Source organism: Phyllobates terribilis, unplaced genomic scaffold, assembly GCF_046119375.1.
Source record: "Phyllobates terribilis strain yellow unplaced genomic scaffold, ASM4611937v1 Scaffold_1__5_contigs__length_1240528914, whole genome shotgun sequence".
NCBI classification, from domain to species: domain Eukaryota; kingdom Metazoa; phylum Chordata; class Amphibia; order Anura; family Dendrobatidae; genus Phyllobates; species Phyllobates terribilis.
In genome coordinates this window covers 786,291,805-786,363,893 of record NW_027362761.1, presented here as the reverse complement: position 1 = coordinate 786,363,893, position 72,089 = coordinate 786,291,805, and positions in this window count along the sequence as shown.

Sequence of the window (72,089 nt, the reverse complement as noted above, 5' to 3'; positions counted from 1 at the left end):
AGTTTGCAACCTGATGGAGGTCTGTATAGATGGATTAATAGAACAAGTCCCACACACAGCTAGAAGCCCAATATTTTTTCAGAGGTAGATGCAGAAAAAAATATATTCAGTTTGCAACCTGATGGAGGTCAGTATAGATGGACTAATACAACAAGTCCCACACACAGCTAGAAGCCCAATATTTTTTCAGAGGTAGATGCAGAAAAAAATATATTCAGTTTGCAACCTGATGGAGGTCTGTATAGATGGATTAATAGAACAAGTCCCACACACAGCTAGAAGCCCAATATTTTTTCAGAGGTAGATGCAGAAAAAAATATATTCAGTTTGCAACCTGATGGAGGTCTGTATAGATGGACTAATACAACAAGTCCCACACACAGCTAGAAGCCCAATATTTTTTCAGAGGTAGATGCAGAAAAAAATATATTCAGTTTGCAACCTGATGGAGGTCTGTATAGATGGATTAATAGAACAAGTCCCACACACAGCTAGAAGCCCAATATTTTTTCAGAGGTAGATGAAGAAAAAAATATATGCAGTTTGCAACCTGATGGAGGTCAGTATAGATGGACTAATACAACAAGTCCCACACACTGCTAGAAGCCCAATATTTTTTCAGAGCTAGATGCAGAAAAAAATTATATTCAATTTGCAACCTGATGGAGGTCAGTATAGATGGACTAATAGAATGATGCTATGCCCAAAAGATTTTACTTCACTAGGTGCAGTAAAAAAATTGGTATTCTATACACAGGTGGTATATCTTGCAACACAGATAGGCTACTCCACTGACTAACACACTCTGCAATAGGCCAAAAAGGATTAGCTTTGCTAGATTCAGCCAAATGCTGTGAAAAAAACTTTCACAGCACTGGCACAGACCTGCCTGGCAAAAACTGATAGGAACTGATGTAATTGGAGTCCTTTTCAGGACTAGGTTACAATTAGTCTTTACTCCCACAATCTATCTAAGAGCACAGACCTGCCTGATAAAAGTCGTAGGAAATGCTGTAACCTATTCCTTAAAAGGACTGCAATCACAACTATTCCCTACTCCCAAGCTATCTGTAGATTTGTGCGAAAATTGGCTTGAAATTAACAAGGTATAGCGCACACAGCAACAGCGGTGCCGTCTAACACGCAGCTGCAGCAGTGAGAAAATGGTGGCGACGGGGAAAATGGCTTGGTCTTATAGGGCAAGGACATGTGACATACACTGCCAATGACACATGCCCTTGCTTGTGTGAAAAAAAGCACTTCGCTCCGTGTGTGCGCTGCTGATACGCTGACAGATTGCACCTCCCCACTGTAAATGCGGGAAAGAGAAAAAAAAAATGGAGATCTTCATTGTTCCTGCAGAGATCCATCCCCTGCCCCTCCCCCCACCCCGCTGTACACTCAAACTGCGTATTAACATTAATTTTCATCATTACTGAGAAAAAATCCAGTTATGATTTTGGTGCACGAACAGTTATCGAACATAACCTCGAACAGCCGAATTTTTCTCAAATTGTTCGTGTTCGCCGAACGGCTCGAACACCACCCAAAACAGCTCGAATTTGAGATTGGCGAACAGTTCGAGTAGAACAACGCTCATCTCTACTTGTGGCTACGCCGCAATTGTTCCACCTTTGAAGGATTTAAACTGAGAGCGGTAGAACTAAAGGAGAGACTTCTTGAAAGAAATTACTCAAAGCAAACAATTCAATTAAAAAGGCATATAATATTGCCCTAAGGATGGAGAGGAAGGATCTTCTGACCCCAAAAAAGCGAGAGCCACATCAGAATGACATTTGAGATTCATAACTGAATATCATAAAGATTGGCAAACAATGATAAACATCTTTAACAAACATTAGGGGATTTTGAAATCTGATTGTGACCTTAACCGATGTCTTACATCTAGGGCTTCTGTAGGATACCGTAAAACCGCCTCTATTTCCAATCTTCAAGTCTCGAGTCACTTTAAACACAGTTACGAATGTAAGGGATCCAGGCTTTTTCCCCTGTAAGTTGTGTAAGGCCTGTCAAGTTTTGATCCCTATTAAATCTTTTAAGGATGCCTTTGGAAAATTTTTTACCATACATCAACATCTAAATTGCTTGTCTATTGGAGTGATATATTGTTTGGAGTGCACATGTGGACTCAGATATGTGGGGAAGACAACCAGAGATTTAAGAACACGTGTTAGGGAACACATTAGGAGCATCATTAATTTTGACAAAGACGAACAAACAAGTAAAGAAAAACAAAAAACCTTTGCTCCCACTCCCATCGCCAAGCACTTTAAGTATGAACATGATCTACGATGGAAAGATCTTAAAGAGTGGGCTATTTTTCAGCAAAAATTGGATATTAGAGGTGGAGATCTAGACTCAATTCTATTGAAGACGGAAAGCCAATGGATATTCCGGTTAAACACGGTCAATCCATATGGATTGAATGAAAACTTACATTTCTGTTGCTTTTTATAATGTTCCTCTTTTATTTCCCAAAACACTGTGCCTTCCTTTTGATGCCCTCTGCTTCTAAATATTTTGGCTTAAAACCTTGAGAAAAATCTTTTGAAGATTTTATCTCTCATAAGTGAACTAACAAATGGCCCATTTTGTCTCCCATGTTGCTGTATTTGGGCACCGAATCATCGGTGTCCCAGATATTACACCATGGATAAATATTAATTCCTAATATGTGGGGAACATATTTTATATATCTCCAATTACCTAGGATATACTTTTTCCTTTTATAACATACTGATGACAGGGAATTATTGTGAGATATTCAATAAGTATCAATTGATCCACATATATCAGCCACAATAGTTTTGATGGGAATACTCTGTTTCTTCCTGAAAATGATTGCAATCACAAATTCTTTGGTATTATTATCTTCATTTAATTTCCTTGCAAGGAAAAAACACAAAAGAGAATGAAGCAAAAATCAAATCATTGATCATTTCACACAAAACTCCAATAATGGGCCAAACAAAAGTATTGACATCCTCAGCCTAAAACTTGGTTGCTCAACCTTTAGCCAAAATAACTGCTAACAACTGCTTCCGGTAACCATCAATGAGTTTCTTACAATGCTCTGCTGGAATTGTAGACCATTCTTCTTTGGCAAACTGCTCCAGGTCCCTGATATTTGAAGAGTGCCTTCTCCAAACTGCCATTTTGAGATCTCTCCACAGGTGTTCTATGGGATTCAGGTCTGGACTCATTGCTGGCCACCTTAGAAGTCTCCAGTGCTTTCTCTCAAACCATTTTATAGTGCTTTTGGAAGTGTGTTTTGGGTCATTGTCCTGCTGAAAGACCCATGACCTCTGAGGGAGACCCAGCTTTCTCACACTGGGCCCTACATTATGCTGCAAAATTTGTTGGTAGTCTTCAGACTTCATAATGTCATGCACACGGTCAAGCAGTCCAGTGCCAGAGGCAGCAAAACAACCCCAAAACATCAGGGAACCTCCGCCATGTTTGACTGTAGGGACCGTGTTCTTTTCTTTGAATGCCTCTTTTTTTTTCCTGTACACTCTATGTTGATGCTTTTTCCCAAAAAGCTCTACTTTTGTCTCATCTGACCAGAGAACATTCTTCCAAAACGTTTTAGGTTTTCTCAGGTAAGTTTTGGCAAACTCCAACCTGGCTTTTTTATGTCTCAGGGTAAGAAGTGGGGTCTTCCTGGTACCATACAGTCCCTTTTCATTCAGACGCCGACGGATAGTACGGGTTGACACTGTTGTACCCTCGGACTGCAGAGCAGCTTGAACTTGTTTGGATGTTAGTCGAGGTTCTTTATCCACCATCCACACAATCTTGCGTTGAAATCTCTCGTCAATTTTTCTTTTCCGTCCACATCTAGGAAGGTTAGTGTAGCGCCGGCGTCCCTGCCCTCTGCTAGGCAGGGACGCTGTTCCCCTCACCTCTCTGCTCCGTGCCCGGCGTCCTCCTCCCGCTCTGCTGTCAGCGCGCGCTCCTTCCCGGCCACTGTGCTTAGGGCGCGCGCGCGCGCTCTCCCTCCCTCTTAAAGGGGCCGCGCGCGCCGTCCTAAGGAGTCCCCGGCCAATGGCCGGAGGACTTCACCATATATAAGGCACCTCCTCCAAAATGGAGGTGCCTGAGCAATGTTGTTGCACTGTTCACTACTCTGCTTCAGCCCTCAGGTCCCGTTGCCAGTTACCTGCCAGATACCTGCCAGATTCCTGCCAGCTTGCTGTCTTATTCCTGCCTGATATTCTGCTACCTGCCTGCTAGCCTGAGGTCCGACGGTCTGCCTTACAACTCCTGTCAGTCTGTCTAAGGACCAGCTTGCCCGCTCACCTGGGAGCGCACATCAGCTACCTGCCTGCTTGCCTGAGGTCCGACGGTCTGCCTTCCAACTCCTGTCAGTCTGTCTATGGACCAGCTTGCCCGCTCACCTGGGAGCGCACATCTGCTACCTGCCTGCTAGCCTACCTGGAGGCTCCGCCGTCACGTGCTGTGACCACCTGCCTGTCCAGTGACTCCTGCCCGCACACCTGGGAGCGCTCATCTGCTGCCTGTCTGCTAGCCTACCTGGAGGCTCTGCCGTCACGTGCTGTGACCACCCGCCTGTCCAGAGACTTCTGCCCGCTCACCTGGGAGCGCTCATCTGCCGCCTGTCTGTTGGTCTTCCTGGAGGCTCCGCCGTCACATGCTGTGACCACCCGTTTATCCAGAGACTCTCGCCTGCTCACCTGGGAGCTCACGTCTACCATCAGCCGCCACAGGTCGTACCAAACCTTTACCCAGAGACTGCCCCGGTCATTTGCCGTGACCATCTGCCCGTTCATCCAGAGACTGTCCCGGTCACCTGCTGTGACTGCCTGCCTGATCGCCACCCGCTCCCTTACAAGGACCGCCCCCTTGTATAGTAGCTCAGAGGTTCCGCCTCCCAGACCCGTTACAGTTTGCTCGGGCCATGGAACCCGGTGGCACCCAAGCTCCCTCTCTCTCGAACCTGTGTCATGAACTGTCCCGTCAGAGGTCCCAACAGGAGTCCATCCTGGGTCACCTGCGGAATGTCAATTCTCGCCTGGACACTCTGACTGCTCCGCCAGCAACCTCCGCCAGTGCCATGACTCGCAATCCGGCAGCTCCGCTGCCCACTAATACCATGGTATCCTACCCCGGACCCCGGCTTTCTGCACCTCCTCGCTTCGGAGGCGACTCCGCCCAGGCTCGGGGCTTCATAAATCAGTGCACCCTGCACTTTGAACTCCTGTCCCACTAGTTTAACTCCGACCGGGCCAAAATTGCCTTCATCATGTCCCATCTCACCGGGGAGGCCCTGGCCTGGCTAAATCCTCTACGGGAGAGAGGAGACCCCCTGGTGTCCGACTTGCCTGCCTTTCTCACGGCTTTCCGGAAAGTCTTCGACGAACCCGGACGGAAGACCTCATCCGCATCATCACTGCTACGCCTCCATCAGGGAAGTCTCACCGTGGGCCAATATGCCATACGGTTCCGTACCCTTGCCTCGGAGCTGGCCTGGGATAACGACGCTCTGGTATCCGTCTTCTGGGAGGGTCTGTCCGGCCGTATTAAAGATGAACTTGCCGGTCGGGACATTCCTACCACTCTCGATGACCTAATAACTCTTGCCACCCGGATTGACCTACGGTTCCAGGAGCGTGCCAAAGAGGTCACCCGTGAGAGGAGGTTTCCACGTCTAGCTCCTACTTTTCAGAAACCCGTCACTCCCTCCGTCTCTCCCCAGGTACACTCCCCTGAGCCTATGCAGGTCGACCAGACCAAGATGGTCAAAACCCGTCAGGACTTACGCCGTGCCGAGGGGAGCTGCTTCTACTGTGGCAGTAAGGAGCACCGGATCCGTGCCTGCCCGGAGAGGTCGGGAAATGCCTGTGTCTAGGTTCGCTCAGAGAGGTCGACCTAGACAAGAATAAATCCTCTCCATCTCTGCTGCTGTCAGTCTCAATCGTCTGCGGGGAGAACCGTTATTTCGAACTAGCCCAACTTGACTCTGGAGCAGCCGGGAATCTTATTTCACAGTCCCTGGTAGAGAAATACCGCATCCCCACCAAACCTCTGGCTGTACCCTTGTCTGTTGCTGCCGTGGATGGGGGTCTCTTACCACGCCCCATCCAACTCATCACCGAATCCATTACTCTGCAGGTGGGAATGCTGCATTCTGAGAGTATCTCCTTTCATGTTCTGCCTGGACTCTCTCACGCCCTCTTGCTAGGTCTACCTTGGCTCCAGAGACATGCACCCGTGCTTGACTGGCAGACCGGAGAAGTCCTTCGCTGGGGACAGGACTGCCATAAGACCTGTCTGGTTCCCGTCCATCCCGTCCGTCCTTCTCCTACCCCAGCTAATCTACCTGGACTTCCGATTCCTTATTGGTCTTATGCTGATGTCTTTAATAAAAAGGAGGCAGAGACACTACCCCCTCATAGACCATACGACTGCCCTATCGACCTGTTACCCGGTACTACTCCTCCCCGTGGGCGTATTTATCCATTATCCGCTGCTGAGACCCGGTCGATGTCCGAATATATTGAGGAGAATCTGGCCAGGGGATTCTTCCGGAAATCTACCTCCCCGGCGGGAGCAGGCTTCTTTTTCGTCAAAAAGAAGGACGGCTCTCTCCGTCCCTGTATAGACTATAGAGGCCTTAACCAGATCACGGTGAAGAATAAGTACCCCCTTCTGCTCATTCCGGAGTTATTTGATCATCTGAGGGGGGCTAGAATCTTCACCAAACTGGACCTCCGTGGGGCGTACAACCTGGTTCGTATCCGTCAGGGGGATGAATGGAAGACGGCATTCAACACCCGGGACGGCCACTATGAATATCTGGTAATGCCCTTTGGTCTCTGTAACGCTCCTGCCGTCTTTCAAGAGTTGGTCAATGACATCTTCCGGGACCTTCTCTACTCCTGCGTAGTGGTGTACCTGGACGACATCTTGGTCTTCTCTCCGGATCTCCAGACTCACCAGAGGGACGTTCGTCAGGTCCTGCTCAGGCTCAGGCAGAATCACCTCTTCGCTAAATACGAGAAGTGCCTCTTTGAGCAGACCTCGCTTCCGTTTTTGGGCTACATTATTTCTCAGACCGGCCTACGAATGGATCCAGAGAAACTGTCTGCCATCGAGAAATGGCCTCGACCGGAGGGGTTGAAGGCCATTCAGCAGTTCCTGGGCTTCGCCAACTACTACCGCCTCTTCATACCACACTTCTCTTCCCGGACTGCTCCAATTTCCGCGCTCACCCGTAAGGGTACTAATCCCAAAGAGTGGCCGCCCGAAGCAGAGGAGGCCTTTCTTTCCTTAAAACAGGCCTTCTCTTCTGCCCCGGTGCTGCATCGCCCGGACGGCAACAAGCAGTTCATCCTGGAAGTTGACGCCTCCTCCTCTGGAGCCGGAGCGGTACTTACTCAAAAATCATCTTCCGGGAGGATGGTAACTTGCGGCTTCTTCTCTAAACTCTTCTCCTCCTCAGAGCGCAATTATTCCATAGGAGACCGAGAGTTATTGGCCATCAAACTGGCATTGGAGGAGTGGCGTTACCTGCTCGAGGGGGCTCTTCACCCGGTAATAATTTACACTGACCACAAGAACTTGGCTTACCTCCAGCATGCCCAGAGACTTAACCCGCGCCAAGCCCGGTGGTCCTTGTTTTTTGCTCGCTTTGATTTTGTTCTTCATTTTCGCCCGGCTGACAAAAACGTCAAGGCGGACGCCTTGTCTCGATCCTTTCTGGTGTCTGATCTCGAGGAAGATCCGAAACACATCATCGATCCCGCCAGAGTAATGCAGGTGGCTCCCGTGAGTCTAAATCGTCTCCCTCCCGGAAAGACGTTCGTATCAGTACCTGATCGGGAGAAGATCCTTCACTGGGGTCACCCGTCTAAACTGGCTGGCCACGCCGGTCAGAAAAAGACCCTCCAGCTTATTACCCGGCACTACTGGTGGCCTACCCTGCACAAGGACGTAATAGACTTTGTTTCTGCCTGTGTGTCCTGCGCCCGCAACAAGGTTCCGAGACATCTGCCAGCCGGTCGCCTCCTTCCGCTTTCTGTACCTGCTGCCCCCTGGCAGCATATAGCAATGGACTTTATAACTGACCTCCCAGTCTCTGCCGGTTGTACGGTCATTTGGGTGGTCGCTGACCGCTTCTCCAAGATGGCTCATTTCGGTCCCCTGCCAGGCCTCCCGTCTGCACCCGAGCTAGCTAAAGACTTTATTCGTCACATCTTTCGTCTTCATGGCCTGCCCCTCCACATCGTGTCGGATCGTGGGGTACAGTTCACCTCACGCTTCTGGAGAGCCACTTGTAAACTGCTAGACGTCACCCTGGACTTCTCTTCCGCTTACCACCCACAGTCCAATGGTCAAGTGGAGCGGATCAATCAGAACCTGACCAGTTACCTCCGGCACTTCGTTAATGCTCATCATTCAGACTGGGTGGATCTCCTACCATGGGCCGAGTTCTCTTATAACAATCACGAGAGCGAATCCTCCTCCAAATCCCCGTTTTTTGTAGTCTTCGGTCAGCATCCTCGGATTCCTTTTCCTGTCTCCACCTCTGTGGACAACCCGGCTGCGGAATCTCTCGTTAGCAAATTTTCCTCCATTTGGGAGAGTACCCGATCCGCACTCCTTCAGTCGTCCGAACGGATGAAAAGACACGCTGACAAAAAACGCCTGGATCCTCCACAATTTCGTCCTGGAGATAAAGTCTGGCTCTCATCTAAATATGTCCGACTCAAGATACCTTCTTACAAGTTAGGGCCTCGGTTCATCGGTCCTCTGGAGGTCATCAGTCAGATCAACCCGGTGGCCTATAAATTGAAACTCCCGGCCAACTTACGGATCCCTAACTCCTTCCATGTATCTCTCCTCAAACCTGTGGTACTTAACTCTTTTTCCAAGTCTACAGGTACGCCTCCTGCTCCGGTTTCTGCTGAGGACGAGTTTGAGGTAGAGAACATTCTTGCCACCAAAAGGGTAAGAGGAAAGACCTTTTTTCTAGTAGATTGGAAGGGGTTTGGTCCTGAGGAGAGAACGTGGGAGCCCCGGGAGAACATCCATGCCCCTCTTATCCTTGCTAAATTTCTGTCTGGCCTAAAAAAGGGGGGGCCTAAAGGGGGGGGTACTGTAGCGCCGGCGTCCCTGCCCTCTGCTAGGCAGGGACGCTGTTCCCCTCACCTCTCTGCTCCGTGCCCGGCGTCCTCCTCCCGCTCTGCTGTCAGCGCGCGCTCCTTCCCGGCCACTGTGCTTAGGGCGCGCGCGCTCTCCCTCCCTCTTAAAGGGGCCGCGCGCGCCGTCCTAAGGAGTCCCCGGCTAATGGCCGGAGGACTTCACCATATATAAGGCACCTCCTCCAAAATGGAGGTGCCTGAGCAATGTTGTTGCACTGTTCACTACTCTGCTTCAGCCCTCAGGTCCCGTTGCCAGTTACCTGCCAGATACCTGCCAGATTCCTGCCAGCTTGCTGTCTTATTCCTGCCTGATATTCTGCTACCTGCCTGCTAGCCTGAGGTCCGACGGTCTGCCTTACAACTCCTGTCAGTCTGTCTAAGGACCAGCTTGCCCGCTCACCTGGGAGCGCACATCAGCTACCTGCCTGCTTGCCTGAGGTCCGACGGTCTGCCTTCCAACTCCTGTCAGTCTGTCTATGGACCAGCTTGCCCGCTCACCTGGGAGCGCACATCTGCTACCTGCCTGCTAGCCTACCTGGAGGCTCCGCCGTCACGTGCTGTGACCACCCGCCTGTCCAGAGACTTCTGCCCGCTCACCTGGGAGCGCTCATCTGCCGCCTGTCTGTTGGTCTTCCTGGAGGCTCCGCCGTCACATGCTGTGACCACCCGTTTATCCAGAGACTCTCGCCTGCTCACCTGAGAGCTCACGTCTACCATCAGCCGCCACAGGTCGTACCAACCCTTTACCCAGAGACTGCCCCGGTCATTTGCCGTGACCATCTGCCCGTTCATCCAGAGACTGCCCCGGTCACTTGCCGTGACCTCCTGCCCATTCTTCCAGAGACTGTCCCGGTCACCTGCTGTGACTGCCAGCCTGGTCGCCACCCGCTCCCTTACAAGGACCGCCCCCTTGTATATTAGCTCAGAGGTTCCGCCTCCCAGACCCGTTACAGTTAGCCACAGTGCCATGGGCTTTAAACTTCTTGATGACACTGCGCACGGAAGACACAGGAACATTCAGGTCTTTGGAGATGGACTTGTAGCCTTGAGATTGCTCATGCTTCCTCACAATTTGGTTTCTCAAGTCTTCAGACAGTTATTTGGTCTTCTTTCTTTTCTCCATGCTCAATGTGGTACACATAAGGACACAGGACAGAGGTTGAGTCAACTTTAATCCATGTTAACTGGCTGCAAGTGTGATTTAGTTATTGCCAACACCTGTTAGGTGCCACAGGTAAATTACAGGTGCTGTTAATTACACGAATTAGAGAAGCATCACATGATTTTTCAAACAGTGCAAATACTTTTGTCCACCCCCTTTTTTAGGTTTGGTGTGGAATTGTATCCAATTTGGCTTTAGGACAATTCTTTTTGTGTTTTTTCATTGAAGACAAATTAAATGAATATAATAATACCAAAGAATTTGTGATTGCAATCATTTTCAGGAAGAAACTGAGTATTATCTGACAGAATTGCAGGGGTGCCAATACCTTTGGCCACCACTGTATTCCTTTTAGTAAATATTATATGTGGTTTGGTTAGCTTTGTGTAAGTGTAGTTGGTGGGCATTGAATCCACCAGCTTTTGGAATTTAATAGGTCTACACATATCATAAGATTGTTACAATGTGAATTTCTAATATATATGCCCTCTTAGGTACAATATCAGCTAGAAGAATGGGATGAAATTTGGGACCCATGCATTAGCATTGTAATTTTTGTTATTCTTTATAATCATTCGGTATTGTTTTATCTTAATATCTTGTGAACATAGGTATACCGATAATCTGATTGGCTGACACACCTGTCAATCTTGACAGGGTGTATAAGAATCCTGAGGAGGCGGTCGATTTTGACCTTAGAAAAAGCCGGTAACCCCGGCGAAAGGCGCGTCAGGGACGATTATCCTGACATTGATCTATATGTCAGCACATTATAGTTTCCCATATTACTCCCCGGTGTTGCCATCTGCCGTTATCATTTCACCATGAGATTAGCTCTGCCGGTTGTATATATCTAGCGGCACTGACCACGTGCGTACCACCTGCACGCGATGAGTCTGTGAGCGCTGTGTGAAAGACAGGGTGACATATGCACGGTATCCTTGCATGTGCCGGTGAAATACCAACATGCATGCTGGCAATTCATCTATTTAATATGGGGTGGTAGCTGCTCACGCTGATACAATTGTGACTTGTGTGATAACTCCCCACTATAGGATCGTACCGCTATAATATCAGCCGTCTCTCTAATCATTATGGTTATCAGTATACTTGCCCTACAGACCTGATATAGGGTTAAATATGAGGCTGATGGATGTTGATTATTATAATAGTCACCTTTCATATTGAGATCGCTCTTTAGTACATGGCACATATATACAATAAGAGCAATTTTTGATAGGCTATGACGGGGATAGACGGGATAGATAATCTATAATACCCAACCATTCAATTGTGGGGACATTGGTTGTGGAATATCCATATTGGTGCTGTCATATTGAAGTCGGGATTTTGTGGGTCAAAGCTGCTTAGAATTTGTTACAGCAGTGGCCCAATACACATCCCCTTGGATGTATGATAATTTGATACATTAATATTTTAAGCGTATTATTAAAAGTTAAATTTTATTCACATACTTTTCCTCCTTGATATCCCTCCTATTTTCTAATAGTTATATACTTGGTGGTGACCACCTATGTGAATACCGTCCATCTTTGAATCGGATTTTATATAACATGCTCCTGATGAGGTTGCTGATGGTCTCCTGTGAGATCTCCTCCCAGACCTGGACTAAAGCATCCGCCAACTCCTGGACAGTCTGTGGTGCAATGTGACATTGGTGGATGGAGCGAGGCATGATGTCCCAGATGTGCTCAATCGGATTCAGGTCTGGGGAATGGGCGGGCCAGTCCACAGCTTCAATGCCATCATCTTGCAGGAATTGCTGACACACTCCAGCCACATGAGGTCTGGCATTGTCCTGCATTAGGAGGAACCCAGGGCCAACTGCACCAGCATATGGTCTCACAAGGGGTCTGAGGATCTCATCTCAATACCTAATGGCAGTCAGGCTACCTCTGGCGAGCACATGGAGGGCTGTGCGGCCCTCCAAAGAAATGCCACCCCACACCATTACTGACCCACTGCCAAACTGGTCATGCTGAAGGATGTTGCAGGCAGTAGATCGCTCTCCACGGCGTCTCCAGACTCTGCCACGTCTGTCACATGTGCTCAGTGTGAACCTGCTTTCATCTGTGAAGAGCACAGGGCGCCAGTGGCGACATTGCCAATCCTGGTGTTCTGTGGCAAATGCCAAGCGTCATGCACGGTGTTGGGCTGTGAGCACAACCCCCATCTGTGGACGTCAGGCCCTCATACCACCCTCATGGAGTCGGTTTCTAACCGTTTGTGCAGACACTTGCACATTTGTGGCCTGCTGGAGGTCATTTTGCAGGGCTCTGGCAGTGCTCCTCCTGTTCCTCCTTGCACAAAGGCGGAGGTAGCGGTCCTGCTGCTAGGTTGTTGCCCTCCTACGGCCCCCTCCACATCTCCTGGTGTACTGGCCTGTCTCCTGGTAGCGCCTCTGGACACTATGATGACAGACACAGCAAACCTTCTTTCCACAGCTCGCATTGATGTGCTATCCTGGATGAGCTGCACTATCTGAGCAACTTCTGTGGGTTGTAGAGTCCGTCTCATGCTACCACGAGTGTGAAAGCACAACCAACATTCAAAAGTGACCAAAACATCAACCAGAAAGCATTGATACTGAAATGTGGTCTGTGGTCCCCACCTGCAGAACCACTCCTTTATTGAGGGTGTCTTGATAATTGCCAATAATTTCCATCTATTGTCTATTCCATTTGCACAACAGCATGTGAAATTGATTGTCAATCAGTGTTGCTTCCTAAGTGGACAGTTTGAGTTCACAGAAGTTTGATTTACTTGGAGCTATATTCTGTTGTTTAGTGTTCCCTTTATTTTTTTGAGCAGTGTAGACTATGATGCCCTAAAAAATGCCTCCCCACACTCAGTATGAAGACCCAACAGAGCCCCTAGTAAATAATGATGCCCCCACAGTGCCCCCAAAACAGTATCATGCTGCTACAAGTGCTGTACCATTAACAGTGGCAGACCATGTGACTGCTATTGGGATTGTGAGTAGGGGTGGGCCGGAGTCAAATGCATGGCATCAAATAAAGTTTGTTCAATACAGTTTGACAACATGCAAATATAGTTATATACAATGTACTCCCTGTTACACTATTCAACCTTTGCGTCTGAGTCTCAGAGCAACAGGTGCAATGACATCTCTAATTTGAGCCTTCTGTATGCAGCCTCAGTCCACATGTGCACAAATCAAAGCAACACATCGGGGGAACAGGGTAGGTGAATAGTATTTATTTTTTTACTTTTATCAGTAAGTACTTCTATAGGTCATCATACTGTTTGGAGGTGCCATCATACTGTGTGGTAATAAAGTAGAAGTTCACCGCACACTCTGGGCTTGGGTGATGCAAAGTTTATTAAGACTCTGTGAAAAGGCAAAAATTCAAAAGGTAATGGCATCACATACAGTACAGACCAAAAGTTTGGACACACCTTCTCATTTATAGATTTTTCTGTATTTTCATGACTATGAAAATTGTACATTCACACTGAAGGCATCAAAACTATGAATTAACACATGTGGAATTATATACTTAACAAAAAAGTGTGAAACAACTGAAAATATGTCTTATATTCTAGGTTCTTCAAAGTAGCCACCTTTTGCTTTAATGACTGCTTTGCACACTCTTGGCATTCTCTTGATGAGCGTCAAGAGGTAGTCACCGGAAATGGTTTTCACTTCACAGGTGTGCCCTGTTAGGTTTAATAAGTGGGATTTCTTGCCTTATAAATGGGGTTGGGACCATCAGTTGTGTTGTGCAGAAGTCTGGTGGATACACAGCTGATAGTCCTACTGAATAGACTGTTAGAATTTGTATTATGGCAAGAAAAAAGCAGCTAAGTAAAGAAAAACGAGTGGCCATCATTACTTTAAGAAATGAAGGTCAGTCAGTGCGAAAAATTGGGAAAACTTTGAAAGTGTCCCCAAGTGCAGTTGCAAAAACCATCAAGCGCTACAAAGAAACTGGCTCACATGAGGACCGCCTCAGGAAAGGAAGACCAAGGTTCACCTCTGCTTCTCAGGATAAGTTTATCCGAGTCACCAGCCTCAGAAATCTCAGGTTAACAGCAGCTCAGATTAGAGACCAGGTCAATGCCACACAGAGTTCTAGCAGCAGACACATCTCTTCAACAACTGTTAAGAGGAGACTTTGTGCAGCAGGCCTTCATGGTAAAATAGCTGCTAGGAAACCACTGCTAAGGACAGGCAACAAGCGGAAGAGACTTTTTTTGGGCTAATGAACACAAGGAATGGACATTAGACCAGTGGAAATCTGTGCTTTGGTCTGATGAGTCCAAATTTGAGATTTGGTTCCAACCACCGTGTCTTTGTGCAACGCAGAAAAGGTGAACGGATGGACTCTACATGCCTGGTTCCCACCGTGAAGCATGGAGGAGGAGGTGTGATGGTTTGGGGGTGCTTTGCTTGTGACACTGTTGGGGATTTATTCAAAATTGAAGGCATACTGAACCAGTTTGGCTACCACAGCATCTTGCAGTGGCATGCGATTCCATCCGGTTTGCTTTTAATTGGACCATCATTTATTTTTCAACAGGACAATGACCCCAAACACACCTCCAGGCTGTGTAAGGGCTATTTGACCAAGAAGGAGAGTGATGGCGTGTTACGCCAGATGACATGGCCTCCACAGTCACCAGACCTGAACCCAATCGAGATGGTTTGGGGTGAGCTGGACCGCTGAGTGAAGACAAAAGGTCCAACAAGTGCTAAGCATCTCTGGGAACTCCTTCAAGATTGTTGGAAGACCTTTTCCAGTGACTACCTCTTGAAGCTCATCAAGAGAATGCCAAGAGTGTGCAAAGCAGTCAACAAAGCAAAAGGTGGCTACTTTGAAGAACCTAGAATATAAGACATATTTTCAGTTGTTTCACACTTTTTTGTTAAGTATATAATTCCACATGTGTAAATTCATAGTTTTGATGCCTTCAGTGTGAATGTGCAATTTTCATAGTCATGAAAATACAGAAAAATCTTTAAATGAGAAGGTGTGTCCAAACTTTTGGTCTGTACTGTATATTAGACTGTGACCAATATAGATAGCGTTTCGACCAGTCTTTTTCATAACGTCACTGCAAAGAAAAGACAAGATGTGAGTGAAACGCTTGGAGGAAAGCCATATGTACAATCGGATATAATCGAAAGGTCCCAACAATACATAGGTGGTATATAGAGATGAGCGTTGTTCTACTCGAACTGTTCGCCAATCTCAAATTCGAGCTGTTTTGGGCGGTGTTCGAGCCGTTCGGCGAACACGAACAATTTGAGAAAAATTCGGCTGTTCGAGGTTATGTTCGATAACTGTTCGTGCACCAAAATCATAACTGGATTTTTTCTCAGTAATGATGAAAATTAATGTTAATACGCAGTTTGAGTGTACAGCGGGGTGGGGGGAGGGGCAGGGGATGGATCTCTGCAGGAACAATGAAGATCTCCATTTTTTTTTCTCTTTCCCGCATTTACAGTGGGGAGGTGCAATCTGTCAGCCTATCAGCAGCGCACACACGGAGCGAAGTGCTTTTTTTCACACAAGCAAGGGCATGTGTCATTGGCAGTGTATGTCACATGTCCTTGCCCTATAAGACCAAGCCATTTTCCCCGTCGCCACCATTTTCTCACTGCTGCAGCTGCGTGTTAGACGGCACCGCTGTTGCTGTGTGCGCTATACCTTGTTAATTTCAAGCCAATTTTCGCACAAATATACAGATAGCTTGGGAGTAGGGAATAGTTGTGATTGCAGTCCTTTTAAGGACTAGGTTACAGCATTTCCTACGACTTTTATCAGGCAGGTCTGTGCTCTTAAATAGATAGGTTGTGGGAGTAAAGACTAATTGTAATTGGAGTCCTTTTCAGGACTAGGTTACATCAGTTCCTATCAGTTTTTGCCAGGCAGGTCTGTGCCAGTGCTGTGCAAGTTTTTTTCACAGCATTTGGCTGAATCTAGCAAAGCTAATCCTTTTTGGCCTATTGCAGAGTGTGTTAGTCAGTGGAGTAGCCTATCTGTGTTGCAAGATATACCACCTGTGTATAGAATACCAATTTTTTTACTGCACCTAGTGAAGTAAAATCTTTTGGGCATAGCATCATTCTATTAGTCCATCTATACTGACCTCCATCAGGTTGCAAACTGAATCTAATTTTTTTCTGCATCTAGCTCTGAAAAAATATTTGGCCTTCTAGCAGTGTGTGGGACTTGTTCTATTAGTCCACCTATACTGACCTCCATCAGGTTGCAAACTGAATATATTTTTTTCTGCATCTACCTCTGAAAAAATATTGGGCTTCTAGCTGTGTGTGGGACTTGTTGTATTAGTCCATCTATACTGACCTCCATCAGGTTGCAAACTGAATATATTTTTTTCTGCATCTACCTCTGAAAAAATATTGGGCTTCTAGCTGTGTGTGGGACTTGTTGTATTAGTCGATCTATACTGACCTCCATCAGGTTGCAAACTGAATATATTTTTTTCTGCATCTACCTCTGAAAAAATATTGTGCTTCTAGCTGTGTGTGGGTCTTGTTCTATTAATCCATCTATACAGACCTCCATCAGGTTGCAAACTGAATATAATTTTTTTCTGCATCTAGCTCTGAAAAAATATTTGGCCTTCTAGTAGTGTGTGGGACTTTCTCTGTTAGTCCATCTATACTGACCTCCATCAGGTTGCAAACTGAATATATTTTTTTCTGCATCTACCTCTGAAAAAATATTGGGCTTCTAGCTGTGTGTGGGTCTTGTTCTATTAATCCATCTATACTGACCTACATCAGGTTGCAAACTGAATATAATTTTTTTCTGCATCTAGCTCTGAAAAAATATTTGGCCTTCTAGTAGTGTGTCGGACTTTCTCTATTAGTCCATCTATACTGACCTCCATCAGGTTGCAAATTAAAAATAATTTTTATCTGCATCTACAGTACCTCTGAAAAAATATTTGGGCTTCTAGCTGTGTGTGGGACTTGTTGTATTAGTCCATCTATACTGACCTCCATCAGGTTGCAAACTGAATATATTTTTTTCTGCATCTACCTCTGAAAAAATATTGGGCTTCTAGCTGTGTGTGGGACTTGTTGTATTAGTCCATCTATACTGACCTCCATCAGGTTGCAAACTGAATATATTTTTTTCTGCATCTACCTCTGAAAAAATATTGGGCTTCTAGCTGTGTGTGGGTCTTGTTCTATTAATCCATCAATACAGACCTCCATCAGGTTGCAAACTGAATATAATTTTTTTCTGCATCTAGCTCTGAAAAAATATTTGGCCTTCTAGTAGTGTGTGGGACTTTCTCTGTTAGTCCATCTATACTGACCTCCATCAGGTTGCAAACTGAATATATTTTTTTCTGCATCTACCTCTGAAAAAATATTGGGCTTCTAGCTGTGTGTGGGTCTTGTTCTATTAATCCATCTATACTGACCTCCATCAGGTTGAAAACTGAATATAATTTTTCTCTGCATCTAGCTCTGAAAAAATATTTGGCCTTCTAGTAGTGTGTCGGACTTTCTCTATTAGTCCATCTATACTGACCTCCATCAGGTTGCAAATTAAAAATAATTTTTATCTGCATCTACAGTACCTCTGAAAAAATATTTGGGCTTCTAGCTGTGTGTGGGACTTGTTGTATTAGTCCATCTATACTGACCTCCATCAGGTTGCAAACTGAATATATTTTTTTCTGCATCTACCTCTGAAAAAATATTGGGCTTCTAGCTGTGTGTGGGACTTGTTGTATTAGTCCATCTATACTGACCTCCATCAGGTTGCAAACTGAATATATTTTTTTCTGCATCTACCTCTGAAAAAATATTGGGCTTCTAGCTGTGTGTGGGTCTTGTTCTATTAATCCATCTATACAGACCTCCATCAGGTTGCAAACTGAATATAATTTTTTTCTGCATCTAGCTCTGAAAAAATATTTGGCCTTCTAGCAGTGTGTGGGACTTGTTCTATTAGTCCACCTATACTGACCTCCATCAGGTTGCAAATTCAAAATAATTTTTTGTATGCATCTAGCTCTGAAAAAATATTTGGCCTTCTAGCAGTGTGTGGGACTTTCTCTGTTAGTCCATCTATACTGACCTCCATCAGGTTGCAAACTGAATCTAATTTTTTTCTGCATCTAGCTCTGAAAAAATATTTGGCCTTCTAGCAGTGTGTCGGACTTTCTCTATTAGTCCATCTATACTGACCTCCATCATGTTGCAAATTAAAAATAATATTTATCTGCATCTACAGTACCTCTGAAAAAATATTTGGGCTTCTAGCTGTGTGTGGGACTTGTTGTATTAGTCCATCTATACTGACCTCCATCAGGTTGCAAACTGAATATATTTTTTTCTGCATCTACCTCTGAAAAAATATTGGGCTTCAAGCTGTGTGTGGGTCTTGTTCTATTAATCCATCTATACAGACCTCCATCAGGTTGCAAACTGAATATAATTTTTTTCTGCATCTACCTCTGAAAAAATATTGGGCTTCTAGCTGTGTGTGGGACTTGTTGTATTAGTCCATCTATACTGACCTCCATCAGGTTGCAAACTGAATATATTTTTTTCTGCATCTACCTCTGAAAAAATATTGGGCTTCTAGCTGTGTGTGGGACTTGTTCTATTAATCCATCTATACAGACCTCCATCAGGTTGCAAACTGAATATATTTTTTTCTGCATCTACCTCTGAAAAAATATTGGGCTTCTAGCTGTGTGTGGGACTTGTTCTATTAATCCATCTATACAGACCTCCATCAGGTTGCAAACTGAATATATTTTTTTCTGCATCTACCTCTGAAAAAATATTGGGCTTCTAGCTTTGTGTGGGACTTGTTGTATTAGTCCATCTATACTGACCTCCATCAGGTTGCAAACTGAATATATTTTTTTCTGCATCTACCTCTGAAAAAATATTGGGCTTCTAGCTGTGTGTGGGACTTGTTGTATTAGTCCATCTATACTGACCTCCATCAGGTTGCAAATTGAATATAATTTTTTTTCTGCATCTAACCCAGCCAATAGTTTTGGCCTAATACCACAGTTTGGCCACTCAGCTCTGCTCGGTTACCATCCATTGTTTTTTTGTGCAAACAACTCCAGAGTTGTGAATTAGTTAACCACCAAAATGAGTGGAAAAAGGCCTGCTGCTGGTGGAAAGGGGAATAGGCGTGTTGGGAAGGGGAAAAAAGGTTGTGTCCGTGGGGTAGGTGTTAAAGCAACAGTAACATCTGCAGAAGAAAGACCATCTTCCAGCCAAACTAAAATGTCTACTTCTTTTAGCGGACAATGTGATAAGATCCCTTTCTTACGGCCACGCCAATCGCTACAAATTCCAGATGAGGCACAAAAACAGCAGGTGCTTCAACGGAAATCAAGTGCTCCTTTAAGTGGGCTCTCCTCCACATCAACTTCAACATCACAAATACTCCAGTCCTCAAAGGTGTCACCCAAATCGCACTTGCTTCCTCACAGCTCCCAAATCTCCAGCTGCCCGTCTGAGTATGAGGTAGAACAGATGGTTGAGTCTGCAGAGCTGTTTACTCATACTATAGCCTGGGAATCAGAGGTCGACTCCAGCGCTTCTGTGAATCCAGACGAGGAAATGATCTGCACTGATGCCCAGAATCTTTATGAGTCGGATCCAGGACCAGACGCAGAAGGTTCTGACCATAATGTAGACCCTCATTCCCAAACTGTAACTCCTGTTGGTGGAGACAATGAGGAAGACGATGATAAGACTCAAATACCTGATTGGAGCGACAACTTTAGTTTTTTGTCAGGGCAGGAACAGGTTGGCTCTGAGGACGACGGGTGTGATAACACACAGGGTGATGATGATGAGGTTGGAGATCCCACTTACTGTCAACCCACAGTCAGCCAAGAGATGAGGTCAGCAGAGGAGGTGGAGGAAGATGCTAGTGACGACGAGGTCAGGTTGCGCCTTCCTGGACAGAGACGTAGTACTGGAAGCACGTCAACAACTGCATCCTCAAACACAACTCTGCCTCTCACCACAAGTCGTGGTGGCTCTTCAGGTCGCATGGGTTCTAAGCCTTGCATAGCCTGGGCATTTTTTCAGATCGATAAAGATGACCCAACTCGTGTTATCTGTAACATTTGTCAGCAAAAGCTAAGTAGAGGCCAAAAAATACATAGTTTGAGTACTTCATGCATGAACCGGCACATGGACATGAAGCATAAGTTGCAGTGGGAAGCTCAGTGTGCTACAATGCGGCCTAGCCGGCCGGGCCAACCACCGTCTGCCATATCTTGTGCATCCGCGGCCTCTTCATCCTCTGTGACTGGGGGGACAGCAGTCACACCTGTTTTGGGGCGCAGACCTGCCACCTCTTTACCCGCAACAGCCAGCGTGATTGGCAGGTCATCATTTTCTTTGGAGGTGGTAACACCAGCTGGTGTTGAGCGCTGTCCGACATCGATAGCACCACCTTTGGATCAAGGCAACCTAACATGTCCGCCTGCATCTTCCTCACAGACCGGCAGTTTGCCGGGGACACCCTTATCAACCCCGTCTAAGCACAATAGCCAGCCCTCGGTCCCTCAGATGTGGACAAGTAAAAGACCATTTCCTCCTAGCCATGAGAAAGCTAAGAGGTTGAATTTCACCATCTGCAAGCTCTTGGCTACAGAAATGCTGCCTTTCCGCCTGGTGGACACAGAGGATTTTTGAGACCTTATGTCCGTCGCAGTGCCCCAGTACCAGATGCCCAGTCGGCACTACTTCTCAAAGAAAGGTGTGCCTGCGCTCCACCAGCATGTCGCACACAAACTCTGTGTGTGACAGGGTGCATTTCACCACAGACACTTGGACGAGTAGGCATGGACAGGGGCGTTACATGTCGCTGACTGGGCACTGGGTAACTATGGTGACAGCAGGACAAGGGGCTGCTGTCCAAGTCTTGCCGTCCCCACGAGTTGTGCGTCAATCCTCTTTATGTCAAAGTTCCTCCACTGCTTCTGCCTCCTCAACCTCCTCTCGGTCTTCCACCTGCACCCAAAGCCTGTCTGGTCATGCCACAAGCTTTCTAACTGCGCAGAAGGGATCCTGCACACCTCCTTACTATGCTGGCAGTAGGGCTCAACGTCATCAGGCGGTTTTTACTTTGAAATGTCTGGGAAATGTGAGTCACACAGCTGAGGAGTTGTGGTCAGCTCTGGAGAACCAATTTCATGAATGGCTGTCTCCACTGGACCTGAAACCAGGGAAGGCCGTGTGCGACAATGCTGCAAACCTGGGTGCGGCCCTTCGCCGGGGCAATGTCACACACGTGCCTTGTATGGCTCACGTGTTGAACCTGGTTGTCCAGCAATTTTTAGCCCACTATCCCAGACTAGATGGCCTTCTGCAGAGGGCACGGTCGCTGTGTGCTCACTTCCGCCGTTCGCATCCCGCAGCTCAGCGACTTACATCTCTACAGAAGTCGTTGGGCCTGCCACTTCACCGGCTAAAATGCGATGTGCCTACCCGGTGGAATTCAACTCTGCACATGTTGCAGCGACTGTGGCAGCACCGACAAGCCCTGGTGCAATACGTTCTGACGTATAGCCTGGGCCAACGAGATCCAGAGGTGGGGCAAATCACGCTGGAGGAGTGGTCTCAGATCAGGGACCTATGCACCCTTCTGCACAGTTTTGAAATGGCGACGAAGATGTTTAGTGCTGATGATGCCATTATCAGCATGACTATTCCGCTGATTTACATGCTGGAGCACATGTTAAACAGAATTCGGAGTCAGGTGGTGGCACAAGAGGAGGTGGAGGAAGTAGAGGAGGAGGAGTTGTATGCGGAAGGGCTAACATCTGCAAGGTCCAGACGGTCGGCAGCACCAAGGCGGCAGGCATGTGAGGGTGGGAGAGATGGTTTTACCAGGGCGCATGGTAGCAGCCAAACTAGTGAGGAAGGTGCAGGAGCCCAGGAAGAAGTGGAGGACGAACTGATGGAAGACTCATCAGATGAGGGAGACCTTGATCACATTTCTGTTGTGCGAGGTTGGGGGGAGAGGACAGAGGAAGGAAGCATGATTGTTACCTCGCCACCAACACAACAGGGACTTGGTGCTCCTGGATGCGCAACACACATGAGTGCCTTCTTGCTGCACTACCTGCAACATGACCCTCGAATTGTGAGAATTAGAAATAATCCTGACTACTGGGTTGCCACACTGTTAGATCCCCGGTACAAAAGTAAATTTGCCGAAATTATTCCTGCCATAGAAAGGGATGCACGCATGCAGGAGTATCAGCAGAGACTGTTGCAGAATCTTACATGTGCTTTTCCACAAAACACCAGTGGTGCACGTAGTGAATCTCACAGTTCCAACTTGCCAACCGTGGGACCGTCAAGTGTTCAGCACTCAAACCGTAACAGAACCACAGTATCTGCTGGTAACATCAATTTTGCGGAATCATTTCACCACTTTTTTAGCCCATCCTTTGCAAGGCCACAGGAGACAAGAAGTCTGACACATAGTCAACGCCTAGAGACGATGGTACAGGAGTATCTCCAAGTAAACATTGAAGCCACGACTGTGTCACTGGACCCTTGCTCTTTTTGGGCTTCCAATCTGGATAAATGGCCGGAGCTAGCCACTTACGCCTTGGAGATCTTGTCATGCCCCGCAACCAGCGTTCTGTCTGAACGTGTGTTCAGCACTGCTGGTGGTGTGCTGACAGATAAGCGCACGCGGCTCTCCACTGATAATGTAGACAGACTCACGTTCATAAAGATGAACAAATCATGGATCCGAAACGACTTTTCTACCCCTGTGTCATCCTGGGGAGAGTAAAAGCTTGATGATTGGTTAAAATCACCCTACCAACCGTTTTAAGCTTTCAAATTACTAATCATGTTTATCTGTATCTTGACTGGAAAATAATTTGGGCTTTGTAGCAGTGTGCAGCACTGATCCTATTAGGCCATCTATAATAAGCTCCACCAGATTTAAAATTAAAAATAATTTTTAGCTGCATCTAGCCCGGAAAATAATTTTGGGGCTCCGAGATGCGCAAGACACATAAGTGCCTTCTTGCTGCACTACCTGCAGCATGACCCTCATATTGTCAGAATTCGAAGTAATCATGACTACTGGGTTGCCACACTCTTAGATCCCCCAAACTTTTCGATCAACCTTTTAATTTTAATAAAGACCAAAAAAATGGTCATTTTTGAAATTATATGCATTAGCAGGTTGTTAGAAACTGAAATCAAACAGTTTTCAACTCAAAACTTTATTCTAGGTGATGTTACATTTTCACATAGGACCCCTTGTTCGAAAGGAGCTTCTGAACTCTCTCGTCCATTGAATTTGTCAGGTTTTGGATGGTTTCTGCTTCAATTGTTTTGCATGAGGACAGAATACCCTCCCAGAGCTGTTGCTTAGATGTGAACTGCCTCCCGCCATCATAGACACTCCTTTTAATGATGCTCCAAAGGTTCTGAATGGGGTAGAGGTCAGGGGAGCATGGGGGTCACACCATAAGTTTGTCCCCTTTTATGCCCATATCAGCCAGAGATGCAGATGTTTTATGTGCAGCATGAGATGGTGCATTATCATGCAGAAAAATGATCTTGCTGTGAAATACACGGTTCTTCTTCTTGAACCATGGCAGGAAGTGCTGTTTGAGAAAATCCACATACATTATGGAGTTCATCTTTAGCGCCTTCAGGGATCCTAAAGGGGCCGACAAACTCTCTCCCCATGATTCCAGCCCAAAACATTACTCCACCTCCTCCTTGTTGGCGCTGTAGCCGTGTTTGCGTGGGGTGTCCATCAACCAGCCATCCTCCACTCCATCCATCTGGACCATCGAGCGCTGCACGGCACTCATCCGTGAACAAAACAGTTTTGAAATCAGTCTTCATGTAATGTTTGGCCCACTGGAGCCGTTTCTGCTTGTGTGAAGTGGATAGAGGAGGTCGACAGGATGGCGTATGCACAGCTGCAAACCTCTGAAGGACCCTGCATCTTGTTGTTCGGGGGACGTTGGAGGCACAAGCAGCTTCAAAAACTTGTCTGCTGCTATGACAAGGCTTTTTTGCCGCTGCTCTTTCAACCTGACGTAATTGCCTGTAGGAAAGAGTCCTCAATTTGCCCTTATCAGCACGCACACGTGTGTACTGTGAATCAGCTACATACTTCTTGATTGCCAAGACACTTCATCCTGATCATCGCACAATGTTGATTGTAGTCATGCCTTGACCTAAACACTCCACAATTTGTTGCTTCTCAGCAGCCGACACATCCTTTTTCTTTCCCATTTTGGCAGAAAATGTAGGCTGCTTAATAATGTGAGAGAGCCTTGTTAAGTAGTCTTGCCTTTCATTGGACACACCTGCCAAACTAATTAGCACAGGTGTCTGCAATTGCTTACAGTGATATAAAGAGCCCTGACACACATCACCATCAATGAGTTTAACTGACAAACAAACAAATTCTTCCCTTATCACTCCTAAACACTTTTTGCATAATAATTTGGAATGCAGTGTACATGTGCTTTTCCACAAAACACCAGTGGTTCACGTAGTGAATCTTACAGTTCTAACTTGCCAACCGTGGTCTGTATGGAATTGTTCAATAAAGGGCCCAAAATTAAGATAACATAGATGGGAGAGGTCTCTATGAATAGGAATTCCTAAGTATTTGATACCCTGTGAGGGCCAGGCAAAGGGAAAGTTGGACTGGATGGAATCCTATATGGATTTGGGGAGGGAGACATCGAGGGCCTCAGACTTCGCTGCATTGATTTTAAAATTTTACCATGTAACAAAGTGATCTATTTCAGCCATAACAGCAGGGATGGATATATGTGATTGAGTGATATATACTAGGACATCATCAGCAAATAGAGAGCACTTGTACTCGGTGCCTCCCACCTCAATCCACCTAATATTGGGGTTATGGCGAATTGATGACAGCAGGTGCTCCGTCACTAGGATGTATAAGAGAGGGGACAGAGGACATCCCTGCCTTGTCCCATTGGTGATTGTGAAAGGTGATGAAAATGTTCTGACGCACCCCCTGGGCCTTGGGACACCCGGAGCCGGACCCTTTTTGGTGGATGCTGGTGGTTGTAGTCTTCGTGGCGGCGACCCGGTTCCGTGGCTCAGGGCGGTCAAACCAGTGGCGGAACTATTTATGTGGTTTTGATGTTTAAATGTCCGACTACGCCACCCGTGGATTGCGGTCAGAGTGAACCGCCGCTACAGGGCAGACCGCTGAGGCTGGTGTTGTGGGTGCAGCAGAGCGTAGCATAACTCCCCACGGGAGGAGTATAGCCTCAGGGCAGTGTATGCGGAGGATGGGGGTGATGGTGCAGGGCAGCAGCAGTAACGACACGGAGTCAGTGATGCAGTCCAGGGCCTTTACTCACAGTTCTTATTATCCAGACCACGTCCGCACTTCTGCTCAGACTTCTCTGCATTGAACTAAGATGGTGCCCACCTTTTATACTCCCTTCTCAATGCACCCAGGAACTGCTTCCTCCCTGCTCCTGCACTACAGGGTTCCCCTTCCTCAGTGTTCCCTCCCCCCACTCCAGCCAGGGACAGGGACTGTCGTGTCCATCTCAGGGCCATATTGGTCGCCCTGCCCCACGGCAATGTGGTGTAATGCATGCAGGTGTCGGGTCCTGATCCACACTCCATCCTTACCTGAGAGTGAGATATCACACCTCTGGGTGAGGTGCAATACGTCTGTAGCAACCGAGCCCTCAGGGTGCTACTGTTCCATTTATCTTCAGCCTAGGTGACGTATTGCGATACAGGGCCGTGATTTTGGCTATAAAAGGGTCCCCTAGACCCCTACCCCAAGCTTTTTAAGAGAATCATATATGGCGTGCCAGGAGACTCTATGGAATGCTTTCTCAGCATCCAACGAGAGTATCTAATTACAAATTTTTAACTGCATCTAGCCCAGGAAATACTTTGTGCCTAGTAGCAGTGTCTGCTAGTCAGCGGATTATCCCGGCTGTTAAGCAAGCTACACCACCTGTAGTTTAGACACTTAATTTTTTCAAAGGAAATGCTTCGGGACCATGGGATACTTAGTGAAGAGCATCAGGAGGCACCCCAAGGCATAGGGGCTGGGACTGGCAGTAGGATGCCTTGCGGTGGACAGCCGAGCTCGATCCTTATAAAAGCTTTTTAACTGCAGCAGCTTTAGTGGACGCTACTGGAGCTGGAATTACCGCGGCTGCTGGCATGAGACTTGCCCTCCAATAGATCCTTGTAAATGGATTTAAAGTGTATTCATTCAAATTAGAGAGACAATTTAAATTAAAAAGCTTAGAGCTGCCTCCACCACAGGGGGGCTCGCTCGACCCACCAGCGGACAGGCACCAGTATTGGGAGAGGGGGGCTGGCCGTCAGGGTTCACCGCGGCTCTGGCACAAACCCGGAGACACGGAGGTGGCACGGGCAGGAGCGGACTGGCCGTGTCAGCTTCTCACTTTTTGGATTTTAGAAGGGCATGACATGCCTATATCTGTGTCTCCCCCTCATTTTACTCCTCCACCTCTTTTATTTTCGCATGACTATATGTACTTGTCACTTTTCCATGTGTTAGTTATGTCTTCTGAGCAGTTTGTCAGCTTTTGGACACCTTTGAAGGTGTTTTCTATGTGTTTCTATGTGTTTTTGTTTGCCTGCCATTGGTTTTAACGGTGTTCGAAGGTGTTCGACGAACAGTTCGACGAACAGTTCGGCGAACACACGGGTGTTCGACGAACCGAACCGAACTCGAACACTACGGGGGTGGCTCAACACTAGTGGTATATACATAAGATAGTGTACAGTACAATGGAATATACATAGGTTAACATTATTTACAACATATATACAATATATACAGAATAAATAGGCACATGGTCTTGTGCCACCAATGTGGGAAAATCAATGGAACAGTGTCCAGTGATTAGAGTAGCTGCAAGGTAAAGGTAATCTTTCAGTGCATGTGCGTATCCCTTTACGTGAGGGTACTACATACAATCTACAGAGTACCTGGTCTTAATAGTAGGAACAAGGAATCAATATGTTCAACTGCTGTAAGGAAGACAATGGGAATACACAATGAGTAATAGGTAGCTTGTGGACATCCAGAACTAGTGATAGTCTCAATGGGGTAAAGGGTTGTGATTGGCCAGTTACCTTGGGTTCACGGCATTAGTGGGCACTCCCGTGCCCTGTAGCTTGTCCACATGTGCCCTGCATGATGCGAGCGCGCTATTTATGAAGCTGGCATGCGGCGCAGGACAGGAAGTGCGTCACACGGTGTTGGAACAAGTCATGGGTGTATATATAATGTTTCTCAAATGCACTCATGTATTAGCGTACGCCGGTGTTACGTTAGAGCCCATGGCGGTCCCGCACCTTTGCACTTAGTATGTGTCTTTGAATAGAAAGAAATTCTCATGTAGAATCAATTTAAGGAAGTCTAGACAGAACCGGATGGATTGGTTGTCCATGTTTGTTTGTAAAAGTATGTCTGAAAGACACATACTACGTGCAAACATGACTTGTTCCAACAATATGCCACCAGTTACTACAGGTATATCGACAATGTTTTCTGCATTTGGCAAGGTTCTACTGAATCACTTAATATGTCCCATCACTATCTCAACTCGGTCAGACCGGAGTTACAATTCACTTTGAACCATGACAGTAACCAGATTTCATTTCTAGACACTATGGTTGTAAAAAATCCAGATAGGGTTTTCTCCACTGACATATTCTCAAAACCTACTGATTACAATAATCTGCTACATTATTCTAGCTGTCATCCCAGATGCACAAAGGATAGCCTCCTACATTCATAGTTCCAAAGGGTCACCCGCATTGTAACAGAAAACAACCGCCTACATACTCATCTGTCTGAAATGTCACTTAAATTTAAAAAAATAAACTACCCCTTCAGATTATTACAACAGGAAGACAGGAAAGCACATACACCTCTTCGCTCCCCTCCACCCACCAACAAGATGGAGAGAATACCATTCGTGCATGTACACCATCCACTAATGCCAAAAATACATACCATCGTCCGTAGACACTGGCCCCTTCTCACCAAAGCATACCCTAACATTTAATTCTTTTCAGCACCTGCCCTGATGTGCACAAAAAAAGAGCTCCTAACATCTGGGGCAAATTGGTTAAAGCCGACATCTGGGGCACATTGCAAACCCCAACCCAACACTTCCTCGGCCCACGCAAATATGGCACATTCCCATGTTTGAGCTATGCGGCATGCTCTAATGTAATCAAATCGGACTGTATAACACACCCACAAACAGGGAAGACATTCCCCATCAGCGATTACTATACATGCGACACCAACTTTGTCATCAAATGCCCGTTTGGATTGCTGTATGTAGGTGAGATGACACAACACATTAGAGACCACATCGCCAGTCGTAAATCGACCATCCATTGCAGTAAAACATGGCTACCTTTACCAGACCACTTTGTCAAAGCCAGGCACTCCGTTACCCAATTACGGTTCCAGGTCATAGAATAGGAGCACAGACCTAGGAGGGAGGGTAACTCCTTAAGCAGAGAGAAACCTTCTGGATACACACCCTACAAACTTTAACCCCTAAAGGTCTCAACAGGTAAATTGATTTGCTAATCTAATTTACCTTCTCTCCATACAGATACGCTGATTTGTACGCTCCTACTAGGTATGCCATCCTTTATATTACTGACACCCCCCCCTTTTCTCATATTCCCCTTCACACACAGTGTTCCCCCTGCCATAATCTCACCTCACCTACTCCTCACCTACATATTCTAGATCAATAGGGCAATGACCATTCATATATTATCTGCCATCTAGTACCACTAAGAACATCCTTGATGCATGACCAGACATACAGCCCACCAGTCCCTGGTCTTTATTGTTTAGCCTTATTTCCAACTATAGGCTACTGTTATAAACTGCTACAAGCACTAAGGAAAGATAGGAAGACCTTCCCTACGATAGGACTAAGCTGATTCCCTATGATGCAGCGGGGGACCTGTTCCTTGTGAACAGACCCGCCTCAGTCCTCGGCTAGTCTGAACGCAGACCTATAGATATAAGGGAGGGGTCCCTACAAGAACTAAGGACTGGGAAAAAGTTGGACACCTCCTAGCAGAAATTGTAGCAGGAAAAAGACACACAAACAAAAAGTACAAAGTGGTCCAAGGACCAAACAAACTACTGAGTAAAGTACAAGGCACCTGGCTAGCTCAAGAGTAAAAGTAACACTTAGGTCCAGCAAAGCCAGAAGGGCGGAGCTGGATTATAAAGGCAAAAAGTCATGTGACCAACAAGACAGAAAAAAAACTAACAGGAGGGTTATAACAGTACCCCCTCTTCTATGAGGATCCTCCGGATCCTCCAGGCCCAGGTCTATCAGGAAACCTCCTGTGAAACGCTCCGACAAGTCTAGGAGCAGAGACATCATCCGCCCTTACCCAGGAGTTATCCTCGGGACCGAAACCTTTCCAAGCAACGAGATACTGCAATCTCCCTCTATGCCATCTAGAATTAAGAATGCGAGAAATTTCATATTCCCCGTCTTCCACCACAGGAGGAATAGGGACAGTGGCATCCCTATCTGAAACATCAGCTTTTTTTCAATAAGGAAGCATGAAACACCGGATTAATCTTCCAGGAGGTGGGAACCTCCAACCTAACAGCAGATAGGTTAACTACCTGAAGGACCTTAAACCGCCCTACAAACTTCGGGCCCAATTTCTTAGAAGGAATCCTCAACCGCAAATTCTTAGAGGACAACCAAACCATGTCACCAACCGTAAACAAAACCTCTTGACGTTTCCTGTCAAAGTACCTATTGGATTTTTTGTTAGCTTCTTGAAGGTTACCACGTACATCAGTCCAAACTCTCTCCAAATCACCGGAAAAATTCTCCTCCTCTGGCACAGCCGATACCAATTTGGAGAAAGACCCAAACGACGGATGTCTCCCAGTACAACAAAAAAAAGGAGAACACCCAGCAGAAGAGGATGTATGGTTGTTAAGAGCAAATTCAGCAAGTGGCAGAAACTCAGACCACCCGTCTTGATTGTCAGCCACAAAACAACACAAAAACTGTTCAACATCCTGGTTCTCTCTTTCTGTCTGTCCATTAGACTCAGGATGATATCCAGAAGAAAATGACAAATGGACTCCCAACCTGTCACAAAAAGCACGCCAAAAACGAGCCACGAACTGAGGTCCCCTATCAGAAACAATGTCGGTAGGAACGCCATGGAGTCTGACAATGTCCTTAACAAACGCCTTAGCGAGTGTCTTAGCGCAGGGCAGTTTGATGAAAGGAACCAAATGACACATCTTGCTAAAACGGTCCATGACCACCCAGATGACAGTGAAACCCTCAGAGGCAGGAAGGTCAGTAATAAAATCCATAGAAAGATGCGTCCAAGGTGCACTAGGAACCTCCAGAGGGCAAAGCAATCCTGCAGCAGGAGCATGTGAAGACTTAGATCTAGCACACACAGTACATTGACACACCCACTTAATGACTTCCTTCTGCCACCCAGGCCTTCCTCCTGGATGACCTGCCAACCGAGACTCATGACACTCCTCAAACAAATCTCTCCTAAAGTTCCTAGGCACAAACAACCTCCCATGTGGAGTGTTAGATGGGGCATCCTCCTGGGCTTTCAGAATCCCATCTTCCAAAACAGAGTCCAGTGCTGCTATCACAACACCTTCCTGTAAAATGCTCTCCTCCTTCTCGGCACCAACCATGGGAGAAAAGCTGCAAGATAAAGCATCAGCTTTAACATTCTTGGTACCCGGGATGTAAGTAACAGAAAAATTAAACCTCGAAAAGAAAAGTGCCCACCTAGCCTGACGGGCATTCAAGCGCTTGGCAGCATCAAGATAAATCAGATTCTTATGATCAGTGAAAACCTGAATGGGAAATTTAGCACCTTCCAAGAGATGACGCCAATGTTCAAATGCGAGTTTAATAGCCAGCAATTTCCGATTACCAACATCGTAATTAAGTTCGGACTCAGAAATTTTTTTTTAAAAAAAGGCACAGGGATGTACTCCATCCTTGTTTTCCTGAAACAAAACAGCACCGACCCCCACGGAAGAAGCATCAACCTCGACCAAAAAAGGCTTGGTCTCATCAGGCTGCATAAGGATTGGGGCAGAACTGAACCTCTCCTTGAGATACACAAAAGCTTCAATGGCCTCAGTAGTCCACTGAACCGTATTCGCACTTTTCCTGGTGAGATCGGTCAGTGGCTTAACAATTATAGAAAAATTCTTAATGAATTTTCTGTAATAATTGGCGAAACCCAAAAATTTCTGTATCGATTTCAAACCAATAGGCCTAGCCTATTCCTGCACCGCCTGAACCTTCACTGGGTCCATCTCAAAGCCCTCGCTGGAGATAATGTAGCCCAAAAAACTAATCCTCTGCACAGCGAACTCACATTTCTCCAGCTTAGCAAAAAGTGAATTGTCACTTAACAACTGCAATACCTCACGTACGCTCTGCCAATGAGACTCCAGATCCGGCGAATAAATCAAAATGTCATCCAAATACACCACCACATTCTTACCGATCAGCGGCCTTAGGATGTCATTAATAAGGTTCTGAAAAAATGCTGGTGCATTGGTAAGACCAAAAGGCATAACCAGATTCTCAAAATTACCCACCGGAGTATTAAAAGCAGTTTTCCATTCATCACCCTCCTTCATTCGTAACAAATTGTATGCCCCCCGGAGATCAATTTTAGAGAACCACTTGGCCCCCACTAACTGGTTAAACAAGTCAGGAATTAACGGCAGTGGGTAGGGATTGCGTACAGTAATTTTATTAATTTCGCGAAAGTCCAGACATGGACGTAAACTGCCGTCCTTTTTTTTTTTTAGAAAAAAAAATCCAACAGCCACAGGTGACTTAGAAGGTCTAATGTGACCGGCGGCCAAGCTCGTCAGTATGTATTCCTCCAAGGCCTTTCTCTCAGGGATAGTCCGATTAAATAAGCGACTCTTGGGAAGAGTAGCTCCAGGGACAAACTCAATGGTGCAATCATAGTCCCTATGAGGAGGCAAAACTTGCGACTCCTCCTCAGAAAAAACCTTCTAAAAATCCTGAATAGGTACAGGTAATTCTCCATTTTCCACAGCAGCAATGCGACCGTTACAACATTTATCATAACACTTAGGACTCCAAGACTTAATTTCATTGGTAGACCAGTCCAGAACAGGATTGTGCAATTTTAACCAAGGTACCCCCAAAACCACTGGAGAAGGCAAATTATTTAATACCGCCAAATCCAAATTCTCTTGGTGAATACCATTAATGGTGAGGGGAGATTCAAAAACCTTGTGAGTAATACATTTCAAAGGAGAGCCATCAACGGCAACCACAGAAATAGGAGATGACAAAAGTTTGGATTCTAATTTAAGTTTTTCCAAAAATCCCTTGTCAATCACATTGAGTGTAGAACCACAATCCACAAATACCCGAAATTCAATCAATTCCTGCTGGACTGAGGTGCTTCCAGAAAGAAATACCCCCTTAGAATTTAAACAGGGTATAAGGGCGTAACTGACCTTTTTTTTTTCTTTGTTCAAACGAAGCTCACAGTTCTTAATAAAGTGGTGAGATTTACCACAGTAAAAACACAATCCCTTAGCAAATCTGCGGTCTTTTTTCTGAGAGCGGGGTGACATCGCCCCAATCTCCATCGGTTCTCTGCCGTCCGAGCAGACTCTCTGAAGACTGGAAGCAGCAATAGCAATAGATTTCTCTTCATTAACCCTAGCACGCAGTCTCCTGTCCACGCGTATAGCTAATTGCATTCTCTCCTGCAAGGTTCCAGGTGTTGGAAAGGCAATCAGCAGATCCTTAACCCTTTCACCTAGCCCAGCAAGAAAGAGACATTTCAATGCTGAATCGTTCCATTCCACCTCAGCAGACCATCTACGGAAGTATGAACAATAATTTTACACCTCACCTGATCCCTGCTTCAAACGTCTCAATTCAGTTTCAGCTGATGAGACTCGATCAGGATCGTCATACAACAACCCCATAGCAGAAAAAAAATCTTCAACTGATCTAAAACACGGATCATTAGGTTGGAGAGAAAAGGCCCATCCCTGTGGTTCCTTGCGCAAAAGTGACATGATAAACCCAATGCGCTGTGATTCATTCCCAGAGGATCTGGGTCTTAAACGAAAATATAATAAATAAGCATTTTTAAAGGAAAAAAAATCTTGCTGTTTACCATAAAAAAAATCCGGCAGTCCTACCTTCGGCTCCACAAAATGCGCTGCAGGACAGCTACTCACGTGTTGTTGGAGCTCGGCCACCTCCAAAGACAGTCCCTGCAGGCGTTGGGCCAACTCCTGAACCGACACCATGCTGAAATCTGGATTTCTTTCCTTAGAGTGTTTTATTAGTTTTTAAGGCTGGACTTACTGTTATGAACTGCTACAAGCACTAAGGAAAGATAGGAAGACTGTCCCTACGATAGGACTAAGCTGATTCCCTATGATGCAGCGGGGGACCTGTTCCTTGTGAACAGACCCGCCTCAGTCCTTGGCTAGTCTGAACGCAGACCTATAGATATAAGGGAGGGGTCCCTACAAGAACTAAGGACTGGGAAAAAGTTGGACACCTCCTAGCAGAAATTGTAGCAGGAAAAAGACACACAAACAAAAAGTACAAAGTGGTCCAAGGACCAAACAAACTACTGAGTAAGGTACAAGGCACCTGGCTAGCTCAAGAGTAAAAGTAACACTTAAGTCCAGCAAAGCCAGAAGGGCGGAGCTGGATTATAAAGTCAAAAAGTCATGTGACCAACAAGACAGAAAAAAAACTAACAGGAGGGTTATAACAGCTACAGCCCCCATCCCTGGTCCCTACTTCTTTTAGCCCTATATAGTCTGGCAATCGTTATTATCACCCAAATGGTAATTAGGGCTGCTCTTTCCTCTGTATTTATTGTGGTGCTAATGTTTTGACAAACCCTGCTGTAACATACCTGGTGGCGGGCTTGCATGGTGCACCATCTCTCACTGTGCAAGATAGCAAACTTGATCTTCAGTCCAGTCTGCTAGCCTGGCTTCTATTCATGCTGTCTGTTTGTCTCTGTTCTGACTGCTTAGGACGGCAGCCTGGTTACTTCCTGTTTCTTGTAGCTGCTGTGGGCACACCCCTGATGTGTCCTCAGCCTATTGCTGTCTGTCACTGGATATTTAAACCAGCTCCACCTGGAAGCTGGGGCCTGAGCAACTCTATCATTCAGTGTGCTCCTTGACTCTGAATGTGCCAGGTCCTGTTCTGTTCTTGCCTGTCTGCCAACCTGGGGGCTGTATTCCCAGGCCTGTCTGAACTATCTACTAGCCTGTTGTCTGTCCGCCTTCCTGGAGGCTGTATTTCCAGGCCAGTCTGAACACGCTCCTAGCCTGTTCGTCCCGCCTTCTGGGGGCCGCATACCCAGACCCGCTCCTGTATCTCGCTGCAGTGTCAGTTCCTGTCTGAACACTCAGTTCCTGTCTGAACACTCTCCTAGCCTGTTACCTGTTTTTCTCTATGTCCGTACCTTCCCTTTTTCTGCAGAGTCTGAACCTGCACCTAACTGCTACTCGTTGTCGCTGTACTTCCGTTTGTGAGTTTAGAGTCCACTCGCTACTTCATTGCAAGTATGTTGTGTGTATTTGCTTCTGCCTTTCCCTTCCAGTCTGTTCCGTGTGAACAGAGCCCTGTCCCCTCTGCTCTGCCTTTTCTCACCGCTCTGGCGGTTCCTGCCTGCTCTGCCTTGCTCACCGCTCCGGCTGTTCCTGCCTGCTCTGCCTTGCTCACCGCTCCGGTGGTTCCTGCCTGCTCTGCCTTGCTCACCGCTCCGGCGGTTCCTGCCTGCAGTGCCTTGCTCACCGCTCTGGCGGTTCCTGCCTGCTCTGCCTTGCTCACTGCTCCGGCGGTTCCTGCCTGCTGTGCCTTGCTCACCACTCTGGCGGTTCCTGCCTGCTCTGCCTTGCTCACCGCTCCGGCGGTTCCTGCCTGCTCTGCCTGGCTCACCGCTCCGGCAGTTCCTGCTTGCTCTGCCTTTCTCACCGCTCCGGCGGTTCCTGCCTGCTCTGCCTTGCTCACCGCTCCGGCGGTTCCTGCCTGCTCTGCCTTGCTCACCGCTCCGGCGGTTCCTGCCTGCTCTGCCTTGCTCACCGCTCCAGCGGTTCCTGCCTGCTCTGCCTTGCTCACCGCTCCGGCGGTTCCTGCCTGCCCTGCCTTGCTCACCGCTCCGGTGGTTCCTGCCTGCTCTGCCTTGCTCACCGCTCCGGCGGTTTCTCCCTGCTTTGCCTTGCTCACCATTCCGGCGGTACCTCTCTGCTCTGCTTGTCTATGGCATCTGCGGTTCTGTTCCTGAATCCCAGTCTGTACTGGACTCTATCCAGCCTGTGCTCCAACCTGCTAGTACCTCCCCGTCTGCACACCAGCCGTACTTGTCAGTACCCTCCTGTCTGCATACCAGCCGTGCCTGCCAGTATCCTCCTGTCTGCACTCCAGCCGTGCCTGCCAGTGCCCACCTGTCTGCATGGCAGCCATGCCTGCCAATACCCACCTGTCTGTGTGCCAGCCTAACCTGCCTGTTCCTGTATTCCCCGGTGTGGGTCAACAGCCGTGTCCGGGGTCTGTTCTGGAGTAGCACCTGATCCCTCTACTCGGTTCCTCCCTGGTGCACGGCGTCATTTGCCGTCGTGCGACCTTGGTCGGATTGGGTTGATTCTTATTTACGCCCCTCCAGGCACTCTCCGGTTCATGGCACAGTGGAATCACTAAATCACGCACACGCCAGTCAGCCCGGGCGTGTGCATAACAGTTTGCTCAGGCCATGGTTCCCGTTGAGCCCCACGGCCCTTCGCTCTCAGAGACCTTTTCTGGCAAAAACGTGCACCAAGAAAATTTTTTTTCGCAAGCTTATGTCCAGGCGATGTACTCACCAGCCCAAATGGAGCTTTCTGCACCCGTTCCTGCGGATCAGCCACGGTACTATGGGGATCCAAAACGAACTCGTGCGTTTGTGGAGCAATGCATGCTGCATTTCAAGTTCTATCCTCACTACTTTCCTACCGATCAGGTTAAAGTGGCATTTATGATGTCCTACCTAGCGGGTGATGCCTTGAAATGGATCACCCCCCTATGGGAAGCATGGGATCCTATCGTCCTTGACCTGCAGGCCTTCCTGGTGGCCTTTCTAATGGTCTTCGATGACCCCAATCCTGAAGCCTCTGCTAAAGCTTCCCTTCCCAATATCCCAGAGCAGCCCCGATGGGTAATGTGTGTGGGTAACTCACCAGTTCTCCAGCCTGAAGAGACTGCTGCCCACCCAGAATCCACACAGGATGACTACGCTCCACAGAATACTTCTCTTCCCAACCTCAAGAGGCAATCCAGACGTGCTAGGCGTAGAGGCAAGCCATCACACCAGGTTCTGTCCTCCCAAAGACCTCCTGTTCCCCAGCCTGTAGAAGCAGCTACCCGCACGGAATCCATGAAAGTTGACCATGTTCGGCAGGCAAAGCAGAGGCCGGAACTCAGTCTCGAAATCGGATTGCAGTCCCGCTGCGGTTGTTTGGGACCCCCTAACGGTCTTTGTCCAGTGAAGGTTGGAGAATCCCAAGACATTAGGCCTGTAGGAGAGGCTGCCCTGGGCATTACTGTTTCCTCTCCACAGATGACTATGACTGTCTCCGTGGCAAGTAAAAGCCTCGGATTAATCGGGCTTGAAGCCTTGAAGAGTCAATGTCTGATTCCCGTCCGAAAACTCCAGAAGCCGGTTTGGGCATTGTCTGCAGAAGGACGAGCCCTACTCAGAAACAGTCAAAAGATGTCTGTACAAATTAAGCTCCAGATTGGAGCATTACACTTGAAGAAGCTTTCCTTTCAGGTGCTGACTGGTTTTCCCACAAGTCGTCCAGAGCCGAGAGATCTAGTGCCCGCTCAGGTCTGGAGACCTTGCATGGTGTATCTTGGGGGACTGTTAAGGTACAAGGGGTCTCCAGTCCCCATATCTTCAGGACAGTCAGCAATGTCTTCTTCTTCTTCACCAGATCTGCTAGTCGCTGACTTGCTGTGCGCTGAAGTCTCCGAAGGAAGAGAAGCGGAGGCAATGTCCCCACACAGTCTCGATGATTGTACCAATGATCTGGCTTCAGGTACCGTCCCGCCTCACAGACATGTCATCGCTGAAACCAGTTTCAGAGATGGTCCCAAAGCATGGACCCTCCATCTCTAATAAATCTGGCCTTGCGTCCATCAAGGCGGAGGATACCCCCAAGTCTCTGCACCCCTCCAACCAGGCGGAGGACCTCCAGTTGCCTCCTGAATCCTCCGGGGTGCTATCTGATAACAAATGGAGAGAGACTTTCCTACACCCTGTACCTGATACCTTGCCCGCTTCATCCAGTGAGCTTGACCAAGTGGACCCCGAAGCAGTGGTTACCCCCGAGTCTCTGCACCCCTCCAACCAGGCGGAGGACCTCCAGTTGTCTCCTGAACCCTCCGGGGTGCTACTGTTATGATCTGCTACAAGAACTAAGGAAAGAAAGGGAATCTGTCCCTACAGTAAGACTGAGCTGATACCCTACGTTGCAGCGGGCGACCTGTTCCTTGTGAACAGACCCGCCTTCATCCTCAGCTAGTCTGAACGCAGACCTATAGAATAAAGGGAGGGGTCCCTAAAAGAACTAAGGACTGGGACAAAATTGGACACCTCCTAGCAGATGTTGTAGCGGAGCAAAAAGACAAACAGCCAAAAAGTACTTAGAGGTCCAAAGGACCAAACGAACTAGAGAGAGAGGTACAAAATCACCGGGCTAGATAGAGTCAAATAACACTGAAGTCCAGCAAAGCCAGAAGGGTGGAGCTGGAATAAATAGGCAGCAGGTCACGTGACCAAAATAGAAAAAAAACTAACAGGAGAGTTCTAACAGCTACCTGATAACAAATGGACAGAGACTTTCTTACACCCTGTACCTGGTACTTCACCCACTTCATCCGTTGCTGAGGATGGCTTGATGGGAGGAAGCATCCTAGTTACCAAGATGATGAGTCCAGTTTCGTTTCCTCTAGTGGACAGAAAAGGTAATCCTCTTGAAGATAAGGATTGGCCTCCCAATTCTCTGCGGAACACTCTTGCAGGCTTGAAGAAGAGGGGGCGTAAGGGGGGGGTACTGTAACATATCTGGTGGCGGGCTTGCATGGTGCACCATCTCTCACTATGCAAGATCGCAAACTTGATCTTCAGTCCAGTCTGCTAGCCTGGCTTCTATTCATGCTGTCTGTTTGTCTCTGTTCTGACTGCTTAGGGCGGCGACCCGGTTACTTCCTGTTTCTTGTAGCTGCTGTGGGCACACCCCTGATGCGTCCTCAGCCTATTGCTGTCTGTCACTGGATATTTAAACCAGCTCCACCTGGAAGCTGGTGCCTGAGCAACTCTATCATTCAGTGTGCTCCTTGACTCTGAATGTGCCACGTCCTGTTCTATTCTTGCTTGTCTGCCAACCTGGGATCTGTATTCCCAGGCCTGTCTGAACTATCTCCTAGCCTGTTGTCTGTCCGCCTTCATGGAGGCTGTATTTCCAGGCCAGTCTGAACACGCTCCTAGCCTGTTCGTCCCGCCTTCTGGGGGCTGCATATCCAGACCCACTCCTGTATCTCGCTGCTGTGTCAGTTCCTGTCTGAACACTCAGTTCCTGTCTGAACACTCTCCTAGCCTGTTACCTGTTTTTCTTTATGTCTGTACCTTCCCTTTTTCTGCAGAGTCTGAACCTGCACCTAACTCCTACTCGTTGTCGCTGTACTTCCGTTTGTGAGTTTAGAGTCCACTCGCTACTTCATTGCAAGTATCTTGTGTGTATCTGCTTCTGCCTTTCCCTTCCAGTCTGTTCCATGTGAACAGAGCCCTGTCCCCTCTGCTCTGCCTTTGCTCACCGCTCCAGCGGTTCCTGCCTGCTCTGCCTTGCTCACCGCTCCGGCGGATCCTGCCTGCTCTGCCTTGCTCACCGCTCCGGCGGTTCCTGCCTGCTCTGCCTTGCTCACCGCTCCGGCGCTTCCTGCCTGCTCTGCCTTGCTCACCACTCTAGCGGTTCCTGCCTGCTCTGCCTTGCTCACCGCTCCGGCGGTTCCTGCCTGCTCTGCCTTGCTCACCGCTCCGGCGGTTCCTGCCTGCTCTGCCTTGTTCACCACTCCGGCGGTTCCTGCCTGCTCTGCCTTACTCACAGCTCCGGCGGTTCCTGCCTGCTCTGCCTTGCTGACCGCTCCGGCGGTTCCTGCCTGCTCTGCCTTGCTCACCGCTCCGGCGGTACCTCTCTGCTCTGCTTGTCTACCGCATCTGCGGTTCTGTTCCTGCATCCCAGTCTGTACTGGACTCTATCCAGCCTGTGCTCCAACCTGCTAGTACCTCCCCGTCTGCACGCCAGCCGTACTTGTCAGTACCCTCCTGTCTGCATACCAGCCGTGCCTGCCAGTATCCTCCTGTCTGCACTCCAGCCGTGCCTGCCAGTGCCCACCTGTCTGCACTCCAGCCGTGCCTGCCAGTGCCCACCTGTCTGCATGCCAGCCGTGCCTGCCAACACCCACCTGTCTGTGCGCCAGCCTAACCTGCCTATTCCTGTATTCCCTGGTGTGGGTCAACAGCCGTGTCCGGGGTCTGGTCTGGAGTAGCACCTGGTCCCTCTGCTCGGTTCCTCCCTGGTGCACAGTGTCGTTTGCCATTGTGCGACCTTGGTCGGATCGGGTTTATACTTAGTTACACCCCTCCAGGCACTCTCCGGTTCATGGCACAGTGGAATCACTAAATCACGCACACGCCAGTCAGCCCGGGTGTGTGCATAACACCTGCTTTGATCATCCGTATTATCCCATCCCCGCATGCTCTTTTGAACTTGCCCCCATGTACACACAATTGCGATACAGTCTCTTTTCATCCATACACAGTCCCTAGTGCCTGCGCATGCGCACATAACCTAATAGCGTTCCGCTCCTATGGCAACCATTATACTGATTCCTTGTTCCTGCTACTAAGACCAGGTACTCTGTAGATTGTAAGTAGTACCCTCACTTAAAGGGCTACACACATGAACTAACTTATTACCTTTACCTTGCAGCTACTCTAATCATTTCTTGCACTGGACACTGCTCTATTGATTTTCCCACATATACCCTACTCTACTAACAAGTAAGCAATTTTATTTAATTTACTGTTATTATGGGCCTATTGTACTTTCTCATGCTCCTGCATGAAGGGGTCATTTGTGACCCTTGTCTATAAGCAATATAGACCGCCTCTTGGTAGCAATACCATGTGCCTGTTAGTGATGAGCGAATATGCTCACCACTGCTCGGTACATGTTTGGCGCTCTTTAGAGAGCCAATGAACATGCAGGGATTGCTTGCCATACACTGTAATGCCGTAGCCATGTTGATTGTGGCATTACAGTGATTGGCTGGCCGCACAGCATCATCGGGTCTATATAAGACCTGGCGCCTCCATGCTCATCACAGACTACCCTGGAAACAGGCAGAGTAGGAGAGGTGCTGCTGAGTCAGGGAGAGATTTGCTTGTTTATAGTTAATATAGGTATTCCACAACATATATATACATATATATCCATCTGAACTAACAGTCCTTCTGAGGACTAATCCAGCTGCATATATGCAGTGGTTATAGCAAGAGTTAGGCAGCAGGCAGGGTATGTGGCAGACTGCAGTACATGATACAGCACAAGAGGGTCCATTGAACGTCCTGTTAGTATAGGTATTCCACAACATATAAATATATATATCCATCTGAACTAACAGTCCTTCTGAGGACTAATTCAGCTGCATATAGTCAGTGCTAGGCAGGCAGGCAGTGTATGTGGCAGACTACAGTGTATGATACAGCACAAGAGGGTCCATTGAACGTCCTGTCTGATGATGTAATAATTACAGATATTTGTAGACATAGTCCCAAATATCAGGGGCAGGGCAATTTTTTTTTATCTTAATCCTAGTTACTTGCTTAGAAAGCAATCCAGAGTACACCATTTTCTGCTCCATTTTCTTGTTAGCACTGCAGAATAAAGCCAGATGTGTTCCATATTTCACTGATAAAAATTCAGAAATTTGAACTGAAAGTGGAAAATATTGGCCTTCTTTTCCATTCTGTTGCAGTGTGTCGGTCAAGCTATTCACACTAGGTGTCTGTGAAGAATAGAATTAGTAGATTACAGGCCTGCTATTTAAAACTGTGGTTCTCTGTCAGACTTATCACCTATAAGACTGTTCCAAAATCAGCCATTTCTTCAATTTCCATTCTGTTGCAATGTGTCGGTCAAGCTATTCACACTAGGTGACTGTGAAGAATAGTATTAGTAAATTACAGGCCTGCTATTTAAAACCGTGGTTCTCTGTCGGACATATCACCAATAAGACTGTTCCAAAAACAGCCATTTCTTCCATTTCCATTCTGTTGCAGTGTGTCGGTCAAGCTATTCACACTAGGTCTCTGTGTAGAATCATATTAGTAAATTACAGGCCTGCTATTTAAAACAGTGGTTCTCTGTCAGACGTATCACATATAACTGCGCTCCCAAATCAGCCATTTCTTCCATTTCCATTCTGTTGTAGTGTGTCGGTCAAGCTATTCACACTAGGTCTCTGTGTAGAATAATATTAGTAAATTACAGGCCTGCTATTTAAAACTGTGGTTCTCTGTCAAACGTATCACATATAACTGCAGTTCAAATACAGTCATTTGTAGGGAACATAGAAAATATTGTCCTCCATTTATAGATTGTTGCAATGTGTCAGTGTATACCATTTTACAGTTCCATTTGCTTGTTGGCAGAATACAGCCAGATTTTTTTCGCTTCATTCATATTACTGTATTGTAGAAGCAGAGGAACTTTTTTCAATGATCAGATGCATGCTATCCATATGACTGCCATAATAATACAGAAATTTTGTGGAGCGTGCCAAATATTCCACTCCTTTTAAAGTCAGCCACCTGTGTTTTGTTGAAGCAATTGACACTTGGTCACTGACAAATGCAATACTATTAGGCAACTGTCTGAAACCGTGGCCATCAGACGTTATCCCATATGACTGCCCTAATAATCCAGCAATTATTGTGAGCGTGTCAAATATTACACTCCATTTAAAGTATTGCAGTTGAGGGTTCAAACATATTCTCAGTTGGCCGCTGACAAATAGCATATCTGTGAATAATGCTGTCAGAGTATTGCGCCACTTTTGCGGACTGACAAAAAAAAAACATACAAAAAACAAGCTAAAATGGAAAAATTGTTAAGAAACATTCTTTCCAGGGTAATGACTTGTATATAAGGCCAAAGAAATAAAAAAAAATAAATGAACTGTGGAAGACATTTATACGACCAGAATGAACACTCATCTGTAGCTGGTGATGATACCATTTAGCAGCAGCATCTGTTCCTATTGTAAATGCATCTAACAGCGTTATCGATAGGGAATAGAATAGATTTTATTTTTGGGGGGGCAGCACCAGCAGCACGCAGTATAAGGCAATAATACCTGGCTGGATCGGTATAATACGCTATCCATACTGCGATACCTCACCAGTAAAAGAATTTCAGATAAGACAGTTAATATTCTAGAATATAGAATCTATTTGAATTGTCCTTCTCATTATTAAGGAGTGTGTCTCCTATACTGTTATTGCATATGCAACAATTTCAAGGACTGCCAAAAATTAGGATGCGCATCAATACACATTTGAAGAGAAGAAAAAAAATAAATAAAAACACAGTAGGAGATTTTTTTAATCTAAAAACTAGACTCGCCAATGTAACCTCAATGTAATCACATTGTTCAGCTCCTGCACCTCCTCCTCCAGTTTGGCCTCCATCTCTGAAATGACCACATCAGTCACAAGGTGAAAGCACTGCAGCACTGCCTTGGCCAAGCGGCAACAGGCTGTGTTGAAGATAACATGCTTAATGCTTAGGTGACAAACCACACACCACTGCAGAGTTGTTGAAAGCTGTAACATAGCGGCCTGATCTGTGGCTCTCACAGCTGAACATACAGCCAGGCATGGCTGTTGTGTGACAATGGGCATAATTTGGTGGCGGAGAAATGACAGCCGGAGTAGATACAGTTTTCCTCTGTTCCAGTCCTTTCACCGAGCTAAAGAATATGGCTTTAGTGAAATACAACTCTCACTGAGAAGCAGTGTCAGACTGAAAAATATTGGGCCCACCAGAGGATTTGTTTCTGAAGGCCTACCTTTCTCCCCCGCTCAAGAGCCCCATAGCAGCTGAAAAGTTTGTGCTATCATGAACTCTCCTGATGGAGAAGCCAGGGCCCACCCGAGGATTCTCTGGTGGGCCCGTCCAACCCTCCCGAGAAGCAGCCCTGGCTAAGAAAAGTGTGTGGGAAGGTTCCTGGATACTCTATGGCTGTTTTTTTTTTACTGTGGACTGCCATCGTACTGTCCCTGGCCACATTCACTTGTCCACGTGTTTGTGGTTAGGTGGTGCTTCCCATTAATGGCACTGGGGAGGGCACGAGTAATTTTCTGGGACCCGCGCTTGTGGAAGGCAGAGACGATATCGGGAGAAATAGTGGTGGCTGGGAACCAAGTATGGACACCCAGCCGCCGCCGCCATGAGGTTGTGGAAAGCTTCCATCTCCACGAGCCTAAAAGGCAACATTTCAAGTGCAAGCAGTCCAGAAATGGCAGTTTAGGATTGCAGCCTGTGGGTGGGTGGCTGGCTGCATACTTTCATTCCAAGTAACACAAAACTAAGGAGATGGATGATCCAACCATCATGAATAATTTGGTCGTTGTCTAGGAGACCGAGCACAATATTAACCCAGTGACATGCGTCAGTGAGATGTATCATCCCTGGCCACATTCACTTGTTCACGTGTTTGTGCTTAGGCGGTCCTTCCATCTTAAGTGCACGGGGAAGGGCACGGGTAATGTTCTGGGACTCGCACTTGTGGAAGGTGGAGACGAAACTGGAGGAAATAGTGGTGGCTGGGGACCGACTATGGACACCCGGGCGCCGCCACCATGAGGTTTTGGAAAGCTTCCACCTCCACGAGCCTAAAAAGCAACATTTCAAGAGCAAGCAGTCCTGAAATGTGGCAGTTTAGTATTGCGGCTTGTGCATAGGTGGCTGTCTGGCTGCATTCCAAGTAACAAAAAACTAAGCAGATGGTGGCCTCTATCATCATCACGACATCACCTCGGCACTATGATCTCTCCGGATGGAGAAGCCAGGGCCCACCGGAGGAGTCTCTGGTTCTCTGGTGGGCCCGTCCAACCCTACTGAGAAGCAGCCCTGGCTAAGAAAAGTGTGTAGGAAGGTTCCTTGACACTCTGTGGCTGTTTTTTTTTACTGTGGACTGGCTCCGTACCATCCCTGGCCACATTCACTTGTCCACGTGTTTGTGGTTAGGCGGTCCTTCCCAGTAAGTGCACTGGGGAGGGCACGAGTAATATTCTGGGACCCGCGCTTGTCGAAGGCGGAGACAATACTAGGAGAAATAGTGGCGGCTGAGGACCGAGTATAGACACCCAGCCACCGCCAGCATGAGGTTGTAAAAAGCTTCCACCTCCACAAGCCTAAAAGGAAACATTTCAAATGCAAGCAGTCCAGAAATGTGGCAGTTTAGTATTGCGGCCTGTGGGTGTGTGGATGGCTGCTTACTTGCGCTTGCATTCCAAGGACTATGGTAGGGACAATTGAACGCTGCAAAGGGACAAGGACGTGGGCGGTGCAGAGCGGAAGGCATCTTCACATGCGCCATGGACAGGGGATTGGCGTGCACTCACAACAGGGGCAATGATGTCACTCGCAGACACTGTTTCTGGACCTTGGTGTTCGGCCCAGCTATTCCGGTGCTTTGCTGTCATGTGCCTGAGCAATCTGGTTGTGGTCAGGCTGGTAGTTTTGGTACTCTTGCTGATGCTGGCCTGGCAGATGTTGCAAATGGCCTTTTTGGGGTTATCTAAACAGTCTTTAAAAAAGAACCAGACTCGGGAAGACCTAACAGTTGTACTGGCAACTTCCGTCGTGTTGATGTTCCGGGGAGCAGTTGCCCGCCTTGTATCTGTGGCCACCACACTGCTTGTTCCTGCCTGTTGTGGTGCTACGCCTCCCTCCCCCTGTGTGCTGCTGTCCTCGCTTTACATGTCCCCTTTCAAGGTTGGGTTAGTGACTTCATCATCCACCGCTTCGTTTTCCAGTTCCGCACCCTGGTCCTCCTCCTGATTTTCTGTCCATTGTGTCTCATCATTATCCACCTCTTGCGACAGTATTTGCACTTTCCCACCGTCACCTTAGGGTGACCATGGCTGCTCAAATCGCTACATGTGATTTTCTGTTGCCTTCTCGAAGTTGGCTGATTGAGAGGCCCAAATTTATTGATGGAAAAGTGAACAGCTCTTGGGGTTACTCTGGACTCTAATCTCTCCTTCAAACCACATATCCAAGCTCTTTCCACTTCTGAGCGGACCGAGCGAGAGGCCAGAATCTATAAATGGAAAGATGAACAAAACAGCTCTTTCGGAGTGTCCAAGTGTGGGATCAGTTGTCTCAGGGCACTCGGAATGATGGGAGGAAGGAGGATCAGGGTGAGGAAGATACCGACTCCAAGTAAAAAAAATCTCCCTGATCCGCACATTCCTCAACCACGAATCTACAAAAACACTAGAGCACGCACTCATCATCTCCCTTCTCGATGACTGCAACCTCCTGCTCTGTGACCTCCCTTCTAACACTCTCGCATTCTTCCAATCTATCCTAAACTCTGTTGCCCGACTAATCCACCTGTCCCCTCGCTATTCCCTGGCCTCTCCTCTCTGTAAATCCCTTCACTGGCTCCAGTTCAAAACCCTAACCTTGGCATGCAAAGCTATCCACAACCTGTCTCCTCCATACATCTATGACCTAGTCTCCTGGTACTTACCTGCACGCAACCTCCGATCCTCACAAGATCTCCTTCTCTTCTCCCCTCTTACCTCCTCTTCCCACAATCGCATGCAATATTTCTCCCGTGCATCCCCCCTTCTCTGGAACTCTCTAACCCACCATTTCTGACTCTTGCCCACTGTTGAAACCTTTAAAAGGAAGCTGAAGACCCACCTCTTGCGACATGCGTACAACCTGCAGTAACCCTTGCTCCATCATACCGCTGCAAGACCAGCTCTATCCTCACCTACTCTATCCTCACCCATGCCTTGTAGACTGTGGGTCCTCTCATCTCCTGTACCAGTCGCTGTCACATTTTTGTTCAACATTATTGTAATTGTTTTTGCGATGTATACCCCTTTTTCACATGTAAAGCACCATGGAATAAATGAAAATAAAGTAATAATAATAATGTGATCCAGACTCACATCTACTGAGACTGGACCATGTGGAACACAGGGTGGTGGTGGTGGCAAACTGACTGGAAACTTTATCTACTATCCAACCAACCTTTTCACACTGCTCTGTCTTCAATAGTGGTGTTCTGTGGCCCCCTGGAAATTGGGACAGGAAGGTAGTTCATCATGACGTGGGTGTTTGTTGTGCTCCCTCAGCAGGCACGGTTTCATCTTGCTCACGGCCTCTGCGTGCACTATCACCATCACCATAACGTCCACTTCCCCGTCCCTTGACGCACACCTTGCCCATTTTAAAAGGAGTTTAAGATTTGTCACGTCCCAAAAATGACTATTATTACCTCAGTAATATAGCATCACGTCTGATGAAATGACCATAGTTTTAGGCAGTGCCCTGGGAGTCAGGGATGCTTCCAGAGGTCTTCCCCATGCTGTTCCCATGTCACACACCACATGGCCAGATAAGGTTGTAAAATGTTAAAATGACATTTCCCGGTGAATGCATTTGTCTTGGTTGAAAGCAATGCAAAAGTGCAAAAACGCATCAAAAACGCTATATGTGACGAAAGCCCAAGGTGTGGAGGAGCATTTTTGTTTTTGGTTATTTATTTTGCCTTATGGTTATTTATTTTACCTTATATACAAGTCATTACCCTGGAAAGGATGTTCCTTAACATATTTCCCAGGAAAATCCATTTTGGTTTCGTTTTTGTATGTTTTAATGTGAGTCCGTAAAAGTGGCATAATACCTCTGACAGCAGTGACCTGGGAGTCAGAAATGCTTCCAGGGGTCTTCCCCATGGTGTTCCCATGCCATTTGAGCACTGTTCCCATCGATTTGGGCAATTTTTAGGCCCTCTGCAGACCGCTGGGGGAGCCGCCAGAAAAATGCTCAAGTTTCTCATAGACTTACATTGGGCTTGTTACTGGGACCGAGCACTCGAGCATTCCTATTTGCTCGCTCGACTCGAACAACGAGTACCCGAGCATTTTAGTGTTCGCTCATCACTGGTGCCTATTTATTCTGTATATATTGTAAATAATGTTATCCCATGTATATTCCATTGTACTGTACACTATCTTATGTATATACCACCTATGTATTGTCGTTTTTCCCACAACCCTATGTATAGCAAATTGGGACCTTTTGATTATATCTGATTGTACATATGTCTTTTCTCCAAGCGTTTCACTCACATCTTGTCTTTTCTTCACAGTGACGCTATGAAAAAGACCCAATTTGGGTCGAAACGTTGTCTATATTGGTCACAGTCTAATATATGTAATTACCTTTTGAATTTCGCCTTTTCACGGAGACTTAATAAACTTTGCATCACCCAAACCCAGAGTGTGCGGTGAACTTCTACTTTATTGTTTTAGGGGTATCATACTCTGTTCCACCGGCACCTCGCCTATCGATTGTGTGCACATCAATTTAAATATTTTATATCATACTGTGTGGGGCAGCTAGGGGGCCATCACACAGTGTGGGGGGCTGAGGGGCAATCATACTATGTAGGGCAGCTGTAGGACAATCATATTGCGTGGATGGACTGTGAGGGCTATCATACTGCATATGGGGGCTGCGAAGGCCATCGTACTGTGTGAGAGAAAGCTGTGTAGGGTGCTGTGGAGGCCATGAAACAGTATGGTGAGGCTTAGGCATTCTATATGGGTGAGCTAGCCATCATACTGTGGTGAGACGGCTTTTGGGGCCATCATACTGTGTGGGGGACTTATACTGTGTCGGTGGCATCATACTGGGGGCATATGGTGACACCATACTGGGGGCATCATACTGTTTTGGGAGCATTATGTGGGAATCATATTTTGCTGATGTCATTGGGAGGGTCATCATGCTGTGTGTGCAGAATTCATTGTGGGGGTATTATAATGTGTGTGGGAGGCATTTTTGAAACATCATACTCTATAGGGGCCATCAAAGAGATATCATAGTGTCTGTGAACACTAATGGTCTTCAATAGGGGCAAAACTACTGTGTAAATGCCGATATATATGTCACTCTCCCTGTCTTTAAAAATTACTGCACCTATGCACCATGACCCTGCCTACTTCACTGAATATTTTTTGAGGGTGGTTGGGAAAATGCAAATAGAACTTTTACTATGGGACCCAATGATTTTTATATATGTCAATTGGCTGACTTAGTGCCCCCCAAAACAGTGTAATTTCCCCAAAGCCCCAATACAGAATGATTCCCCTACAGTACCCTATACACATTGTAGGTTCCTACAGTGACCCCTAATAATATAATACACCCACCATGACCCTTCATACAGTATGATGTCCCTCCAGTTTGATGCCCCACAGCCACTACACATTATGATTCCTCACAGTTCACCATTTAGTATGATACCCCCACAGTATGATGCCACCGCAGTTCTGCCCAAACATGTAGTATGATGGCCTCCACAGCCTCCCACGCAGTATGATGGCCCCCACCAGCCCCACACAATATGACACCTCCGAAGACTCCACCATACAGTATGCTGCCCCCCACAGCTCCGCCTCATACAGCATGACGTTCATAAAGTCAACCATAAACATTATGATGGCCTGCACAGCCCCACACACAGTATGATTCCCCCAATGCTCACCCTCATGCACAATATAATGGCCCCAACACACAGTATAATGACCCCCACAGGCCCATCAAACAGTATGACAGCCTCCACTGCTCCCACATGCACAATTTTATGCCCCACAGCTTTGCTGAATCCCCACAACCCTCCACACTTTATAATGGCTCCCACAGTCCCTCACAGAGTATGATACCCCTACATCCCGTCACACCCAGTATGATTCCCCCATAGCTTTGAACACAGTATGATGGACCCCACAAACCCTCCATACACATTATGATGGGCTTCACAGCTCTCCACACAGTATGATACCCCACAGAGCCCTGACACACAGAATGATGCCCCCTCAGCTCTGAAAAAAACATGAGAACAGGAGAACAACCAACCTAGTATAAATGCCAGGTAATCCTATCCTGTGGTTCTAGATCAAAAATATGTATACATGATTAATCAATAAAGGATGTTACCTTAGAGTGCACAAAATACACAAAAAAGTGCATAGTGCAATGATTATCTCATCTCTGCACACAGTATGTTGACCCCCACAGTTCATCACACAGTATGATGGCATAAACTGCCCCACATACAAAGTATGATGCTCTAGAGCTTCTCACGCAGTATGATGCTGCCTCACATGCCCTCAAACAGTATGATGATTCCCACAGCCCCCCACACAGTATGGCCCTCACCCACCACAGCACCCCCATACTGTTGGATAGCCCCAACAGTTACCCCAAACAGTATGATGGCAGACTGAAGCTTCATGCAGCGGGTACTATCTAGTGATATAATTGCACCTGCTGTACTGGTCATCCGATACGCAAGCTGAATTGTAGAGCAGGGAAATCACGGCTTCCTGTTCCACCATTGTATTCAACTGTATTCAACTGTATCTGCATCTGTATTAGCAGTATGCCACTGCTTATGATGGTATTAAGCCACACTAAATCTTGTAATGAAAATGGCAATTAAGAATATGACTAAATGTCAGTGATATGCCTTTGACAATAGTGGAAAGTTCTAATAATGCTATTAGAATTGAGCCATTAGTGGACAACAACATGTGTTGCTGCCAACAGTTTTGGAGCCACATACAGGATGTCTAAAAGCCAATTGTGACTCTTGGACTCTAGTTATGGAACACTGCAGTGCACATTTATAAGGTTTTAAGTCTAAATTTTCAGGAAAGCTTAATGCACTTTTGTTATTGCTAGAAAGAGTCTAAGATTAAGCATTGCATATTTCTTCTCTCTATATACACATCATCATGTAGCATCTTTCTTTTGACTTGACTAGTTGTGACGCCAAGTATTTTTCGCATATCCAACAAATAGATGAAATTCCAGCATCTGACGTAAAAAGTTCAATCCTAGATTAAGTGATGATTAAGAACACATACAGTTAGGTCCATATATATTTGGACAGAGACAACATTTTTCTAATTTTGGTTCTAGGCATTACCACAATGAATTTTAAACAAAACAATTCAGATGCAGTTGAAGTTCAGACTTTCAGCTTTCATTTGAGGGTATCCACATTAAAATTGGATGAAGGGTTTAGGAGTTTCAGCTCCTTAACATGTGCCACCCTGTTTTTAAAGGGACCAAAAGTAATTGGACAGATTAAATAATTGTAAATAAAATGTTCATTTCTAGTACTTGGTTGAAAATCATTTGTTGGCAATGACTGCCTGAAGTCTTGAACTCATGGACATCACCAGACGCTGTGTTTTCTCCTTTTTGGTGCTCTGCCAGGCCTTCACTGTGGTGGTTTTCAGTTGCTGTTTGCTTGTGGGCCTTTCTGTCTGAAGTTTAGTCTTTAACAAGTGAAATGCATGCTCAATTGGGTTGAGATCAGGTGACTGACTTGGCCATTCAAGAATATTCCACTTCTTTGCTTTAATAAACTCCTGGGTTGCTTTGGCTTTATGTTTTGGGTCATTGTCCATTTGTAGTATGAAACGACGACCAATCAGTTTGGCTGCGTTTGGCTGGAACTGAGCACACAGTATGGCTCTGAATACATCAGAATTCATTCGGCTGCTTCTGTCCTGTGTCACATCACCAATAAATACTAGTGACCCAGTGCCACTGGTAGCCATACATGCCCAAGCCATCACACTGCCTCCGCTGTGTTTTACAGATGATGTGGTATGCTTTGGATCATGAGCTGTACCACGCCTTCGCCATACTTTTCTCTTTCCATCATTCTGGTAGAGGTTGATCTTGGTTTCATCTGTCCAAAGAATGTTCTTCCAGAACTGTGCTGGCTTTTTTAGAAGTTTTTTAGCAAAGTCCAGTCTAGCCTTTTTCTTCTTGATGCTTATGAGTGGCTTGCACTGTGCAGTGAACCCTCTGTATTTACTTTCATGCAGTCTTCTCTTTATGGTAGATTTCGATATTGATACGCCTACCTCCTGGAGAGTGTTGTTCACTTGGTTGGCTGTTGTGAAGGGGTTTCTCTTCACCATGGAGATTATTCTGCGATCATCCACCACTGTTGTCTTCCGTGGGCGGCCAGGTCTTTTGGCATTGATGAGTTCACCAGTGCTTTCTATCTTTCTCAGGATGTACCAAACTGTAGATTTTGCCACCCCTAATATTGTAGCAATTTCTCGGATGGGTTTTTTCTGTTTTTGCAGCTTAAGGATGGCTTGTTTCACCTGCATGGAGAGTTCCTTTGACCGCATGTTTACTTCACAGCAAAACCTTCCAAATGCAAGCACCACACCTCAAATCAACTCCAGGCCTTTTATCTGCTTAATTGAGAATGACATAACAAAGGGATTGCCCACACCTGTCCATGAAATAGCCTTGGAGTCAATTGTCCAATTACTTTTGGTCCCTTTAAAAACAGGGTGGCACATGTTAAGGAGCTGAAACTCCTAAACCCTTCATCCAATTTTAATGTGGATACCCTCAAATGAAAGCTGAAAGTCTGAACTTCAACTGCATCTGAATTGTTTTGTTTAAAATTCATTGTGGTAATGTCTAGAACCAAAATTAGAAAATGTTGCCTCTGTCCAAATATATATGGACCTAACTGTATGTATACCAATGTGCTGTAGAAATAAGCAGAATCTACGTGCTTCAGGTGGGTCCACCCTTAGTCATTTTTTGATTTACTACTATTGCTTCTTGGTTCAAGAACTTTCGTTCATCGGACACCTGAATTATAACTCCAGATCTTTTAACACATAAGTTAAACTGGTGTGAAATGTATCACCGTGCTCCTTTTTCTGTTTATATCTTTTTAGCATATATTACTTTTAGCTACTGTGAATGTTCTGCAATTCTGGCAACAAAAAAAACGTTAAGCTAAAGTCAAGCAACTTTAAGATTGCTTACAGAAACATTATACAAGAGTAAACATGTGACATAAAATATAATTATTGTTAATGTACTGTGTATTTTCCAAATGAAAATGTTAAAAGTTCAAGGAACAGAAGATAATTGTTGCTCTGAAAGTGGAGAGTAAGGTCTGAATAAATCCAGCTTGCTCTGCGTGGAAGAACATGCTGTTATTTTGTGTTCCTCTTGTATGTTATTTAAGATTTTGATTCAATTAAATTTCCAGTGATGTTGTATATAGATTTGACTCTCATTTTCAAACCTGTGGTAGCTACAGTGGGTACGGAAAGTATTCAGACCCCTTTAAATTTTTCACTCTTTGTTTAATTGCAGCCATTTGGTACATTCTAAAAAGTTCATTTTTTTTCTCAATGTACACTCTGCACCCCATCTTGACTGAAAAAAACAGAAATGTAGAAATTTTTGTAAATTTATTAAAAAAGAAAAACTGAAATATCACATGGTCATAAGTACTCAGATCCTTTGCTCAGTATGGAGTAGAAGCCCCCTTTTGAGCTAGTACAGCCATGAGTCGTCTTGGGATTGATGCAACAAGGTTTTCACACCTGGATTTGGGAATCCTCTGCCATTCTTCCTTGCAGATCCTCTCCAGTTCCGTCAGGTTGGATGGTGAATGTTGGTGGACAGCCATTTTCAGGTCTCTCCAGAGATGCTTAATTGGGTTTAGGTCAGGGCTCTGGCTGGGCCAGTCAAGAATGGTCACAGATTTGTTCTGAAGCCACTCCTTTGTTATTTTAGCTGTGTGCTTGAGGTCATTGTCTTGTTGGAAGGTGAACCTTCGGCCAAGTCTGAGGTCCAGAGCACTCTGGAAGAGATTTTCATCCAGGATATCTCTGTACTTGGCCGCATTCATGTTTCCTTCAATTGCAACCAGTCATCCTGTCCCTGCAGCTGAAAAACACCCCCATAGCATGATGCTGCCACCACCATGTTTCACTGTTGGGATTGTATTGGGCAGGTGATGAGCAGTACCTGGTTTTCTCCACACATACCGCTTAGAATTATCACCAAAAAGTCTCATCACAATTATCTTCGTCTCATCAGACCAGAGAATCTTATTTCTCATAGTCTGGGAGTCCTTCATGTGTTTTCTATGCAGGCTTTCATATGTCTTGCACTGAGGAGAGGCTTCCGTCGGGCCACTCTGCCATAAAGACCCGACTGGTGGAGGACCGCAATGATAGTTGACTTTGTGGAACTTTCTCCCATCTCCCTACTGCATCTCTGGAGCTCAGTCACAGTGATCTTGGGGTTCTTTTTTACCTCTCTCACCAAGGCTCTTCTCTCACGATTGCTCAGTTTGGCTGGACGGTCAGGTCTAGGAAGACTTCTGGTGGTTCCAAACTTCTTCCATTTAAGGATTATGGAGGCCACTGTGCTCTTAAGAACCTTGAGTACTGCAGAAATTCTTTTGTAACCTTGGCCAGATCTGTGGCTTGCCACAATTCTGTCTCTGAGCTCCTTGGGCAGTTCCTTTGAGCTCATGATTCTCATTTGGTCTGACATGCACTGTGAGCTGTGAAGTCTTATGTAGACAGGTGTGTGCCTTTCCAAATCAAGTCCTATCAGTTTAATTAAGCACAGCTGGACTCCAATGAAGGAGTAGAACCACCTCAAGGAGGATCACAAGGAAATGGACAGCATGTGACTTAAATATGAGTGTCTGAGCAAAGGGTCTGAATACTTATGACCATGTGATATTTCAGTTTTTCTTTTTAATAAATTTGCAAAAATTTCTACATTTCTGTTTTTTTTCAGTCAAGATGGGGTGCAGAGTGTACTTTAATGAGAAAAAAATGAACTTTTTAGAATTTACCAAATGGCTGCAATGAAACAAAGAGCGAAAAATTTAAGTGGATCTGAATACTTTCCGCACCCACTGTATATACCTTGGGATCATTTAAAGAGCTGTTATTCAAAGATTAAGTCTCTGTGTTCCTTGTGTTTTGTTAGGGTCAAATGATAGAAAAAAGTGATCTGGTTAAGGATGCACTATCCACGATAAGATAACGTAAGATCTTCAATTTAGGTTATATCATTCCCTCCATGCAAGGGGGCAGCAGAATGACTGGAAGCACCCTTGTTCAGGGTAAACTAGATATGGGAATATTTGAATTTGCTAAATTGCACAGATTTTGTAGGGAAATTTGATTCGCAGCAAAGTCATTCTCTATGAAGCGACTATTAATTATTATGCCTTTGGGTCTCTCTAGACCCCAGAAAAAAATAAATGTAGGATGTTAAAAAAAATAAAAATTAGTACTTACCTCACCACTCACCTGTTCCGCCATCCCTGCAGCCCACTGTATGGTCCTCAATGCCTCTTCTCCCCTCCTCTATAACTTGAATTCTTTTTGGTTTCTTCAATTCATGCTGTGGCTAGCGGCTTGATCAGGCCTCAGACGCCATATTGCATAATCGGTGTGTCGTTACTCCAGCGATGCACGTTGTAACATCGTGAAGTCATGAGGTATGGCAGACAATCCCTGGAGTAGCCTAGCTTGAAGTCAGGGCCTGTAGTGAAGAAGGCAGAAGGCAATGTGCACAATGAGAGAAGGAGAAAAGAAGAGGTATCCAGGACCGGATGGCGGATTGTGGGGGAAGTGGGACAGTTGAGAGCGGTCAGGTGAGTATTATTATTATTTATTTATTTTTAATAGTTTGCTTAGCCCTCTATGGTGGAGTGAATTGCAAAAATACAAATTCTGGGGAATACAGATTTTTGTAAAATTTTAGTAGAATTCAATTCTGCTCAATAAAATTTGCTCATCTCTAACATAAATATTTTAGATCAGGGGTCCTCAAACTTTTTAAACAGGGGGCCAGTTCACTGTCTCTTAGACCATTGGAGGGCCGGAATATAATTTTTAAAAAAAACTATGAACAAATTCCTATGCACACTGCACATATCTTATTTTGAAGCAAAAAAACAATACAGGAACAAATACAATATTTAAAATGAAGAACAAGTGAAGTTAAATCAACCGGTATTTCAATACGCAGCATAGGTCCCCAATAGGCAGGTAAATATCCCCAATAGGCAGGTAAATGTCCCCAATAGGCAGGTAAATGTCCCCAATAGGCAGCATAGGTCCTCAATAGGCTGCATAGGTCCCCAATAGGCAGGTAAATGTCCCCAAATAGGCAGCATAGGTCCTCAATAGGCAGGTAAATGTCCCCAATAGGCAGCATAGGTCCCCAATAGGCAGGTAAAATCTCCCAATAGGCAGCATAGGTCCTCAATGGGCAGGTAAATGTCCCCAATAGGCAGCATAAGTCCCCCAATAGGCAGGTAAATGTCCCCAATAGGCAGGCAAATGTCCCCAATAGGCAGCATAGGTCCTCAATGCGGAGGTAAATGTCCCCAATAGGCAGCATAGGTCCTCAATTGGCAGGTAAATGTCCCCAATAGGCAGCATAGGTCCTCAATAGGCAGGCTGTTTCCCCCTTATAATGCCCTATGCAGGCTGTTCCCCCCTTATAATGCCCCATGCAGGCTGTTCCCCCCTTATAATGCCCCATGCAGGCTGTTCCCCGCATATAATGCCCCATGCAGGATGTCACCCCCCATATAATGGCCCATGCAGGATGTCACCTCTAATATTATGCCCCATGCCTCCATACATTAAAAAAAAAATGCTCACCTCACTTCTCACCTGCTGCCGCTGCTCGGGTCCGGACTCCAGCGTCGCCGACTTCTTCCTGCTCTGCGCTGCCTGTGGCGGCTCAGGGGAGGGCGCGGTGGAAAGACGTCACCGTGCCCTCTGACCTGAGATGTCACAGGGAGCGAGCAGGAAGACAGCGGATCTGCAGAGGCACGGGGAGAGGTAAGTATCCGGCTGCCGGGGCCCTGAGCAAGCGGGAGGGGGCAGGCGCTGACACCGCTCTCCTCCGCCCACAGCCTGGGGGCCGGATAAAATAGGTTTTTCAGTAATTGGGATGTGTTGTAACAGAACATGCTTCCAATTGCTTTTCCTTTTTACTACTTAACAACCCACTATATTTTTTTTTGTAAGGGAGTCTATTAAAATATGTAAGTGTTATGGTTAATGATAATTTTCTTTTAGGGCATATTGATGTCATAGGATAACATTTGTAAATGTACACAACAGCACAAAATTGAAATCTAAAATTGTCCTTCTCTAGTTTAAATTTAACATCCCTATGGGTCGTATTCTATACAGCCAGCAACTAAACTGAATATTCATAAATAGATATGTGTGTGTAAATATATATATATATATATATTCTCTTGATGAGCTTCAAGAGGTAGTCACCGGAAATGGTTTTCACTTCACAGGTGTGCCCTGTCAGGTTTAATAAGTGGGATTTCTTGCCTTATAAATGGGGTTGGGACCATCAGTTGTGTTGTGCAGAAGTCTGGTGGATACACAGCTGATAGTCCTACTGAATAGACTGTTAGAATTTGTATTATGGCAAGAAAAAAGCTGCTAAGTAAAGAAAAATGAGTGGCCATCATTACTTTAAGAAATGAAGGTCAGTCAGTGCAAAAAATTGGGAAAACTTTGAAAGAGTCCCCAAGTGCAGTTGCAAAAACCATCAAGCGCTACAAAGAAACTGGCTCACATGAGGACCGCCCCAGGAAAGGAAGACCAAGAGTCACCTCTACTTCTGAGGATAACTTTATCCGAGTCACCAGCCTCAGAAATCGCAGGTTAACAGCAGCTCAGATTAGAGACCAGGTCAATGCCACCCAGAGTTCTAGCAGCAGACACATCTCTTCAACTACTGTTAAGAGGAGACTTTGTGCAGCAGGCCTTCATGGTAAAATAGCTGCTAGGAAACCACTGCTAAGGACAGGCAACAAGCAGAAGAGACTTGTTTGGGCTAAAGAACACAAGGAATGGACATTAAACCAGTGGAAATCTGTGCTTTGGTCTGATGAGTCCAAATTTGAGATCTTTGGTTCCAACCACAGTGTCTTTGTGCGACGCAGAAAAGGCGAATGGATGGACTCTACGTGCCTGGTTCCCACCGTGAAGCATGGAGGAGGAGGTGTGATGGTGTGGGGTGCTTTGCTGGTGACACTGTTTGGGATTTATTCAAAATTGAAGGCATACTGAACCAGCATGGCTACTCCAGCATCTTGCAACGGCATGCTATTCCATCCGGTTTGCGTTTAGTTGGACCATCATTTATTTTTCAAAAGGACAATGACCCCAAACACACCTCCAGGCTGTGTAAGGGCTATTTGACCAAGAAGGAGAGTGATGGGGTGCTATGCCAGATGATCTGGCCTCCACAGACACCAGACCTGAACGCAATTGAGAGGGTTTGGGGTGAGCTGGACCGCAGAGTGAAGGCAAAGAGGCCAACAAGTGCTAAGCATCTCTGGGAACTCCTTCAAGATTGTTGGAAGACCATTTCCGGTGACTACCTCTTGAAGCTCATCAAGAGAATGCCAAGAGTGTGCAAAGCAGTCATCAAAGCAAAAGGTGGCTACTTTGAAGAACCTAGAATATAAGACATATTTTCAGTTGTTTCACACTTTTTTGTTAAGTATATAATTCCACATGTGTTAATTCATAGTTTTGATGCCTTCAGTGTGAATGTACAATTTTCATAGTCATGAAAATACAGAAAAATCTTTAAATGAGAAGGTGTGTCCAAACTTTTGGTCTGTACTGTATATGTCTGTATATGTTTGTGTGTGTGTGACTGCGTGCGGCCTCCCGCTGTGTATAGATGGTGCCGTGTGACCTCCTGCTGTGTATAGATGGCGCCGTGCGGCCTCCTGCTGTGTATAGATGACGACGTGCGGCCTCCTGCTGTGTATAGATGGCTACGTGTGGCCTCCTGCTGTGTATAGATGGCTACGTGCGGCCTCCCGCTGTGTATAGATGGCTATGTGCGGCCTCCTGCTGTGTATAGATGTCTACGTGCGGCCTCCCGCTGATTATAGATGGCTACGTGCGGCCTCCTGCTGTGTATAGATGGCTACGTGCGGCCTCCCGCTATGTATTGATGGCTACGTGCGGCTTCCTGCTGTGTATAGATGGCTACGTGTGGCGTTCTGCTGTGTATAGAAGACTATGTGTGGCCTCCTGCTGTGTAATGATGGAATCGTGCAGCCTCCTGCTGTGTATAGATGGCTACGTGCGACCTCCTGCTGTGGATAGATGGCACCGTGCGGCCTCCTGCTGTGTATAGATGGTGTCGTGCGGCCTCCTGCTGTGTATAGATGACGATGTGCGGCCTCCCGCTGTGTATAGATGGCTACGTGCGGCCTCCCGCTATTTATAGATGGCTACGTGCGGCCTCCTGCTGTGTATAGATGGCTACGTGCAGCCTCCCGCTATGTATAGATGGCTACGTGCGGCCTCCTGCTGTGTATAGATGGCTACGTGCGACCTCCCGCTGTGTATAGAAGACTATGTGTGGCCTCCTGCTGTGTATTGATGGCACCGTGCAGCCTCCTGTTGTGTATAGATGGCGCCGTGCGGCCTCCTGCTGTGTATAGATGGCGCCGTGCGGCCTCCTGCTGTATATAGATGGCACCGTGCGGCCTCCTGCTATGTATAGATGATGATGTGCGGCCTCCTGCTGTGTATAGATGGCTACGTGCAGCCTCCTGCTGTGTATAGATGGCTACGTGCGGCCTCCTGCTGTGTATAGATGGCTACGTGCGGCCTCCTGCTGTGTATAGATGGCTATGTGCGGCCTCCCGCTGTGTATAGATGACTACGTGCGGCCTCCTGCTGTGTATAGATCGCGCCGTGCGGCCTCCTGCTGTGTATAGATGCTGCTGTGCGGCTCCTGCTGTGTATAGACGGCTACGTGCAGCCTCCTGCTGTGTATAGATGGCTATGTGCGGCCTCCTGCTGTGTATAGATGGCTACGTGCGGCCTCCCGCTGTGTATAGATGGCTATGTGCGGCCTCCTGCCGTGTATAGATGGCTACGTGCTGCCTCCTGCTGTATATAGATGGCTGCATGCGGCCTCCTGCTGTGTATAGATGGCTACGTACGGCCTCCTGCTGTGTATAGATGGCACCGTGCGGCCTCCTGCTGTGTATAGATGGCTCCGTGTGCTCAATATTAAGCCACACAATTAATATAAGGCTATGTGCCCACGATGCAGAAATGCTCTGGATTTTTTTTTGAGCGTTTCTGCTCTACCTGGCAGAAAATACGCATGCGGATTGTACATGCGTTTTTCCTGCCAGGGACAAGCGGATGTGAAGCGTTCTTCACATGCATTTCCGCATGCGGGTTGTCAAGCGATTTTAGCATCACTTGGAAAAGTACTTGACAACTTGGTCACACTATATAAATCCATGCAACCGGCATGGATTTATATAGTGTGACCGTAAAAGAATAGTAAAAAATAAAACATAAATATATACTTACCTTCTAATGGCCTGCCGACATCAGCGGTCGCGTGACCCGTCACATGACTAAATGACGTCACCACAGGTCCTTTAGTCTACCGCGAGCTGCCGGCAAGCCAGGACGCATCGGATAAAGACACCCGGGGCCATCAGAAGGTGAGTATAATATTTATTTTTTATTTTATTCTTTTTTTTACAGGTTCTATGGTACCCGGGTCCGGAGGAGAGTCTCCTCTTCTCCAGACCCGGGTATCATCCGCACATTGAAGCGCATGGATCCACATGTACAGATGCAGTGATGCGGATTCCATGCGTTCCAATGCAAGTCAATGGCGGCGAAAACGCAGCGCTTCCGCAAAATAATTGGTAGTGCTGCGTGTTTTTCCGCAATGATAATCCGCAGCAGAAATTTCCGCAGCATGTGCACAGCACATGCGGATTATCATTGGGGAACATGGCAGGCCTTCTACCATGCGTTTTTTAAGCGTTTCTGCAGCATTTTTGCCGCTGCGGAAATGCTTAAAAAACGCATCGTGGGCACACAGCCTTAGCCTGAAAAGGCAGGGCCCTCTCCTTTCTGTACTAGTCTGTCATTATTAGTTTATTCACTGTAATTTATATTTATATTTTGTATGTAACATCTCATGTACAGCACTATGGAATCAATGGTGCTATAAAAATATAGAAATAAATAAATAATAAGAATAATATTGATAATAATAAAAGACAAGTATTTTAAATGTCCCTTGGTAATTGAGTGACCAGAGAAAAATTTAGGACTGGGAACAAGAAAATTCAAGTTATAAGAAAGAATGCATTTAATTATTGTATTTATTTGTTATAAATACCGTGTGCTTTCCATATCTTACTTACTCCTCAGCTAGTCTGTGTATGGCATCAGCAGGCTATATAGAATTAAAATGGATTACATTTTGCTGTTCACCAAATAACCATTGCATGACTGTGTGTGATAGTGTGCATCATTTCATTATGGATCAATCTTTATATTTTATTATCTTCTATATAGAGCAGACTTAAATAGAAATTTCATTAAACTCAATCAAGATATATTGACATTCAGTAAAATGTTAATTTACCATTTGAAATATGTATGAATTTTATAATCAGTAAACAACATCATCGGATATTTAGATCAACAAGCCATGTCAAAGGATGTTCCATCAAAACTGAATAATTCCTTTAGTGCTTTATACTATTATCACTGTATCTGGATAAAAAGGCTTTCCAGATTTCATGTCTGTATGTCTGCTTGTCTGTGTGTCTGTCTATACCAAAGTGTACAGCAGCACACTGTGTGCACCAAGGTATATGCAAACAATGATTACATGAATATTTAAAGAGTAGCTAGACCTGTAGCTTAATAATTTTGTTCAGCATGGAGTTGTATATAACTTTTCAAATCACTTTATTTGAGGATTTGTTGCCATTCTTGCACAAAAAAGGTGCATCAAAAACTCATCATAGGACTGTAACCTAAAGAGCAACAAAATTTTCGTATACAGGTGCTTCTCACTAAATTAGAATATCATCAAAAAGTTAATTTATTTCAGTTCTTCAATACAAAAAGTGAAACTCATATATGATATAGAGTCATTACTAGTGTTGAGCCACCCCCGTAGTGTTCGAGTTCGGTTCGGTTCGTCGAACACCCGTGTGTTCGCCGAACTGTTCGTCGAACTGTTCGTCGAACACCTTCGAACACCGTTAAAACCAATGGCAGGCAAACAAAAACACATAGAAACACATAGAAAACACCTTCAAAGGTGTCCAAAAGCTGACAAACTGCTCAGAAGACAAACTAACACATGGAAAAGTGACAAGTACATATAGTCATGCGAAAATAAAAGAGGTGGAGGAGTAAAAGGAGGGGGAGACACAGATATAGGCATGTCATGCTCTTCTAAAATCCAAAAAGTGAGAAGCCGACACGGCCAGTCCGCTCCTGCCCGTGCCACCTCCGTGTCGCCGGGTTTGTGCCAGAGCCGCGGTGAACCCTGACGGCCAGCCCCCCTCTCCCAATACTGGTGCCTGTCCGCTGGTGGGTCGAGCGAGCCCCCCTGTGGTGGAGGCAGCTCTAAGCTTTTTAATTTAAATTGTCTCTCTAATTTGAATGAATACACTTTAAATCCATTTACAAGGATCTATTGGAGGGCAAGTCTCATGCCAGCAGCCGCGGTAATTCCAGCTCCAGTAGCGTCCACTAAAGCTGCTGCAGTTAAAAAGCTTTTATAAGGATCGAGCTCGGCTGTCCACCGCAAGGCATCCTACTGCCAGTCCCAGCCCCTATGCCTTGGGGTGCCTCCTGATGCTCTTCACTAAGTATCCCATGGTCCCGAAGCATTTCCTTTGAAAAAATTAAGTGTCTAAACTACAGGTGGTGCAGCTTGCTTAACAGCCGGGATAATCCGCTCACTAGCAGACACTGCTACTAGGCACAAAGTATTTCCTGGGCTAGATGCAGTTAAAAATTTGTAATTAGATACTCTCGTTGGATGCTGAGAAAGCATTCCATAGAGTCTCCTGGCACGCCATATATGATTCTCTTAAAAAGCTTGGGGTAGGGGTCTAGGGGACCCTTTTATAGCCAAAATCACGGCCCTGTATCGCAATACGTCACCTAGGCTGAAGATAAATGGAACTGTAGCACCCTGAGGGCTCGGTTGCTACAGACGTATTGCACCTCACCCAGAGGTGTGATATCTCACTCTCAGGTAAGGATGGAGTGTGGATCAGGACCCGACACCTGCATGCATTACACCACATTGCCGTGGGGCAGGGCGACCAATATGCCCCTGAGATGGGCACGACAGTCCCTGTCCCTGGCTGGAGTGGGGGGAGGGAACACTGAGGAAGGGGAACCCTGTAGTGCAGGAGCAGGGAGGAAGCAGTTCCTGGGTGCATTGAGAAGGGAGTATAAAAGGTGGGCACCATCTTAGTTCAGTGCAGAGAAGTCTGAGCAGAAGTGGCAGGGAGCAGGGGCTCTGCATGAGCTCTGCTCCGGAGGCGGGCCTAGTAACAGAGGCCCAGGCCTGGAAGAGGGAGAAGGAAGGAAGAGGAGCGGAGAAGGCTCCAGGAACGAGGAATGAAGGGATCCCAGGGGTGCGGACGGGCGAGTCGCCACCGCACGCCCGAATCCACCTGCGTGGAGGGGTCAGGCCAAAGGGGGAGACCGGTCCCCGAACTAGTGGAGGCAGGAAACGACCCTCAGCTAGAAACCAGAGGCTCTGACATTTTATGTGGCGCAGCCCCTCGCTACACCCGCTAGGAAGGCACCACATAGGGTCAGGGAAACTGGCGCCAAGTTTACCAAGAGGAGGCCCGAGGCAGCCGGACAGAAGTGTTGGTAAGAAAGGCCAGACAAAGGACACACAAAGGGGGTCCTGTGAAGTGCTCCAAAGTTATCTGGGAGTTGTCTGAGCCCCTCACCTGGTGAGCACAGTACGACGTGGGCAGCCGTTACCTGCAGACGTGGTCTGGATAATAAGAACTGTGAGTAAAGGCCCTGAACTGCATCACTGACTCCGTGTCGTTACTGCTGCTGCCCTGCACCATCATCCCCATCCTCCGCATACACTGCCCTGAGGCTATACTCCTCCCGTGGGGAGTTATGCTACGCTCTGCTGCACCCACAACACCAGCCTCAGTGGTCTGCCCTGTAGCGGTGGTTCACTCTGACCGCAATCCACGGGTGGCGTAGTCGGACATTTAAACATGAAAACCACATAAATAGTTCCGCCACTGGTTTGACCGCCCTGAGCCACGGAACTGGGTCGCCGCCACGAAGACTACAACCACCAGCATCCACCAAAAAGGGTCCGGCTCCGGGTGTCCCAAGGCCCAGGGGGTGCGTCAGAACATTTTCATCACCTTTCACAATCACCAATGGGACAAGGCAGTGATGTCCTCTGTCCCCTCTCTTATACATCCTAGTGACGGAGCACCTGCTCTCATCAATTCGCCATAACCCCAATATTAGGTGGATTGAGGTGGGAGGCACCGAGTACAAGTGCTCTCTATTTGCTGATGATGTCCTAGTATATATCACTCAATCACATATATCCATCCATGCTGTTATGGCTGAAATAGATCACTTTGTTACATGGTAAAATTTTAAAATCAATGCAGCGAAGTCTGAGGCCCTCGATGTCTCCCTCCCCAAATCCATATAGGATTCCATCCAGTCCAACTTTCCCTTTGCCTGGCCCTCACAGGGTATCAAATACTTAGGAATTCCTATTCATAGAGACCTCTCCCATCTATGTTATCTTAATTTTGGGCCCTTTATTGAACAACTCCATACAGACCACGGTTGGCAAGTTAGAACTGTAAGATTCACTACGTGAACCACTGGTGTTTTGTGGAAAAGCACATGTACACTGCGTTCCAAATTATTATACAAAAAGTGTTTAGGAGTGATAAGGGAAGAATTTGTTTGTTTGTCAGTTAAACTCATTGATGGTGATGTGTGTCAGGGCTCTTTATATCACTGTAAGCAATTGCAGACACCTGTGCTAATTAGTTTGGCAGGTGTGTCCAATGAAAGGCAAGACTACTTAAGAAGGCTCTCTCACATTATTAAGCAGCCTACATTTTCTGCCAAAATGGGAAAGAAAAAGGATGTGTCGGCTGCTGAGAAGCAACAAATTGTGGAGTGTTTAGGTCAAGGCATGACTACAATCAACATTGTGCGATGATCAGGATGAAGTGTCTTGGCAATCAAGAAGTATGTAGCTGATTCACAGTACACACGTGTGCGTGCTGATAAGGGCAAATTGAGGACTCTTTCCTACAGGCAATTACGTCAGGTTGAAAGAGCAGCGGCAAAAAAGCCTTGTCATAGCAGCAGACAAGTTTTTGAAGCTGCTTGTGCCTCCAACGTCCCCCGAACAACAAGATGCAGGGTCCTTCAGAGGTTTGCAGCTGTGCATGCGCCATCCTGTCGACCTCCTCTATCCACTTCACACAAGCAGAAACGGCTCCAGTGGGCCAAACATTACATGAAGACTGATTTCAAAACTGTTTTGTTCACGGATGAGTGCCGTGCAGCGCTCGATGGTCCAGATGGATGGAGTGGAGGATGGCTGGTTGATGGACACCCCACGCAAACACGGCTACAGCGCCAACAAGGAGGAGGTGGAGTAATGTTTTGGGCTGGAATCATGGGGAGAGAGATTGTCGGCCCCTTTAGGATCCCTGAAGGCGCTAAAGATGAACTCCATAATGTATGTGGATTTTCTCAAACAGCACTTCCTGCCATGGTTCAAGAAGAAGAACCGTGTATTTCACAGCAAGATCATTTTTCTGCATGATAATGCACCATCTCATGCTGCACATAAAACATCTGCATCTCTGGCTGATATGGGCATAAAAGGGGACAAACTTATGGTGTGACCCCCATGCTCCCCTGACCTCTACCCCATTCAGAACCTTTGGAGCATCATTAAAAGGAGTGTCTATGATGGCGGGAGGCAGTTCACATCTAAGCAACAGCTCTGGGAGGGTATTCTGTCCTCATGCAAAACAATTGAAGCAGAAACCATCCAAAACCTGACAAATTCAATGGACGAGAGAGTTCAGAAGCTCCTTTCGAACAAGGGGTCCTATGTGAAAATGTAACATCACCTAGAATAAAGTTTTGAGTTGAAAACTGTTTGATTTCAGTTTCTAACAACCTGCTAATGCTTATAATTTCAAAAATGACCATTTTTTTGGTCTTTATTAAAATGAAAAGGTTGATCGAAAAGTTTGGGGGATCTAAGAGTGTGGCAACCCAGTAGTCATGATTACTTCGAATTCTGACAATATGAGGGTCATGCTGCAGGTAGTGCAGCAAGAAGGCACTTATGTGCCTTGCGCATCTCGGAGCCCCAAAATTATTTTCCGGGCTAGATGCAGCTAAAAATTATTTTTAATTTTAAATCTGGTGAAGCTTTAGTATAGATGGCCTAATAGGATCAGTGCTGCACACTGCTACAAAGCCCAAATTATTTTCCAGTCAAGATACAGATAAACATGATTAGTAATTTGAAAGCTTAAAACGGTTGGTAGGGTGATTTTAACCAATCATCAAGCTTTTACTCTCCCCAGGATGACACAGGGGTAGAAAAGTCGTTTCGGATCCATGATTTGTTCATCTTTATGAACGTGAGTCTGTCTACATTATCAGTGGAGAGCCACGTGCGCTTATCTGTCAGCACACCACCAGCAGCGCTGAACACACGTTCAGACAGAACGCTGGCTGCGGGGCATGACAAGATCTCCAAGGCGTAAGTGGCTAGCTCCGGCCATTTATCCAGATTGGAAGCCCAAAAAGAGCAAGGGTCCAGTGACACAGTCGTGGCTTCAATGTTTACTTGGAGATACTCCTGTACCATCGTCTCTAGGCGTTGACTATGTGTCAGACTTCTTGTCTCCTGTGGCCTTGCAAAGGATGGGCTAAAAAAGTGGTGAAATGATTCCGCAAAATTGATGTTACCAGCAGATACTGTGGTTCTGTTACGGTTTGAGTGCTGAACACTTGACGGTCCCACGGTTGGCAAGTTGGAACTGTGAGATTCACTACGTGCACCACTGGTATTTTGTGGGAAAGCACATGTAAGATTCTGCAACAGTCTCTGCTGATACTCCTGCATGCGTGCATCCCTTTCTATGGCAGGAATAATTTCTGCAAATTTACTTTTGTACCGGGGATCTAACAGTGTGGCAACCCAGTAGTCAGGATTATTTCTAATTCTCACAATTCGAGGGTCATGTTGCAGGTAGTGCAGCAAGAAGGCACTCATGTGTGTTGCGCATCCAGGAGCACCAAGTCCCTGTTGTGTTGGTGGCGAGGTAACAATCATGCTTCCTTCCTCTGTCCTCTCCCCCCAACCTCGCACAACAGAAATGTAATCAAGGTCTCCCTCATCTGATGAGTCTTCCATCAGTTCGTCCTCCACTTCTTCCTGGGCTCCTGCACCTTCCTCACTAGTTTGGCTGCTACCATGCGCCCTGGTAAAACCATCTCCCCCACCCTCACATGCCTGCCGCCTTGGTGCTGCCGACCGTCTGGACCTTGCAGATGTTAGCCCTTCCGCATACAACTCCTCCTCCTCTACTTCCTCCACCTCCTCTTGTGCCACCACCTGACTCCGAATTCTGTTTAACATGTGCTCCAGCATGTAAATCACCGGAATAGTCATGCTGATAATGGCATCGTCAGCACTAAACATCTTCGTCGCCATTTCAAAACTGTGCAGAAGGGTGCATAGGTCCCTGATCTGAGACCACTCCTCCAGCGTGATTTTCCCCACCTCTGAATCTCGTTGGCCCAGGCTATACGTCAGAACGTATTGCACCAGGGCTTGTCGGTGCTGCCACAGTCGCTGCAACATGTGCAGAGTTGAATTCCACCGGGTAGGCACATCGCATTTTAGCCGGTGAAGTGGCAGGCCCAACGACTTCTGTAGAGATGTAAGTCGCTGAGCTGCGGGATGCGAACGGCGGAAGTGAGCACACAGCGACCGTGCCCTCTGCAGAAGGCCATCTAGTCTGGGATAGTGGGCTAAAAATTGCTGGACAACCAGGTTCAACACGTGAGCCATACAAGGCACGTGTGTGACATTGCCCCGGCGAAGGGCCGCACCCAGGTTTGCAGCATTGTCGCACACGGCCTTCCCTGGTTTCAGGTCCAGTGGAGACAACCATTCATGAAATTGGTTCTCCAGAGCTGACCACAACTCCTCAGCTGTGTGACTCACATTTCCCAGACATTTCAATGTAAAAACCGCCTGATGACGTTGAGCCCTACTGCCAGCATAGTAAGGAGGTGTGCAGGATCCCTTCTGCGCAGTTAGAAAGCTTGTGGCATGACCAGACAGGCTTTGGGTGCAGGTGGAAGACCGAGAGGAGGTTGAGGAGGCAGAAGCAGTGGAGGAACTTTGACATAAAGAGGATTGACGCACAACTCGTGGGGACGGCAAGACTTGGACAGCAGCCCCTTGTCCTGCTGTCACCATAGTTACCCAGTGCCCAGTCAGCGACATGTAACGCCCCTGTCCATGCCTACTCGTCCAAGTGTCTGTGGTGAAATGCACCCTGTCACACACAGAGTTTCTCAAAGAAGCGGTGATGTTGTGTGCGACATGCTGGTGGAGCGCAGGCACACCTTTCTTTGAGAAGTAGTGCCAACTGGGCATCTGGTACTGGGGCACTGCGACGGACATAAGGTCTCGAAAATCCTCTGTGTCCACCAGGCGGAAAGGCAGCATTTCTGTAGCCAAGAGCTTGCAGATGGTGAAATTCAACCTCTTAGCTTTCTCATGGCTAGGAGGAAATGGTCTTTTACTTGTCCACATCTGAGGGACCGAGGGCTGGCTATTGTGCTTAGACGGGGTTGATAAGGGTGTCCCCGGCAAACTGCCGGTCTGTGAGGAAGATGCAGGCGGACATGTTAGGTTGCCTTGATCCAAAGGTGGTGCTATCGATGTCGGACAGCGCTCAACACCAGCTGGTGTTACCACCTCCAAAGAAAATGATGACCTGCCAATCACGCTGGCTGTTGCGGGTAAAGAGGTGGCAGGTCTGCGCCCCAAAACAGGTGTGACTGCTGTCCCCCCAGTCACAGAGGATGAAGAGGCCGCAGATGCACAAGATATGGCAGACGGTGATTGGCCCGGCCGGCTAGGCCGCATTGTAGCACACTGAGCTTCCCACTGCAACTTATGCTTCATGTCCATGTGCCGGTTCATGCATGAAGTACTCAACCTATGTATTTTTTGGCCTCTACTTAGCTTTTGCTGACAAATGTTACAGATAACACGAGTTGGGTCATCTTTATCGATCTGAAAAAATGCCCAGGCTATGCAAGGCTTAGCACCCATGCGACCAGAAGAGCCACCACGACTTGTGGTGAGAGGCAGAGTTGTGTTTGAGGATGCAGTTGTTGACATGCTTCCAGTACTACGTCTCTGTCCAGGAAGGCGCAACCTGACCTCGTCGTCACTAGCATCTTCCTCCACCTCCTCTGCTGACCTCATCTCTTGGCTGACTGTGGGTTGACAGTAAGTGGGATCTCCGACCTCATCATCATCACCCTGTGCGTTATCACACCCGTCGTCCTCAGAGCCAACCTGTTCCTGCCCTGACAAAAAACTAAAGTTGTCGCTCCAATCAGGTATTTGAGTCTTATCATCGTCTTCCTCATTGTCTCCACCAACAGGAGTTACAGTTTGGGAATGAGGGTCTACATTATGGTCAGAACCTTCTGCGTCTGGTCCTGGATCCGACTCATAAAGATTCTGGGCATCAGTGCAGATCATTTCCTCGTCTGGATTCACAGAAGCGCTGGAGTCGACCTCTGATTCCCAGGCTATAGTATGAGTAAACAGCTCTGCAGACTCAACCATCTGTTCTACCTCATACTCAGACGGGCAGCTGGAGATTTGGGAGCTGTGAGGAAGCAAGTGCGATTTGGGTGACACCTTTGAGGACTGGAGTATTTGTGATGTTGAAGTTGATGTGGAGGAGAGCCCACTTAAAGGAGCACTTGATATCCGTTGAAGCACCTGCTGTTTTTGTGCCTCATCTGGAATTTGTAGCGATTGGCGTGGCCGTAAGAAAGGGATCTTATCACATTGTCCGCTAAAAGAAGTAGACATTTTAGTTTGGCTGGAAGATGGTCTTTCTTCTGCAGATGTTACTGTTGCTTTAACACCTACCCCACGGACACAACCTTTTTTCCCCTTCCCAACACGCCTATTCCCCTTTCCACCAGCAGCAGGCCTTTTTCCACTCATTTTGGTGGTTAACTAATTCACAACTCTGGAGTTGTTTGCACAAAAAAACAATGGATGGTAACCGAGCAGAGCTGAGTGGCCAAACTGTGGTATTAGGCCAAAACTATTGGCTGGGTTAGATGCAGAAAAAAATTATTTTGAATTTGCAACCTGATGGAGGTCAGTATAGATGGACTAATACAAATAGTCCCACACACAGCTAGAAGCCCAAATATTTTTTCAGAGGTACTGTAGATGCAGATAAAAATTAGTTTTAATTTGCAACCTGATGGAGGTCAGTATAGATGGACTAATAGAGAAAGTCCGACACACTACTAGAAGGCCAAATATTTTTTCAGATTTAGATGCAGAAAAAAATATATTCAGTTTGCAACCTGATGGAGGTCAGTATAGATGGACTAATACAAATAGTCCCACACACAGCTAGAAGCCCAAATATTTTTTCAGAGGTACTGTAGATGCAGATAAAAATTATTTTTAATTTGCAACCTGATGGAGGTCAGTATAGATGGACTAATAGACCAAGTCCCACACACTGCTAGAAGCCCAAATATTTTTTCAGAGCTAGATGCAGAAAAAAATTATTTTTAATTTGCAACCTGATGGAGGTCAGTATAGATGGACTAATAGACCAAGTCCCACACACCGCTAGAAGCCCAACTATTTTTTCAGAGCTAGATGCAGAAAAAAATTATATTCAATTTGCAACCTGCTGGAGGTCAGTATAGAAGGACTAATAGAACAAGTCCCACACACTGCTAGAAGCCCAAATATTTTTTCAGAGCTAAATGAAGAAAAAAATTATTTTTAATTTGCAACCTGATGGAGGTCAGTATAGATGGACTAATAGACCAAGTCCCACACACTGCTAGAAGCCCAAATATTTTTTCAGAGCTAGATGCAGAAAAAAATTATTTTTAATTTCCAACCTGATGGAGGTCAGTATAGATGGACTAATAGACCAAGTCCCACACACTGCTAGAAGCCCAAATATTTTTTCAGAGCTAGATGCAGAAAAAAAATATTTTTAATTTGCAACCTGATGGAGGTCAGTATAGATGGACTAATAGACCAAGTCCCACACACCGCTAGAAGCCCAAATATTTTTTCAGAGCTAGATGCAGAAAAAAATTATTTTTAATTTGCAACCTGATGGAGGTCAGTATAGATGGACTAATAGACCAAGTCCCACACACTGCTAGAAGCCCAAATATTTTTTCAGAGCTAGATGCAGAAAAAAATTATTTTTAATTTGCAACCTGATGGAGGTCAGTATAGATGGACTAATAGACCAAGTCCCACACACCGCTAGAAGCCCAACTATTTTTTCAGAGCTAGATGCAGAAAAAAATTATATTCAATTTGCAACCTGCTGGAGGTCAGTATAGAAGGACTAATAGAACAAGTCCCACACACTGCTAGAAGCCCAAATATTTTTTCAGAGCTAAATGAAGAAAAAAATTATTTTTAATTTGCAACCTGATGGAGGTCAGTATAGATGGACTAATAGACCAAGTCCCACACACTGCTAGAAGCCCAAATATTTTTTCAGAGCTAGATGCAGAAAAAAATTATATTCAGTTTGCAACCTGATGGAGGTCAGTATAGATGGACTAATAGACCAAGTCCCACACACCGCTAGAAGCCCAACTATTTTTTCAGAGCTAGATGCAGAAAAAAATTATATTCAATTTGCAACCTGCTGGAGGTCAGTATAGAAGGACTAATAGAACAAGTCCCACACACTGCTAGAAGCCCAAATATTTTTTCAGAGCTAAATGAAGAAAAAAATTATTTTTAATTTGCAACCTGATGGAGGTCAGTATAGATGGACTAATAGACCAAGTCCCACACACTGCTAGAAGCCCAAATATTTTTTCAGAGCTAGATGCAGAAAAAAATTATATTCAGTTTGCAACCTGATGGAGGTCAGTATAGATGGACTAATAGAATGATGCTATGCCCAAAAGATTTTACTTCACTAGGTGCAGTAAAAAAATTGGTATTCTATACACAGGTGTTATATCTTGCAACACAGATAGGCTACTCCACTGACTAACACACTCTGCAATAGGCCAAAAAGGATTAGCTTTGCTAGATTCAGCCAAATGCTGTGAAAAAAACTTGCACAGCACTGGCACAGACCTGCCTGGCAAAAACTGATAGGAACTCATGTAACCTAGTCCT